The sequence below is a fragment of the Manis pentadactyla genome, chromosome 6 (genome assembly GCF_030020395.1).
Source record: "Manis pentadactyla isolate mManPen7 chromosome 6, mManPen7.hap1, whole genome shotgun sequence".
Lineage (NCBI taxonomy): Eukaryota > Metazoa > Chordata > Mammalia > Pholidota > Manidae > Manis > Manis pentadactyla.
In genome coordinates, this window is record NC_080024.1 from 71,621,764 (window position 1) to 71,689,689 (window position 67,926).

Here is a 67,926-nt window from a genome sequence, read left to right on the forward strand (position 1 = left end):
GGTGTGAGTGTGTTTCTTTGTGAAAGTTTAGTTGTGTGAGTGGGAGTGATTGTGGAAGTGTGTATATAAGTGTGCGATTGTGTGTGAGTGTGTGTGATTGTGTGTTAGTATGTGTGTGTCTATATGTGTGTGTGTCTATGTGTAGGTGCGTAATTGTGTGTGTGCAATTGTGTGTGAGAATGTGGTTGTTTCTGTGTGTAGGTGTGTGAATGTGTGAGTGTGTTTGAGAGAGTGTAGTTGTGTGAGGGTTTGTGTGTGTGTGAGTGAGTATACAGGTGTGTGATTGTGTCTGAGTTTTTGTGATTGTGTGTGAGAATGTGAGTGAATGTGTCTGTGTATGTGTGTGAGTGTGTGAAACAGTGTCTCATTCTTCGTGATTTTGTGTGGGTGTGTGAGAGTGTGTGTGAGCGTTTGAGTGTAGGTGTGTCTTTTTGAGTGCCTTTGTGGTTATTATATGTGTGTGTGTGAAAGTGTGTGTGTAAGTGTGAGTGGGAGTGAGAGTGGGACTGTGTACGAGTGTTTTATTGAGTGTGATTGTGTTTGTGGTTGAGTTTCTGAGCGTCTTTGTGTGCAGGTGTGTGTGTCTGACCGTTTTAGTGTGGGTGTGAGTGCATGTGACTCTGTGAGAGTGTGTGTGTGTAGTTGTGTGAGTGGGAGTGAGTGTGTGAATGTGTATACGATTGGGTGATTGTGTGTGTGTGATTGTGTGTGAGAATGTGTGTGAGTGAGTCTGTGTGTGTAGGTGCGTGATTGTGCAGAAATCTGTGTGATTGCGTGTGTTTGTGAGTGTGTGTGACAGTGTGTGTGAGTGTAGGAGTGTCTGAGTGGCTGTGTGATTTCTGTATGTGAGTGTGTGTTTGATGATGCGTTTGTTTTTGTGTGTGTAGGTGTGTTAGTGGGAGAGAGTGTGTATACGAGTGTGTGATTGTGTGTGAGTGTTTTTGTCTGTGAGTGGGTGTGAGTGTGTCTGTGTGTGCAGGTGAGAGTGTGTCACTATTTGTGAGTGTGTGTGTGATTGCATGTGAGCCTGTGTTTGTGTGTTGGTTTGTTTGTGTGTGTAGGTGTGCGAGTGTGTTTGACAGTGTTTCAGTGTTAGTGCGTGTGTGTCTGTAAGTGTTTGTGTGAGTAGGTGTGTGAGTGTGTGGGACCGGGTTATTGTGTGTTTGAATGCGTGTGAGTCTGTGTGTCTGTGTGTTTGTGGGTGTGTCTACATGTGTGTAGGTGTGTGACTGTTTATAGCACTGTGTCAATGTGCGTGAGTGCTCATGTGTCTGTGTGTGTGTGTGAGTTTGTGAGAGTGTAGGTGTGATTGGGAATGAGTGTGAGTGTGTATATGAGTGTGTCATTGTGTTTGTGTGTGTGTGTGAGTGTGTTTTTGTTTAGGTGTGTGTGTGACATTGTGTGAGTCTATGTGGGAGTGCATTTCTGTCTGAGTGTGTGTGTGTCTGTGTGTAAGTGTGAGAGTGTGTTAGGGTGTTTGTGAGAGTGCAGGGGTGTGAGTGGGAGTGAGTGAGTGAATGTGTATATGAGTGGGTGACTGTGTGTGTGTGCATGTTTGTGCCTGACAGTCTGAATATGTGGGTGTTTCTGTGTGTAGGTGTGTGAGTGTGCGTGTGACATTGTGTGAGTGTGTGTGTGACATTGTGTGAGTGTGTGTGTGAGTGCATGTGAATCTGTGTGTGTTGGTGTGTGAGTAGGTGTGTGAGAGCTTGTGGCAGTGTGTGAGTGTGTGTGTTTGTGACATTCTGGGAATGTGTGTTGGAGTCTCTGTGTGTGTAGATGTGTGAGTGCAGCAGTGTGTGAGTGTGTGAGTGCGAATGAGTCTGTGAGTGTGTGTGGGTGTGAGTGTGTTTCTTTGTGAAAGTTTAGTTGTGTGAGTGGGAGTGATTGTGTGAGTGTGTATATAAGTGTGCGATTGTGTGTGAGTGTGTGTGATTGTGTGTTAGTATGTGTGTGTCTATATGTGTGTGTGTCTGTGTAGGTGCGTAATTGTGTGTGTGCAATTGTGTGTGAGAATGTGGTTGTTTCTGTGTGTAGGTGTGTGAATGTGTGAGTGTGTTTGTGAGAGTGTAGTTGTGTGAGGGTTTGTGTGTGTGTGAGTGAGTATACGGGTGTGTGATTGTGTCTGAGTTTTTGTGATTGTGTGTGAGAATGTGAGTGAATGTGTCTGTGTGTATGTGTGTGAGTGTGTGAAACAGTGTCTCAGTCTTCGTGATTTTGTGTGGGTGTGTGAGAGTGTGTGTGAGCGTTTGAGTGTAGGTGTGTCTTTTTGAGTGACTTTTTGGTTATTATATTTGTGTGTGTGAAAGTGTGTGTGTAAGTGGGAGTGGGAGTGAGAGTGGGACTGTGTGTACGAGTGTGTTATTGTGTGTGATTGGGTTTGTGGGTGAGTGTCTGAGCGTCCTTGTGTGCAGGTGTGTGTGTGTGACGGTTTTAGTGTGGGTGTGAGTGCATGTGACTCTGTGAGAGTGTGTGTGTGTAGTTGTATGAGTGGGAGTGAGTGTGTGAATGTGTATACGATTGGGTGACTTGTGTGAGTGTGTGTGTTTGTGTGTGAGAATGTGTGTGAGTGAGTCTGTGTGTGTAGGTGTGTGATTGTGCCGAACCCTGTGTGATTGTGTGTGTTTGTGAGGGTGTGTGACAGTGTGTGTGAGTGTAGGAGTGTCTGAGTGCCTGTGTGATTTCTGTATGTGAGTGTGTGTGTGCTTGATGATGCGTTTGTTTGTGTTTGTGTAGGTGTGTTAGTGGGAGTGAGTGTGTATACGAGTGTGTGATTGTGTGTGAGTGTTTTTGTCTGTGAGTGGGTGTGAGTGTGTCTGTGTGTGCAGGTGAGAGTGTGTGACTATTTGTGTGTGTGTGTGTGATTGCATGTGAGCCTGTTTGTGTGTTGGTTTGTTTGTGTGTGTAGGTGTGCGTGTGTGTTTGACAGTGTTTGAGTGAGTGTTAGTGCGTGTGTGTCTGTAAGTGTTTGTGTGAGTAGGTGTGTGAGTGTGTGTGACCGGGTGATTGTGTGTGTGAATGCGTGTGAGTCTGTGTGTCTGTGTGTTTGTGGGTGTGTCTACATGTGTGTAGGTGTGTGACTGTTTATGGCACTGTGTCAATGTGCGTGAGTGCTCATGTGTCTGTGTGTGTGTGTGTTTGTGACAGTGTAGGTGTGATTGGGAATGAGTGTGTGAGTGTGTATATGAGAGTGTCATTGTGTTTGTGTGTGTGTGAGTGTGTTTTTGTTTAGGTGTGTGTGTGACATTGTGTGAGTCTATGTGGGAGTGTATTTCTGTCTGAGTGTGTGTGTGTCTGTGTGTAAGTGTGAGAGTGTGTTAGGGTGTTTGTGAGAGTGCAGCTGTGTGAGTGGGAGTGAGTGAGTGAATGTGTATATGAGTGGGTGACTGTGTGTGTGTGCATGTGTGTGCCTGACAGTCTGAATATGTGGGTGTTTCTGTGTGTAGGTGTGTGAGTGTGTGTGTGACATTGTGTGAGTGTGTGTGAGTGCATGTGAATCTGTGTGTTGGTGTGTGAGTAGGTGTGCGAGAGCTTGTGGCAGTGTGTGAGTGTGTGTGTTTGTGACATTCTGTGATTGTGTGTTGGTGTCTCTGTGTGTGTAGATGTGTGAGTGCAGCAGTGTGTGAGTGTGTGAGTGGGAATGTGTCTGTGAGTGTGTGTGGGTGTGAGTGTGTTTCTTTGTGAAATTCTAGTTGTGTGAGTGGGAGTGATTGTGTAAGTGTGTATATAAGTGTGCGATTGTTTGTGAGTGTGTGTGATTGTGTGTGAGTATGTGTGTGTGTCTATAGGTGTGTGTGTCTATGTGTAGGTGCGTAATTGTGTGTGTGCAAATGTGTGTGAGAATGTGGGTGCTTCTGTGTGTAGCTGTGTGAATGTGTGAGTGTGTTTGTGAGAGTGTAGTTGTGTGAGTGTTTGTGTGTGTGTGAGTGTGTATACGGGTGTGTGATTGTGTCAGAGTTTTGTGATTGTGTGTGAGAATGTGAGTGAATGTGTCTGTGTGTATGTGTGTGAGTGTGTGAAACAGTGTCTCAGTCTTCGTGATTTTGTGTCGGTGTGTGAGAGTGTGTGTGAGCGTTTGAGTGTAGGTGTTTCTTTTTGAGGGCCTTTGTGTTTAATATATGTGTGTGTGTGAGTGTGTGTGTGTGTAAGTGTGAGTGTGAGTGAGAGTGGGAGTGTGTGTACGTGTGTGTTATTGTGTGTGATTGTGTTTGTGGTTGAGTTTCTGAGCGTCTGTGTGCAGGTGTGAGTGTCTGAGAGTTTTAGTGTGGGTGTGAGTGCATGTGACTCTGTGAGAGTGTGTGTGTGTAGTTGTGTGAGTGGGAGTGAGTGTGTGAATGTGTATACGATTGGGTGATTGTGTGTGTGTGATTGTGTGTGAGAATGTGTGTGAGTGAGTCTGTGTGTGTAGGTGCGTGATTGTGCAGAAATCTGTGTGATTGCGTGTGTTTGTGAGTGTGTGTGACAGTGTGTGTGAGTGTAGGAGTGTCTGAGTGCCTGTGTGATTTCTGTATGTGAGTGTGTGTGTTTGATGATGCGTTTGTTTGTGTGTGTGTAGGTGTGTTAGTGGGAGAGAGTGTGTATACGAGTGTGTGATTGTGTGTGAGTGTTTTTGTCTGTGAGTGGGTGTGAGTGTGTCTGTGTGTGCAGGTGAGAGTGTGTCACTATTTGTGAGTGTGTGTGTGATTGCATGTGAGCCTGTGTTTGTGTGTTGGTTTGTTTGTGTGTGTAGGTGTGCGAGTGTGTTTGACAGTGTTTCAGTGTTAGTGCGTGTGTGTCTGTAAGTGTTTGTGTGAGTAGGTGTGTGAGTGTGTGGGACCGGGTGATTGTGTGTTTGAATGCGTGTGAGTCTGTGTGTCTGTGTGTTTGTGGGTGTGTCTACATGTGTGTAGGTGTGTGACTGTTTATAGCACTGTGTCAATGTGCGTGAGTGCTCATGTGTCTGTGTGTGTGTGTGAGTTTGTGAGAGTGTAGGTGTGATTGGGAATGAGTGTGAGTGTGTATATGAGTGTGTCATTGTGTTTGTGTGTGTGTGTGAGTGTGTTTTTGTTTAGGTGTGTGTGTGACATTGTGTGAGTCTATGTGGGAGTGCATTTCTGTCTGAGTGTGTGTGTGTCTGTGTGTAAGTGTGAGAGTGTGTTAGGGTGTTTGTGAGAGTGCAGGGGTGTGAGTGGGAGTGAGTGAGTGAATGTGTATATGAGTGGGTGACTGTGTGTGTGTGCATGTTTGTGCCTGACAGTCTGAATATGTGGGTGTTTCTATGTGTAGGTGTGTGAGTGTGCGTGTGACATTGTGTGAGTGTGTGTGTGACATTGTGTGAGTGTGTGTGTGAGTGCATGTGAATCTGTGTGTGTTGGTGTGTGAGTAGGTGTGTGAGAGCTTGTGGCAGTGTGTGAGTGTGTGTGTTTGTGACATTCTGGGAATGTGTGTTGGGGTCTCTGTGTGTGTAGATGTGTGAGTGCAGCAGTGTGTGAGTGTGTGAGTGCGAATGAGTCTGTGAGTGTGTGTGGGTGTGAGTGTGTTTCTTTGTGAAAGTTTAGTTGTGTGAGTGGGAGTGATTGTGTGAGTGTGTATATAAGTGTGCGATTGTGTGTGAGTGTGTGTGATTGTGTGTTAGTATGTGTGTGTCTATATGTGTGTGTGTCTGTGTAGGTGCGTAATTGTGTGTGTGCAATTGTGTGTGAGAATGTGGTTGTTTCTGTGTGTAGGTGTGTGAATGTGTGAGTGTGTTTGTGAGAGTGTAGTTGTGTGAGCGTTTGTGTGTGTGTGAGTGAGTATACGGGTGTGTGATTGTGTCTGAGTTTTTGTGATTGTGTGTGAGAATGTGAGTGAATGTGTCTGTGTGTACGTGTGTGAGTGTGTGAAACAGTGTCTCAGTCTTCGTGATTTTGTGTGGGTGTGTGAGAGTGTGTGTGAGCGTTTGAGTGTAGGTGTGTCTTTTTGAGTGACTTTTTGGTTATTATATTTGTGTGTGTGAAAGTGTGTGTGTAAGTGTGAGTGGGAGTGAGAGTGGGAGTGTGTGTACGAGTGTGTTATTGTGTGTGATTGGGTTTGTGGGTGAGTGTCTGAGCGTCCTTGTGTGCAGGTGTGTGTGTGTGACGGTTTTAGTGTGGGTGTGAGTGCATGTGACTCTGTGAGAGTGTGTGTGTAGTTGTGTGAGTGGGAGTGAGTGTGTGAATGTGTATACGATTGGGTGACTTGTGTGAGTGTGTGTGTTTGTGTGTGAGAATGTGTGTGAGTGAGTCTGTGTGTGTAGGTGTGTGATTGTGCCGAACTCTGTGTGATTGTGTGTGTTTGTGAGGGTGTGTGACAGTGTGTGTGAGTGTAGGAGTGTCTGAGTGCCTGTGTGATTTCTGTATGTGAGTGTGTGTGTGCTTGATGATGCGTTTGTTTGTGTTTGTGTAGGTGTGTTAGTGGGAGTGAGTGTGTATACGAGTGTGTGATTGTGTGTGAGTGTTTTTGTCTGTGAGTGGGTGTGAGTGTGTCTGTGTGTGCAGGTGAGAGTGTGTGACTATTTGTGTGTGTGTGTGATTGCATGTGAGCCTGTTTGTGTGTTGGTTTGTTTGTGTGTATAGGTGTGTGAGTGTGTTTGACAGTGTTTCAGTGTTAGTGCGTGTGTGTCTGTAAGTGTTTCTGTGAGTAGGTGTGTGAGTGTGTGTGACTGGGTGATTGTGTGTGTGAATGCGTGTGAGTCTGTGTGTCTGTGTGTTTGTGGGTGTGTCTACATGTGTGTAGGTGTGTGACTGTTTATAGCACTGTGTCAATGTGCGTGAGTGCTCATGTGTCTGTGTGTGTGTGTGAGTTTGTGAGTGTGTAGGTGTGACTGGAAATGAGTGTGTGAGTGTGTATATGAGTGTGTCATTGTGTTTGTGTGTGTGTGAGTGTGTTTTTGTTTAGGTGTGTGTGTGACATTGTGTGAGTCTATGTGGGAGTGTATTTCTGTCTGAGTGTGTGTGTGTCTGTGTGTAAGTGTGAGAGTGTGTTAGGGTGTTTGTGAGAGTGCAGCTGTGTGAGTGGGAGTGAGTGAGTGAATGTGTATATGAGTGGGTGACTGTGTGTGTGTGCATGTGTGTGCCTGACAGTCTGAATATGTGGGTGTTTCTGTGTGTAGGTGTGTGAGTGTGTGTGTGACATTGTGTGAGTGTGTGTGAGTGCATGTGAATCTGTGTGTTGGTGTGTGAGTAGGTGTGCGAGAGCTTGTGGCAGTGTGTGAGTGTGTGTGTTTGTGACATTCTGTGATTGTGTGTTGGTGTCTCTGTGTGTGTAGATGTGTGAGTGCAGCAGTGTGTGAGTGTGTGAGTGGGAATGTGTCTGTGAGTGTGTGTGGGTGTGAGTGTGTTTCTTTGTGAAATTCTAGTTGTGTGAGTGGGAGTGATTGTGTAAGTGTGTATATAAGTGTGCGATTGTTTGTGAGTGTGTGTGATTGTGTGTGAGTATGTGTGTGTGTCTATAGGTGTGTGTGTCTATGTGTAGGTGCGTAATTGTGTGTGTGCAAATGTGTGTGAGAATGTGGGTGCTTCTGTGTGTAGCTGTGTGAATGTGTGAGTGTGTTTGTGAGAGTGTAGTTGTGTGAGTGTTTGTGTGTGTGTGAGTGTGTATACGGGTGTGTGATTGTGTCAGAGTTTTGTGATTGTGTGTGAGAATGTGAGTGAATGTGTCTGTGTGTATGTGTGTGAGTGTGTGAAACAGTGTCTCAGTCTTCGTGATTTTGTGTCGGTGTGTGAGAGTGTGTGTGAGCGTTTGAGTGTAGGTGTTTCTTTTTGAGGGCCTTTGTGTTTAATATATGTGTGTGTGTGAGTGTGTGTGTGTGTAAGTGTGAGTGTGAGTGAGAGTGGGAGTGTGTGTACGTGTGTGTTATTGTGTGTGATTGTGTTTGTGGTTGAGTTTCTGAGCGTCTGTGTGCAGGTGTGAGTGTCTGAGAGTTTTAGTGTGGGTGTGAGTGCATGTGACTCTGTGAGAGTGTGTGTGTGTAGTTGTGTGAGTGGGAGTGAGTGTGTGAATGTGTATACGATTGGGTGATTGTGTGTGTGTGATTGTGTGTGAGAATGTGTGTGAGTGAGTCTGTGTGTGTAGGTGCGTGATTGTGCAGAAATCTGTGTGATTGCGTGTGTTTGTGAGTGTGTGTGACAGTGTGTGTGAGTGTAGGAGTGTCTGAGTGCCTGTGTGATTTCTGTATGTGAGTGTGTGTGTTTGATGATGCGTTTGTTTGTGTGTGTGTAGGTGTGTTAGTGGGAGAGAGTGTGTATACGAGTGTGTGATTGTGTGTGAGTGTTTTTGTCTGTGAGTGGGTGTGAGTGTGTCTGTGTGTGCAGGTGAGAGTGTGTCACTATTTGTGAGTGTGTGTGTGATTGCATGTGAGCCTGTGTTTGTGTGTTGGTTTGTTTGTGTGTGTAGGTGTGCGAGTGTGTTTGACAGTGTTTCAGTGTTAGTGCGTGTGTGTCTGTAAGTGTTTGTGTGAGTAGGTGTGTGAGTGTGTGGGACCGGGTGATTGTGTGTTTGAATGCGTGTGAGTCTGTGTGTCTGTGTGTTTGTGGGTGTGTCTACATGTGTGTAGGTGTGTGACTGTTTATAGCACTGTGTCAATGTGCGTGAGTGCTCATGTGTCTGTGTGTGTGTGTGAGTTTGTGAGAGTGTAGGTGTGATTGGGAATGAGTGTGAGTGTGTATATGAGTGTGTCATTGTGTTTGTGTGTGTGTGTGAGTGTGTTTTTGTTTAGGTGTGTGTGTGACATTGTGTGAGTCTATGTGGGAGTGCATTTCTGTCTGAGTGTGTGTGTGTCTGTGTGTAAGTGTGAGAGTGTGTTAGGGTGTTTGTGAGAGTGCAGGGGTGTGAGTGGGAGTGAGTGAGTGAATGTGTATATGAGTGGGTGAATGTGTGTGTGTGCATGTTTGTGCCTGACAGTCTGAATATGTGGGTGTTTCTATGTGTAGGTGTGTGAGTGTGCGTGTGACATTGTGTGAGTGTGTGTGTGACATTGTGTGAGTGTGTGTGTGAGTGCATGTGAATCTGTGTGTGTTGGTGTGTGAGTAGGTGTGTGAGAGCTTGTGGCAGTGTGTGAGTGTGTGTGTTTGTGACATTCTGGGAATGTGTGTTGGGGTCTCTGTGTGTGTAGATGTGTGAGTGCAGCAGTGTGTGAGTGTGTGAGTGCGAATGAGTCTGTGAGTGTGTGTGGGTGTGAGTGTGTTTCTTTGTGAAAGTTTAGTTGTGTGAGTGGGAGTGATTGTGTGAGTGTGTATATAAGTGTGCGATTGTGTGTGAGTGTGTGTGATTGTGTGTTAGTATGTGTGTGTCTATATGTGTGTGTGTCTGTGTAGGTGCGTAATTGTGTGTGTGCAATTGTGTGTGAGAATGTGGTTGTTTCTGTGTGTAGGTGTGTGAATGTGTGAGTGTGTTTGTGAGAGTGTAGTTGTGTGAGGGTTTGTGTGTGTGTGAGTGAGTATACGGGTGTGTGATTGTGTCTGAGTTTTTGTGATTGTGTGTGAGAATGTGAGTGAATGTGTCTGTGTGTACGTGTGTGAGTGTGTGAAACAGTGTCTCAGTCTTCGTGATTTTGTGTGGGTGTGTGAGAGTGTGTGTGAGCGTTTGAGTGTAGGTGTGTCTTTTTGAGTGACTTTTTGGTTATTATATTTGTGTGTGTGAAAGTGTGTGTGTAAGTGTGAGTGGGAGTGAGAGTGGGAGTGTGTGTACGAGTGTGTTATTGTGTGTGATTGGGTTTGTGGGTGAGTGTCTGAGCGTCCTTGTGTGCAGGTGTGTGTGTGTGACGGTTTTAGTGTGGGTGTGAGTGCATGTGACTCTGTGAGAGTGTGTGTGTGTAGTTGTATGAGTGGGAGTGAGTGTGTGAATGTGTATACGATTGGGTGACTTGTGTGAGTGTGTGTGTTTGTGTGTGAGAATGTGTGTGAGTGAGTCTGTGTGTGTAGGTGTGTGATTGTGCCGAACTCTGTGTGATTGTGTGTGTTTGTGAGGGTGTGTGACAGTGTGTGTGAGTGTAGGAGTGTCTGAGTGCCTGTGTGATTTCTGTATGTGAGTGTGTGTGTGTTTGATGATGCGTTTGTTTGTGTTTGTGTAGGTGTGTTAGTGGGAGTGAGTGTGTATACGAGTGTGTGATTGTGTGTGAGTGTTTTTGTCTGTGAGTGGGTGTGAGTGTGTCTGTGTGTGCAGGTGAGAGTGTGTGACTATTTGTGTGTGTGTGTGTGATTGCATGTGAGCCTGTTTGTGTGTTGGTTTGTTTGTGTGTATAGGTGTGTGAGTGTGTTTGACAGTGTTTCAGTGTTAGTGCGTGTGTGTCTGTAAGTGTTTCTGTGAGTAGGTGTGTGAGTGTGTGTGACTGGGTGATTGTGTGTGTGAATGCGTGTGAGTCTGTGTGTCTGTGTGTTTGTGGGTGTGTCTACATGTGTGTAGGTGTGTGACTGTTTATAGCACTGTGTCAATGTGCGTGAGTGCTCATGTGTCTGTGTGTGTGTGTGAGTTTGTGAGTGTGTAGGTGTGACTGGAAATGAGTGTGTGAGTGTGTATATGAGTGTGTCATTGTGTTTGTGTGTGTGTGAGTGTGTTTTTGTTTAGGTGTGTGTGTGACATTGTGTGAGTCTATGTGGGAGTGTATTTCTGTCTGAGTGTGTGTGTGTCTGTGTGTAAGTGTGAGAGTGTGTTAGGGTGTTTGTGAGAGTGCAGCTGTGTGAGTGGGAGTGAGTGAGTGAATGTGTATATGAGTGGGTGACTGTGTGTGTGTGCATGTGTGTGCCTGACAGTCTGAATATGTGGGTGTTTCTGTGTGTAGGTGTGTGAGTGTGTGTGTGACATTGTGTGAGTGTGTGTGAGTGCATGTGAATCTGTGTGTTGGTGTGTGAGTAGGTGTGCGAGAGCTTGTGGCAGTGTGTGAGTGTGTGTGTTTGTGACATTCTGTGATTGTGTGTTGGTGTCTCTGTGTGTGTAGATGTGTGAGTGCAGCAGTGTGTGAGTGTGTGAGTGGGAATGTGTCTGTGAGTGTGTGTGGGTGTGAGTGTGTTTCTTTGTGAAATTCTAGTTGTGTGAGTGGGAGTGATTGTGTAAGTGTGTATATAAGTGTGCGATTGTTTGTGAGTGTGTGTGATTGTGTGTGAGTATGTGTGTGTGTCTATAGGTGTGTGTGTCTATGTGTAGGTGCGTAATTGTGTGTGTGCAAATGTGTGTGAGAATGTGGGTGCTTCTGTGTGTAGCTGTGTGAATGTGTGAGTGTGTTTGTGAGAGTGTAGTTGTGTGAGTGTTTGTGTGTGTGTGAGTGTGTATACGGGTGTGTGATTGTGTCAGAGTTTTGTGATTGTGTGTGAGAATGTGAGTGAATGTGTCTGTGTGTATGTGTGTGAGTGTGTGAAACAGTGTCTCAGTCTTCGTGATTTTGTGTCGGTGTGTGAGAGTGTGTGTGAGCGTTTGAGTGTAGGTGTTTCTTTTTGAGGGCCTTTGTGTTTAATATATGTGTGTGTGTGAGTGTGTGTGTGTGTAAGTGTGAGTGTGAGTGAGAGTGGGAGTGTGTGTACGTGTGTGTTATTGTGTGTGATTGTGTTTGTGGTTGAGTTTCTGAGCGTCTGTGTGCAGGTGTGAGTGTCTGAGAGTTTTAGTGTGGGTGTGAGTGCATGTGACTCTGTGAGAGTGTGTGTGTGTAGTTGTGTGAGTGGGAGTGAGTGTGTGAATGTGTATACGATTGGGTGATTGTGTGTGTGTGATTGTGTGTGAGAATGTGTGTGAGTGAGTCTGTGTGTGTAGGTGCGTGATTGTGCAGAAATCTGTGTGATTGCGTGTGTTTGTGAGTGTGTGTGACAGTGTGTGTGAGTGTAGGAGTGTCTGAGTGCCTGTGTGATTTCTGTATGTGAGTGTGTGTGTTTGATGATGCGTTTGTTTGTGTGTGTGTAGGTGTGTTAGTGGGAGAGAGTGTGTATACGAGTGTGTGATTGTGTGTGAGTGTTTTTGTCTGTGAGTGGGTGTGAGTGTGTCTGTGTGTGCAGGTGAGAGTGTGTCACTATTTGTGAGTGTGTGTGTGATTGCATGTGAGCCTGTGTTTGTGTGTTGGTTTGTTTGTGTGTGTAGGTGTGCGAGTGTGTTTGACAGTGTTTCAGTGTTAGTGCGTGTGTGTCTGTAAGTGTTTGTGTGAGTAGGTGTGTGAGTGTGTGGGACCGGGTGATTGTGTGTTTGAATGCGTGTGAGTCTGTGTGTCTGTGTGTTTGTGGGTGTGTCTACATGTGTGTAGGTGTGTGACTGTTTATAGCACTGTGTCAATGTGCGTGAGTGCTCATGTGTCTGTGTGTGTGTGTGAGTTTGTGAGAGTGTAGGTGTGATTGGGAATGAGTGTGAGTGTGTATATGAGTGTGTCATTGTGTTTGTGTGTGTGTGTGAGTGTGTTTTTGTTTAGGTGTGTGTGTGACATTGTGTGAGTCTATGTGGGAGTGCATTTCTGTCTGAGTGTGTGTGTGTCTGTGTGTAAGTGTGAGAGTGTGTTAGGGTGTTTGTGAGAGTGCAGGGGTGTGAGTGGGAGTGAGTGAGTGAATGTGTATATGAGTGGGTGAATGTGTGTGTGTGCATGTTTGTGCCTGACAGTCTGAATATGTGGGTGTTTCTATGTGTAGGTGTGTGAGTGTGCGTGTGACATTGTGTGAGTGTGTGTGTGACATTGTGTGAGTGTGTGTGTGAGTGCATGTGAATCTGTGTGTGTTGGTGTGTGAGTAGGTGTGTGAGAGCTTGTGGCAGTGTGTGAGTGTGTGTGTTTGTGACATTCTGGGAATGTGTGTTGGGGTCTCTGTGTGTGTAGATGTGTGAGTGCAGCAGTGTGTGAGTGTGTGAGTGCGAATGAGTCTGTGAGTGTGTGTGGGTGTGAGTGTGTTTCTTTGTGAAAGTTTAGTTGTGTGAGTGGGAGTGATTGTGTGAGTGTGTATATAAGTGTGCGATTGTGTGTGAGTGTGTGTGATTGTGTGTTAGTATGTGTGTGTCTATATGTGTGTGTGTCTGTGTAGGTGCGTAATTGTGTGTGTGCAATTGTGTGTGAGAATGTGGTTGTTTCTGTGTGTAGGTGTGTGAATGTGTGAGTGTGTTTGTGAGAGTGTAGTTGTGTGAGGGTTTGTGTGTGTGTGAGTGAGTATACGGGTGTGTGATTGTGTCTGAGTTTTTGTGATTGTGTGTGAGAATGTGAGTGAATGTGTCTGTGTGTACGTGTGTGAGTGTGTGAAACAGTGTCTCAGTCTTCGTGATTTTGTGTGGGTGTGTGAGAGTGTGTGTGAGCGTTTGAGTGTAGGTGTGTCTTTTTGAGTGACTTTTTGGTTATTATATTTGTGTGTGTGAAAGTGTGTGTGTAAGTGTGAGTGGGAGTGAGAGTGGGAGTGTGTGTACGAGTGTGTTATTGTGTGTGATTGGGTTTGTGGGTGAGTGTCTGAGCGTCCTTGTGTGCAGGTGTGTGTGTGTGACGGTTTTAGTGTGGGTGTGAGTGCATGTGACTCTGTGAGAGTGTGTGTGTGTAGTTGTATGAGTGGGAGTGAGTGTGTGAATGTGTATACGATTGGGTGACTTGTGTGAGTGTGTGTGTTTGTGTGTGAGAATGTGTGTGAGTGAGTCTGTGTGTGTAGGTGTGTGATTGTGCCGAACTCTGTGTGATTGTGTGTGTTTGTGAGGGTGTGTGACAGTGTGTGTGAGTGTAGGAGTGTCTGAGTGCCTGTGTGATTTCTGTATGTGAGTGTGTGTGTGTTTGATGATGCGTTTGTTTGTGTTTGTGTAGGTGTGTTAGTGGGAGTGAGTGTGTATACGAGTGTGTGATTGTGTGTGAGTGTTTTTGTCTGTGAGTGGGTGTGAGTGTGTCTGTGTGTGCAGGTGAGAGTGTGTGACTATTTGTGTGTGTGTGTGTGATTGCATGTGAGCCTGTTTGTGTGTTGGTTTGTTTGTGTGTATAGGTGTGTGAGTGTGTTTGACAGTGTTTCAGTGTTAGTGCGTGTGTGTCTGTAAGTGTTTCTGTGAGTAGGTGTGTGAGTGTGTGTGACTGGGTGATTGTGTGTGTGAATGCGTGTGAGTCTGTGTGTCTGTGTGTTTGTGGGTGTGTCTACATGTGTGTAGGTGTGTGACTGTTTATAGCACTGTGTCAATGTGCGTGAGTGCTCATGTGTCTGTGTGTGTGTGTGAGTTTGTGAGTGTGTAGGTGTGACTGGAAATGAGTGTGTGAGTGTGTATATGAGTGTGTCATTGTGTTTGTGTGTGTGTGAGTGTGTTTTTGTTTAGGTGTGTGTGTGACATTGTGTGAGTCTATGTGGGAGTGTATTTCTGTCTGAGTGTGTGTGTGTCTGTGTGTAAGTGTGAGAGTGTGTTAGGGTGTTTGTGAGAGTGCAGCTGTGTGAGTGGGAGTGAGTGAGTGAATGTGTATATGAGTGGGTGACTGTGTGTGTGTGCATGTGTGTGCCTGACAGTCTGAATATGTGGGTGTTTCTGTGTGTAGGTGTGTGAGTGTGTGTGTGACATTGTGTGAGTGTGTGTGAGTGCATGTGAATCTGTGTGTTGGTGTGTGAGTAGGTGTGCGAGAGCTTGTGGCAGTGTGTGAGTGTGTGTGTTTGTGACATTCTGTGATTGTGTGTTGGTGTCTCTGTGTGTGTAGATGTGTGAGTGCAGCAGTGTGTGAGTGTGTGAGTGGGAATGTGTCTGTGAGTGTGTGTGGGTGTGAGTGTGTTTCTTTGTGAAATTCTAGTTGTGTGAGTGGGAGTGATTGTGTAAGTGTGTATATAAGTGTGCGATTGTTTGTGAGTGTGTGTGATTGTGTGTGAGTATGTGTGTGTGTCTATAGGTGTGTGTGTCTATGTGTAGGTGCGTAATTGTGTGTGTGCAAATGTGTGTGAGAATGTGGGTGCTTCTGTGTGTAGCTGTGTGAATGTGTGAGTGTGTTTGTGAGAGTGTAGTTGTGTGAGTGTTTGTGTGTGTGTGAGTGTGTATACGGGTGTGTGATTGTGTCAGAGTTTTGTGATTGTGTGTGAGAATGTGAGTGAATGTGTCTGTGTGTATGTGTGTGAGTGTGTGAAACAGTGTCTCAGTCTTCGTGATTTTGTGTCGGTGTGTGAGAGTGTGTGTGAGCGTTTGAGTGTAGGTGTTTCTTTTTGAGGGCCTTTGTGTTTAATATATGTGTGTGTGTGAGTGTGTGTGTGTGTAAGTGTGAGTGTGAGTGAGAGTGGGAGTGTGTGTACGTGTGTGTTATTGTGTGTGATTGTGTTTGTGGTTGAGTTTCTGAGCGTCTGTGTGCAGGTGTGAGTGTCTGAGAGTTTTAGTGTGGGTGTGAGTGCATGTGACTCTGTGAGAGTGTGTGTGTGTAGTTGTGTGAGTGGGAGTGAGTGTGTGAATGTGTATACGATTGGGTGATTGTGTGTGTGTGATTGTGTGTGAGAATGTGTGTGAGTGAGTCTGTGTGTGTAGGTGCGTGATTGTGCAGAAATCTGTGTGATTGCGTGTGTTTGTGAGTGTGTGTGACAGTGTGTGTGAGTGTAGGAGTGTCTGAGTGCCTGTGTGATTTCTGTATGTGAGTGTGTGTGTTTGATGATGCGTTTGTTTGTGTGTGTGTAGGTGTGTTAGTGGGAGAGAGTGTGTATACGAGTGTGTGATTGTGTGTGAGTGTTTTTGTCTGTGAGTGGGTGTGAGTGTGTCTGTGTGTGCAGGTGAGAGTGTGTCACTATTTGTGAGTGTGTGTGTGATTGCATGTGAGCCTGTGTTTGTGTGTTGGTTTGTTTGTGTGTGTAGGTGTGCGAGTGTGTTTGACAGTGTTTCAGTGTTAGTGCGTGTGTGTCTGTAAGTGTTTGTGTGAGTAGGTGTGTGAGTGTGTGGGACCGGGTGATTGTGTGTTTGAATGCGTGTGAGTCTGTGTGTCTGTGTGTTTGTGGGTGTGTCTACATGTGTGTAGGTGTGTGACTGTTTATAGCACTGTGTCAATGTGCGTGAGTGCTCATGTGTCTGTGTGTGTGTGTGAGTTTGTGAGAGTGTAGGTGTGATTGGGAATGAGTGTGAGTGTGTATATGAGTGTGTCATTGTGTTTGTGTGTGTGTGTGAGTGTGTTTTTGTTTAGGTGTGTGTGTGACATTGTGTGAGTCTATGTGGGAGTGCATTTCTGTCTGAGTGTGTGTGTGTCTGTGTGTAAGTGTGAGAGTGTGTTAGGGTGTTTGTGAGAGTGCAGGGGTGTGAGTGGGAGTGAGTGAGTGAATGTGTATATGAGTGGGTGAATGTGTGTGTGTGCATGTTTGTGCCTGACAGTCTGAATATGTGGGTGTTTCTATGTGTAGGTGTGTGAGTGTGCGTGTGACATTGTGTGAGTGTGTGTGTGACATTGTGTGAGTGTGTGTGTGAGTGCATGTGAATCTGTGTGTGTTGGTGTGTGAGTAGGTGTGTGAGAGCTTGTGGCAGTGTGTGAGTGTGTGTGTTTGTGACATTCTGGGAATGTGTGTTGGGGTCTCTGTGTGTGTAGATGTGTGAGTGCAGCAGTGTGTGAGTGTGTGAGTGCGAATGAGTCTGTGAGTGTGTGTGGGTGTGAGTGTGTTTCTTTGTGAAAGTTTAGTTGTGTGAGTGGGAGTGATTGTGTGAGTGTGTATATAAGTGTGCGATTGTGTGTGAGTGTGTGTGATTGTGTGTTAGTATGTGTGTGTCTATATGTGTGTGTGTCTGTGTAGGTGCGTAATTGTGTGTGTGCAATTGTGTGTGAGAATGTGGTTGTTTCTGTGTGTAGGTGTGTGAATGTGTGAGTGTGTTTGTGAGAGTGTAGTTGTGTGAGGGTTTGTGTGTGTGTGAGTGAGTATACGGGTGTGTGATTGTGTCTGAGTTTTTGTGATTGTGTGTGAGAATGTGAGTGAATGTGTCTGTGTGTACGTGTGTGAGTGTGTGAAACAGTGTCTCAGTCTTCGTGATTTTGTGTGGGTGTGTGAGAGTGTGTGTGAGCGTTTGAGTGTAGGTGTGTCTTTTTGAGTGACTTTTTGGTTATTATATTTGTGTGTGTGAAAGTGTGTGTGTAAGTGTGAGTGGGAGTGAGAGTGGGAGTGTGTGTACGAGTGTGTTATTGTGTGTGATTGGGTTTGTGGGTGAGTGTCTGAGCGTCCTTGTGTGCAGGTGTGTGTGTGTGACGGTTTTAGTGTGGGTGTGAGTGCATGTGACTCTGTGAGAGTGTGTGTGTGTAGTTGTATGAGTGGGAGTGAGTGTGTGAATGTGTATACGATTGGGTGACTTGTGTGAGTGTGTGTGTTTGTGTGTGAGAATGTGTGTGAGTGAGTCTGTGTGTGTAGGTGTGTGATTGTGCCGAACCCTGTGTGATTGTGTGTGTTTGTGAGGGTGTGTGACAGTGTGTGTGAGTGTAGGAGTGTCTGAGTGCCTGTGTGATTTCTGTATGTGAGTGTGTGTGTGCTTGATGATGCGTTTGTTTGTGTTTGTGTAGGTGTGTTAGTGGGAGTGAGTGTGTATACGAGTGTGTGATTGTGTGTGAGTGTTTTTGTCTGTGAGTGGGTGTGAGTGTGTCTGTGTGTGCAGGTGAGAGTGTGTGACTATTTGTGTGTGTGTGTGTGATTGCATGTGAGCCTGTTTGTGTGTTGGTTTGTTTGTGTGTGTAGGTGTGCGTGTGTGTTTGACAGTGTTTGAGTGAGTGTTAGTGCGTGTGTGTCTGTAAGTGTTTGTGTGAGTAGGTGTGTGAGTGTGTGTGACCGGGTGATTGTGTGTGTGAATGCGTGTGAGTCTGTGTGTCTGTGTGTTTGTGGGTGTGTCTACATGTGTGTAGGTGTGTGACTGTTTATGGCACTGTGTCAATGTGCGTGAGTGCTCATGTGTCTGTGTGTGTGTGTGTTTGTGACAGTGTAGGTGTGATTGGGAATGAGTGTGTGAGTGTGTATATGAGAGTGTCATTGTGTTTGTGTGTGTGTGAGTGTGTTTTTGTTTAGGTGTGTGTGTGACATTGTGTGAGTCTATGTGGGAGTGTATTTCTGTCTGAGTGTGTGTGTGTCTGTGTGTAAGTGTGAGAGTGTGTTAGGGTGTTTGTGAGAGTGCAGCTGTGTGAGTGGGAGTGAGTGAGTGAATGTGTATATGAGTGGGTGACTGTGTGTGTGTGCATGTGTGTGCCTGACAGTCTGAATATGTGGGTGTTTCTGTGTGTAGGTGTGTGAGTGTGTGTGTGACATTGTGTGAGTGTGTGTGAGTGCATGTGAATCTGTGTGTTGGTGTGTGAGTAGGTGTGCGAGAGCTTGTGGCAGTGTGTGAGTGTGTGTGTTTGTGACATTCTGTGATTGTGTGTTGGTGTCTCTGTGTGTGTAGATGTGTGAGTGCAGCAGTGTGTGAGTGTGTGAGTGGGAATGTGTCTGTGAGTGTGTGTGGGTGTGAGTGTGTTTCTTTGTGAAATTCTAGTTGTGTGAGTGGGAGTGATTGTGTAAGTGTGTATATAAGTGTGCGATTGTTTGTGAGTGTGTGTGATTGTGTGTGAGTATGTGTGTGTGTCTATAGGTGTGTGTGTCTATGTGTAGGTGCGTAATTGTGTGTGTGCAAATGTGTGTGAGAATGTGGGTGCTTCTGTGTGTAGCTGTGTGAATGTGTGAGTGTGTTTGTGAGAGTGTAGTTGTGTGAGTGTTTGTGTGTGTGTGAGTGTGTATACGGGTGTGTGATTGTGTCAGAGTTTTGTGATTGTGTGTGAGAATGTGAGTGAATGTGTCTGTGTGTATGTGTGTGAGTGTGTGAAACAGTGTCTCAGTCTTCGTGATTTTGTGTCGGTGTGTGAGAGTGTGTGTGAGCGTTTGAGTGTAGGTGTTTCTTTTTGAGGGCCTTTGTGTTTAATATATGTGTGTGTGTGAGTGTGTGTGTGTGTAAGTGTGAGTGTGAGTGAGAGTGGGAGTGTGTGTACGTGTGTGTTATTGTGTGTGATTGTGTTTGTGGTTGAGTTTCTGAGCGTCTGTGTGCAGGTGTGAGTGTCTGAGAGTTTTAGTGTGGGTGTGAGTGCATGTGACTCTGTGAGAGTGTGTGTGTGTAGTTGTGTGAGTGGGAGTGAGTGTGTGAATGTGTATACGATTGGGTGATTGTGTGTGTGTGATTGTGTGTGAGAATGTGTGTGAGTGAGTCTGTGTGTGTAGGTGCGTGATTGTGCAGAAATCTGTGTGATTGCGTGTGTTTGTGAGTGTGTGTGACAGTGTGTGTGAGTGTAGGAGTGTCTGAGTGCCTGTGTGATTTCTGTATGTGAGTGTGTGTGTTTGATGATGCGTTTGTTTGTGTGTGTGTAGGTGTGTTAGTGGGAGAGAGTGTGTATACGAGTGTGTGATTGTGTGTGAGTGTTTTTGTCTGTGAGTGGGTGTGAGTGTGTCTGTGTGTGCAGGTGAGAGTGTGTCACTATTTGTGAGTGTGTGTGTGATTGCATGTGAGCCTGTGTTTGTGTGTTGGTTTGTTTGTGTGTGTAGGTGTGCGAGTGTGTTTGACAGTGTTTCAGTGTTAGTGCGTGTGTGTCTGTAAGTGTTTGTGTGAGTAGGTGTGTGAGTGTGTGGGACCGGGTGATTGTGTGTTTGAATGCGTGTGAGTCTGTGTGTCTGTGTGTTTGTGGGTGTGTCTACATGTGTGTAGGTGTGTGACTGTTTATAGCACTGTGTCAATGTGCGTGAGTGCTCATGTGTCTGTGTGTGTGTGTGAGTTTGTGAGAGTGTAGGTGTGATTGGGAATGAGTGTGAGTGTGTATATGAGTGTGTCATTGTGTTTGTGTGTGTGTGTGAGTGTGTTTTTGTTTAGGTGTGTGTGTGACATTGTGTGAGTCTATGTGGGAGTGCATTTCTGTCTGAGTGTGTGTGTGTCTGTGTGTAAGTGTGAGAGTGTGTTAGGGTGTTTGTGAGAGTGCAGGGGTGTGAGTGGGAGTGAGTGAGTGAATGTGTATATGAGTGGGTGACTGTGTGTGTGTGCATGTTTGTGCCTGACAGTCTGAATATGTGGGTGTTTCTATGTGTAGGTGTGTGAGTGTGCGTGTGACATTGTGTGAGTGTGTGTGTGACATTGTGTGAGTGTGTGTGTGAGTGCATGTGAATCTGTGTGTGTTGGTGTGTGAGTAGGTGTGTGAGAGCTTGTGGCAGTGTGTGAGTGTGTGTGTTTGTGACATTCTGGGAATGTGTGTTGGGGTCTCTGTGTGTGTAGATGTGTGAGTGCAGCAGTGTGTGAGTGTGTGAGTGCGAATGAGTCTGTGAGTGTGTGTGGGTGTGAGTGTGTTTCTTTGTGAAAGTTTAGTTGTGTGAGTGGGAGTGATTGTGTGAGTGTGTATATAAGTGTGCGATTGTGTGTGAGTGTGTGTGATTGTGTGTTAGTATGTGTGTGTCTATATGTGTGTGTGTCTGTGTAGGTGCGTAATTGTGTGTGTGCAATTGTGTGTGAGAATGTGGTTGTTTCTGTGTGTAGGTGTGTGAATGTGTGAGTGTGTTTGTGAGAGTGTAGTTGTGTGAGCGTTTGTGTGTGTGTGAGTGAGTATACGGGTGTGTGATTGTGTCTGAGTTTTTGTGATTGTGTGTGAGAATGTGAGTGAATGTGTCTGTGTGTACGTGTGTGAGTGTGTGAAACAGTGTCTCAGTCTTCGTGATTTTGTGTGGGTGTGTGAGAGTGTGTGTGAGCGTTTGAGTGTAGGTGTGTCTTTTTGAGTGACTTTTTGGTTATTATATTTGTGTGTGTGAAAGTGTGTGTGTAAGTGTGAGTGGGAGTGAGAGTGGGAGTGTGTGTACGAGTGTGTTATTGTGTGTGATTGGGTTTGTGGGTGAGTGTCTGAGCGTCCTTGTGTGCAGGTGTGTGTGTGTGACGGTTTTAGTGTGGGTGTGAGTGCATGTGACTCTGTGAGAGTGTGTGTGTAGTTGTGTGAGTGGGAGTGAGTGTGTGAATGTGTATACGATTGGGTGACTTGTGTGAGTGTGTGTGTTTGTGTGTGAGAATGTGTGTGAGTGAGTCTGTGTGTGTAGGTGTGTGATTGTGCCGAACTCTGTGTGATTGTGTGTGTTTGTGAGGGTGTGTGACAGTGTGTGTGAGTGTAGGAGTGTCTGAGTGCCTGTGTGATTTCTGTATGTGAGTGTGTGTGTGCTTGATGATGCGTTTGTTTGTGTTTGTGTAGGTGTGTTAGTGGGAGTGAGTGTGTATACGAGTGTGTGATTGTGTGTGAGTGTTTTTGTCTGTGAGTGGGTGTGAGTGTGTCTGTGTGTGCAGGTGAGAGTGTGTGACTATTTGTGTGTGTGTGTGATTGCATGTGAGCCTGTTTGTGTGTTGGTTTGTTTGTGTGTATAGGTGTGTGAGTGTGTTTGACAGTGTTTCAGTGTTAGTGCGTGTGTGTCTGTAAGTGTTTCTGTGAGTAGGTGTGTGAGTGTGTGTGACTGGGTGATTGTGTGTGTGAATGCGTGTGAGTCTGTGTGTCTGTGTGTTTGTGGGTGTGTCTACATGTGTGTAGGTGTGTGACTGTTTATAGCACTGTGTCAATGTGCGTGAGTGCTCATGTGTCTGTGTGTGTGTGTGAGTTTGTGAGTGTGTAGGTGTGACTGGAAATGAGTGTGTGAGTGTGTATATGAGTGTGTCATTGTGTTTGTGTGTGTGTGAGTGTGTTTTTGTTTAGGTGTGTGTGTGACATTGTGTGAGTCTATGTGGGAGTGTATTTCTGTCTGAGTGTGTGTGTGTCTGTGTGTAAGTGTGAGAGTGTGTTAGGGTGTTTGTGAGAGTGCAGCTGTGTGAGTGGGAGTGAGTGAGTGAATGTGTATATGAGTGGGTGACTGTGTGTGTGTGCATGTGTGTGCCTGACAGTCTGAATATGTGGGTGTTTCTGTGTGTAGGTGTGTGAGTGTGTGTGTGACATTGTGTGAGTGTGTGTGAGTGCATGTGAATCTGTGTGTTGGTGTGTGAGTAGGTGTGCGAGAGCTTGTGGCAGTGTGTGAGTGTGTGTGTTTGTGACATTCTGTGATTGTGTGTTGGTGTCTCTGTGTGTGTAGATGTGTGAGTGCAGCAGTGTGTGAGTGTGTGAGTGGGAATGTGTCTGTGAGTGTGTGTGGGTGTGAGTGTGTTTCTTTGTGAAATTCTAGTTGTGTGAGTGGGAGTGATTGTGTAAGTGTGTATATAAGTGTGCGATTGTTTGTGAGTGTGTGTGATTGTGTGTGAGTATGTGTGTGTGTCTATAGGTGTGTGTGTCTATGTGTAGGTGCGTAATTGTGTGTGTGCAAATGTGTGTGAGAATGTGGGTGCTTCTGTGTGTAGCTGTGTGAATGTGTGAGTGTGTTTGTGAGAGTGTAGTTGTGTGAGTGTTTGTGTGTGTGTGAGTGTGTATACGGGTGTGTGATTGTGTCAGAGTTTTGTGATTGTGTGTGAGAATGTGAGTGAATGTGTCTGTGTGTATGTGTGTGAGTGTGTGAAACAGTGTCTCAGTCTTCGTGATTTTGTGTCGGTGTGTGAGAGTGTGTGTGAGCGTTTGAGTGTAGGTGTTTCTTTTTGAGGGCCTTTGTGTTTAATATATGTGTGTGTGTGAGTGTGTGTGTGTGTAAGTGTGAGTGTGAGTGAGAGTGGGAGTGTGTGTACGTGTGTGTTATTGTGTGTGATTGTGTTTGTGGTTGAGTTTCTGAGCGTCTGTGTGCAGGTGTGAGTGTCTGAGAGTTTTAGTGTGGGTGTGAGTGCATGTGACTCTGTGAGAGTGTGTGTGTGTAGTTGTGTGAGTGGGAGTGAGTGTGTGAATGTGTATACGATTGGGTGATTGTGTGTGTGTGATTGTGTGTGAGAATGTGTGTGAGTGAGTCTGTGTGTGTAGGTGCGTGATTGTGCAGAAATCTGTGTGATTGCGTGTGTTTGTGAGTGTGTGTGACAGTGTGTGTGAGTGTAGGAGTGTCTGAGTGCCTGTGTGATTTCTGTATGTGAGTGTGTGTGTTTGATGATGCGTTTGTTTGTGTGTGTGTAGGTGTGTTAGTGGGAGAGAGTGTGTATACGAGTGTGTGATTGTGTGTGAGTGTTTTTGTCTGTGAGTGGGTGTGAGTGTGTCTGTGTGTGCAGGTGAGAGTGTGTCACTATTTGTGAGTGTGTGTGTGATTGCATGTGAGCCTGTGTTTGTGTGTTGGTTTGTTTGTGTGTGTAGGTGTGCGAGTGTGTTTGACAGTGTTTCAGTGTTAGTGCGTGTGTGTCTGTAAGTGTTTGTGTGAGTAGGTGTGTGAGTGTGTGGGACCGGGTGATTGTGTGTTTGAATGCGTGTGAGTCTGTGTGTCTGTGTGTTTGTGGGTGTGTCTACATGTGTGTAGGTGTGTGACTGTTTATAGCACTGTGTCAATGTGCGTGAGTGCTCATGTGTCTGTGTGTGTGTGTGAGTTTGTGAGAGTGTAGGTGTGATTGGGAATGAGTGTGAGTGTGTATATGAGTGTGTCATTGTGTTTGTGTGTGTGTGTGAGTGTGTTTTTGTTTAGGTGTGTGTGTGACATTGTGTGAGTCTATGTGGGAGTGCATTTCTGTCTGAGTGTGTGTGTGTCTGTGTGTAAGTGTGAGAGTGTGTTAGGGTGTTTGTGAGAGTGCAGGGGTGTGAGTGGGAGTGAGTGAGTGAATGTGTATATGAGTGGGTGAATGTGTGTGTGTGCATGTTTGTGCCTGACAGTCTGAATATGTGGGTGTTTCTATGTGTAGGTGTGTGAGTGTGCGTGTGACATTGTGTGAGTGTGTGTGTGACATTGTGTGAGTGTGTGTGTGAGTGCATGTGAATCTGTGTGTGTTGGTGTGTGAGTAGGTGTGTGAGAGCTTGTGGCAGTGTGTGAGTGTGTGTGTTTGTGACATTCTGGGAATGTGTGTTGGGGTCTCTGTGTGTGTAGATGTGTGAGTGCAGCAGTGTGTGAGTGTGTGAGTGCGAATGAGTCTGTGAGTGTGTGTGGGTGTGAGTGTGTTTCTTTGTGAAAGTTTAGTTGTGTGAGTGGGAGTGATTGTGTGAGTGTGTATATAAGTGTGCGATTGTGTGTGAGTGTGTGTGATTGTGTGTTAGTATGTGTGTGTCTATATGTGTGTGTGTCTGTGTAGGTGCGTAATTGTGTGTGTGCAATTGTGTGTGAGAATGTGGTTGTTTCTGTGTGTAGGTGTGTGAATGTGTGAGTGTGTTTGTGAGAGTGTAGTTGTGTGAGGGTTTGTGTGTGTGTGAGTGAGTATACGGGTGTGTGATTGTGTCTGAGTTTTTGTGATTGTGTGTGAGAATGTGAGTGAATGTGTCTGTGTGTACGTGTGTGAGTGTGTGAAACAGTGTCTCAGTCTTCGTGATTTTGTGTGGGTGTGTGAGAGTGTGTGTGAGCGTTTGAGTGTAGGTGTGTCTTTTTGAGTGACTTTTTGGTTATTATATTTGTGTGTGTGAAAGTGTGTGTGTAAGTGTGAGTGGGAGTGAGAGTGGGAGTGTGTGTACGAGTGTGTTATTGTGTGTGATTGGGTTTGTGGGTGAGTGTCTGAGCGTCCTTGTGTGCAGGTGTGTGTGTGTGACGGTTTTAGTGTGGGTGTGAGTGCATGTGACTCTGTGAGAGTGTGTGTGTGTAGTTGTATGAGTGGGAGTGAGTGTGTGAATGTGTATACGATTGGGTGACTTGTGTGAGTGTGTGTGTTTGTGTGTGAGAATGTGTGTGAGTGAGTCTGTGTGTGTAGGTGTGTGATTGTGCCGAACTCTGTGTGATTGTGTGTGTTTGTGAGGGTGTGTGACAGTGTGTGTGAGTGTAGGAGTGTCTGAGTGCCTGTGTGATTTCTGTATGTGAGTGTGTGTGTGTTTGATGATGCGTTTGTTTGTGTTTGTGTAGGTGTGTTAGTGGGAGTGAGTGTGTATACGAGTGTGTGATTGTGTGTGAGTGTTTTTGTCTGTGAGTGGGTGTGAGTGTGTCTGTGTGTGCAGGTGAGAGTGTGTGACTATTTGTGTGTGTGTGTGTGATTGCATGTGAGCCTGTTTGTGTGTTGGTTTGTTTGTGTGTATAGGTGTGTGAGTGTGTTTGACAGTGTTTCAGTGTTAGTGCGTGTGTGTCTGTAAGTGTTTCTGTGAGTAGGTGTGTGAGTGTGTGTGACTGGGTGATTGTGTGTGTGAATGCGTGTGAGTCTGTGTGTCTGTGTGTTTGTGGGTGTGTCTACATGTGTGTAGGTGTGTGACTGTTTATAGCACTGTGTCAATGTGCGTGAGTGCTCATGTGTCTGTGTGTGTGTGTGAGTTTGTGAGTGTGTAGGTGTGACTGGAAATGAGTGTGTGAGTGTGTATATGAGTGTGTCATTGTGTTTGTGTGTGTGTGAGTGTGTTTTTGTTTAGGTGTGTGTGTGACATTGTGTGAGTCTATGTGGGAGTGTATTTCTGTCTGAGTGTGTGTGTGTCTGTGTGTAAGTGTGAGAGTGTGTTAGGGTGTTTGTGAGAGTGCAGCTGTGTGAGTGGGAGTGAGTGAGTGAATGTGTATATGAGTGGGTGACTGTGTGTGTGTGCATGTGTGTGCCTGACAGTCTGAATATGTGGGTGTTTCTGTGTGTAGGTGTGTGAGTGTGTGTGTGACATTGTGTGAGTGTGTGTGAGTGCATGTGAATCTGTGTGTTGGTGTGTGAGTAGGTGTGCGAGAGCTTGTGGCAGTGTGTGAGTGTGTGTGTTTGTGACATTCTGTGATTGTGTGTTGGTGTCTCTGTGTGTGTAGATGTGTGAGTGCAGCAGTGTGTGAGTGTGTGAGTGGGAATGTGTCTGTGAGTGTGTGTGGGTGTGAGTGTGTTTCTTTGTGAAATTCTAGTTGTGTGAGTGGGAGTGATTGTGTAAGTGTGTATATAAGTGTGCGATTGTTTGTGAGTGTGTGTGATTGTGTGTGAGTATGTGTGTGTGTCTATAGGTGTGTGTGTCTATGTGTAGGTGCGTAATTGTGTGTGTGCAAATGTGTGTGAGAATGTGGGTGCTTCTGTGTGTAGCTGTGTGAATGTGTGAGTGTGTTTGTGAGAGTGTAGTTGTGTGAGTGTTTGTGTGTGTGTGAGTGTGTATACGGGTGTGTGATTGTGTCAGAGTTTTGTGATTGTGTGTGAGAATGTGAGTGAATGTGTCTGTGTGTATGTGTGTGAGTGTGTGAAACAGTGTCTCAGTCTTCGTGATTTTGTGTCGGTGTGTGAGAGTGTGTGTGAGCGTTTGAGTGTAGGTGTTTCTTTTTGAGGGCCTTTGTGTTTAATATATGTGTGTGTGTGAGTGTGTGTGTGTGTAAGTGTGAGTGTGAGTGAGAGTGGGAGTGTGTGTACGTGTGTGTTATTGTGTGTGATTGTGTTTGTGGTTGAGTTTCTGAGCGTCTGTGTGCAGGTGTGAGTGTCTGAGAGTTTTAGTGTGGGTGTGAGTGCATGTGACTCTGTGAGAGTGTGTGTGTGTAGTTGTGTGAGTGGGAGTGAGTGTGTGAATGTGTATACGATTGGGTGATTGTGTGTGTGTGATTGTGTGTGAGAATGTGTGTGAGTGAGTCTGTGTGTGTAGGTGCGTGATTGTGCAGAAATCTGTGTGATTGCGTGTGTTTGTGAGTGTGTGTGACAGTGTGTGTGAGTGTAGGAGTGTCTGAGTGCCTGTGTGATTTCTGTATGTGAGTGTGTGTGTTTGATGATGCGTTTGTTTGTGTGTGTGTAGGTGTGTTAGTGGGAGAGAGTGTGTATACGAGTGTGTGATTGTGTGTGAGTGTTTTTGTCTGTGAGTGGGTGTGAGTGTGTCTGTGTGTGCAGGTGAGAGTGTGTCACTATTTGTGAGTGTGTGTGTGATTGCATGTGAGCCTGTGTTTGTGTGTTGGTTTGTTTGTGTGTGTAGGTGTGCGAGTGTGTTTGACAGTGTTTCAGTGTTAGTGCGTGTGTGTCTGTAAGTGTTTGTGTGAGTAGGTGTGTGAGTGTGTGGGACCGGGTGATTGTGTGTTTGAATGCGTGTGAGTCTGTGTGTCTGTGTGTTTGTGGGTGTGTCTACATGTGTGTAGGTGTGTGACTGTTTATAGCACTGTGTCAATGTGCGTGAGTGCTCATGTGTCTGTGTGTGTGTGTGAGTTTGTGAGAGTGTAGGTGTGATTGGGAATGAGTGTGAGTGTGTATATGAGTGTGTCATTGTGTTTGTGTGTGTGTGTGAGTGTGTTTTTGTTTAGGTGTGTGTGTGACATTGTGTGAGTCTATGTGGGAGTGCATTTCTGTCTGAGTGTGTGTGTGTCTGTGTGTAAGTGTGAGAGTGTGTTAGGGTGTTTGTGAGAGTGCAGGGGTGTGAGTGGGAGTGAGTGAGTGAATGTGTATATGAGTGGGTGAATGTGTGTGTGTGCATGTTTGTGCCTGACAGTCTGAATATGTGGGTGTTTCTATGTGTAGGTGTGTGAGTGTGCGTGTGACATTGTGTGAGTGTGTGTGTGACATTGTGTGAGTGTGTGTGTGAGTGCATGTGAATCTGTGTGTGTTGGTGTGTGAGTAGGTGTGTGAGAGCTTGTGGCAGTGTGTGAGTGTGTGTGTTTGTGACATTCTGGGAATGTGTGTTGGGGTCTCTGTGTGTGTAGATGTGTGAGTGCAGCAGTGTGTGAGTGTGTGAGTGCGAATGAGTCTGTGAGTGTGTGTGGGTGTGAGTGTGTTTCTTTGTGAAAGTTTAGTTGTGTGAGTGGGAGTGATTGTGTGAGTGTGTATATAAGTGTGCGATTGTGTGTGAGTGTGTGTGATTGTGTGTTAGTATGTGTGTGTCTATATGTGTGTGTGTCTGTGTAGGTGCGTAATTGTGTGTGTGCAATTGTGTGTGAGAATGTGGTTGTTTCTGTGTGTAGGTGTGTGAATGTGTGAGTGTGTTTGTGAGAGTGTAGTTGTGTGAGGGTTTGTGTGTGTGTGAGTGAGTATACGGGTGTGTGATTGTGTCTGAGTTTTTGTGATTGTGTGTGAGAATGTGAGTGAATGTGTCTGTGTGTACGTGTGTGAGTGTGTGAAACAGTGTCTCAGTCTTCGTGATTTTGTGTGGGTGTGTGAGAGTGTGTGTGAGCGTTTGAGTGTAGGTGTGTCTTTTTGAGTGACTTTTTGGTTATTATATTTGTGTGTGTGAAAGTGTGTGTGTAAGTGTGAGTGGGAGTGAGAGTGGGAGTGTGTGTACGAGTGTGTTATTGTGTGTGATTGGGTTTGTGGGTGAGTGTCTGAGCGTCCTTGTGTGCAGGTGTGTGTGTGTGACGGTTTTAGTGTGGGTGTGAGTGCATGTGACTCTGTGAGAGTGTGTGTGTGTAGTTGTATGAGTGGGAGTGAGTGTGTGAATGTGTATACGATTGGGTGACTTGTGTGAGTGTGTGTGTTTGTGTGTGAGAATGTGTGTGAGTGAGTCTGTGTGTGTAGGTGTGTGATTGTGCCGAACTCTGTGTGATTGTGTGTGTTTGTGAGGGTGTGTGACAGTGTGTGTGAGTGTAGGAGTGTCTGAGTGCCTGTGTGATTTCTGTATGTGAGTGTGTGTGTGTTTGATGATGCGTTTGTTTGTGTTTGTGTAGGTGTGTTAGTGGGAGTGAGTGTGTATACGAGTGTGTGATTGTGTGTGAGTGTTTTTGTCTGTGAGTGGGTGTGAGTGTGTCTGTGTGTGCAGGTGAGAGTGTGTGACTATTTGTGTGTGTGTGTGTGATTGCATGTGAGCCTGTTTGTGTGTTGGTTTGTTTGTGTGTATAGGTGTGTGAGTGTGTTTGACAGTGTTTCAGTGTTAGTGCGTGTGTGTCTGTAAGTGTTTCTGTGAGTAGGTGTGTGAGTGTGTGTGACTGGGTGATTGTGTGTGTGAATGCGTGTGAGTCTGTGTGTCTGTGTGTTTGTGGGTGTGTCTACATGTGTGTAGGTGTGTGACTGTTTATAGCACTGTGTCAATGTGCGTGAGTGCTCATGTGTCTGTGTGTGTGTGTGAGTTTGTGAGTGTGTAGGTGTGACTGGAAATGAGTGTGTGAGTGTGTATATGAGTGTGTCATTGTGTTTGTGTGTGTGTGAGTGTGTTTTTGTTTAGGTGTGTGTGTGACATTGTGTGAGTCTATGTGGGAGTGTATTTCTGTCTGAGTGTGTGTGTGTCTGTGTGTAAGTGTGAGAGTGTGTTAGGGTGTTTGTGAGAGTGCAGCTGTGTGAGTGGGAGTGAGTGAGTGAATGTGTATATGAGTGGGTGACTGTGTGTGTGTGCATGTGTGTGCCTGACAGTCTGAATATGTGGGTGTTTCTGTGTGTAGGTGTGTGAGTGTGTGTGTGACATTGTGTGAGTGTGTGTGAGTGCATGTGAATCTGTGTGTTGGTGTGTGAGTAGGTGTGCGAGAGCTTGTGGCAGTGTGTGAGTGTGTGTGTTTGTGACATTCTGTGATTGTGTGTTGGTGTCTCTGTGTGTGTAGATGTGTGAGTGCAGCAGTGTGTGAGTGTGTGAGTGGGAATGTGTCTGTGAGTGTGTGTGGGTGTGAGTGTGTTTCTTTGTGAAATTCTAGTTGTGTGAGTGGGAGTGATTGTGTAAGTGTGTATATAAGTGTGCGATTGTTTGTGAGTGTGTGTGATTGTGTGTGAGTATGTGTGTGTGTCTATAGGTGTGTGTGTCTATGTGTAGGTGCGTAATTGTGTGTGTGCAAATGTGTGTGAGAATGTGGGTGCTTCTGTGTGTAGCTGTGTGAATGTGTGAGTGTGTTTGTGAGAGTGTAGTTGTGTGAGTGTTTGTGTGTGTGTGAGTGTGTATACGGGTGTGTGATTGTGTCAGAGTTTTGTGATTGTGTGTGAGAATGTGAGTGAATGTGTCTGTGTGTATGTGTGTGAGTGTGTGAAACAGTGTCTCAGTCTTCGTGATTTTGTGTCGGTGTGTGAGAGTGTGTGTGAGCGTTTGAGTGTAGGTGTTTCTTTTTGAGGGCCTTTGTGTTTAATATATGTGTGTGTGTGAGTGTGTGTGTGTGTAAGTGTGAGTGTGAGTGAGAGTGGGAGTGTGTGTACGTGTGTGTTATTGTGTGTGATTGTGTTTGTGGTTGAGTTTCTGAGCGTCTGTGTGCAGGTGTGAGTGTCTGAGAGTTTTAGTGTGGGTGTGAGTGCATGTGACTCTGTGAGAGTGTGTGTGTGTAGTTGTGTGAGTGGGAGTGAGTGTGTGAATGTGTATACGATTGGGTGATTGTGTGTGTGTGATTGTGTGTGAGAATGTGTGTGAGTGAGTCTGTGTGTGTAGGTGCGTGATTGTGCAGAAATCTGTGTGATTGCGTGTGTTTGTGAGTGTGTGTGACAGTGTGTGTGAGTGTAGGAGTGTCTGAGTGCCTGTGTGATTTCTGTATGTGAGTGTGTGTGTTTGATGATGCGTTTGTTTGTGTGTGTGTAGGTGTGTTAGTGGGAGAGAGTGTGTATACGAGTGTGTGATTGTGTGTGAGTGTTTTTGTCTGTGAGTGGGTGTGAGTGTGTCTGTGTGTGCAGGTGAGAGTGTGTCACTATTTGTGAGTGTGTGTGTGATTGCATGTGAGCCTGTGTTTGTGTGTTGGTTTGTTTGTGTGTGTAGGTGTGCGAGTGTGTTTGACAGTGTTTCAGTGTTAGTGCGTGTGTGTCTGTAAGTGTTTGTGTGAGTAGGTGTGTGAGTGTGTGGGACCGGGTGATTGTGTGTTTGAATGCGTGTGAGTCTGTGTGTCTGTGTGTTTGTGGGTGTGTCTACATGTGTGTAGGTGTGTGACTGTTTATAGCACTGTGTCAATGTGCGTGAGTGCTCATGTGTCTGTGTGTGTGTGTGAGTTTGTGAGAGTGTAGGTGTGATTGGGAATGAGTGTGAGTGTGTATATGAGTGTGTCATTGTGTTTGTGTGTGTGTGTGAGTGTGTTTTTGTTTAGGTGTGTGTGTGACATTGTGTGAGTCTATGTGGGAGTGCATTTCTGTCTGAGTGTGTGTGTGTCTGTGTGTAAGTGTGAGAGTGTGTTAGGGTGTTTGTGAGAGTGCAGGGGTGTGAGTGGGAGTGAGTGAGTGAATGTGTATATGAGTGGGTGAATGTGTGTGTGTGCATGTTTGTGCCTGACAGTCTGAATATGTGGGTGTTTCTATGTGTAGGTGTGTGAGTGTGCGTGTGACATTGTGTGAGTGTGTGTGTGACATTGTGTGAGTGTGTGTGTGAGTGCATGTGAATCTGTGTGTGTTGGTGTGTGAGTAGGTGTGTGAGAGCTTGTGGCAGTGTGTGAGTGTGTGTGTTTGTGACATTCTGGGAATGTGTGTTGGGGTCTCTGTGTGTGTAGATGTGTGAGTGCAGCAGTGTGTGAGTGTGTGAGTGCGAATGAGTCTGTGAGTGTGTGTGGGTGTGAGTGTGTTTCTTTGTGAAAGTTTAGTTGTGTGAGTGGGAGTGATTGTGTGAGTGTGTATATAAGTGTGCGATTGTGTGTGAGTGTGTGTGATTGTGTGTTAGTATGTGTGTGTCTATATGTGTGTGTGTCTGTGTAGGTGCGTAATTGTGTGTGTGCAATTGTGTGTGAGAATGTGGTTGTTTCTGTGTGTAGGTGTGTGAATGTGTGAGTGTGTTTGTGAGAGTGTAGTTGTGTGAGGGTTTGTGTGTGTGTGAGTGAGTATACGGGTGTGTGATTGTGTCTGAGTTTTTGTGATTGTGTGTGAGAATGTGAGTGAATGTGTCTGTGTGTACGTGTGTGAGTGTGTGAAACAGTGTCTCAGTCTTCGTGATTTTGTGTGGGTGTGTGAGAGTGTGTGTGAGCGTTTGAGTGTAGGTGTGTCTTTTTGAGTGACTTTTTGGTTATTATATTTGTGTGTGTGAAAGTGTGTGTGTAAGTGTGAGTGGGAGTGAGAGTGGGAGTGTGTGTACGAGTGTGTTATTGTGTGTGATTGGGTTTGTGGGTGAGTGTCTGAGCGTCCTTGTGTGCAGGTGTGTGTGTGTGACGGTTTTAGTGTGGGTGTGAGTGCATGTGACTCTGTGAGAGTGTGTGTGTGTAGTTGTATGAGTGGGAGTGAGTGTGTGAATGTGTATACGATTGGGTGACTTGTGTGAGTGTGTGTGTTTGTGTGTGAGAATGTGTGTGAGTGAGTCTGTGTGTGTAGGTGTGTGATTGTGCCGAACTCTGTGTGATTGTGTGTGTTTGTGAGGGTGTGTGACAGTGTGTGTGAGTGTAGGAGTGTCTGAGTGCCTGTGTGATTTCTGTATGTGAGTGTGTGTGTGCTTGATGATGCGTTTGTTTGTGTTTGTGTAGGTGTGTTAGTGGGAGTGAGTGTGTATACGAGTGTGTGATTGTGTGTGAGTGTTTTTGTCTGTGAGTGGGTGTGAGTGTGTCTGTGTGTGCAGGTGAGAGTGTGTGACTATTTGTGTGTGTGTGTGTGATTGCATGTGAGCCTGTTTGTGTGTTGGTTTGTTTGTGTGTATAGGTGTGTGAGTGTGTTTGACAGTGTTTCAGTGTTAGTGCGTGTGTGTCTGTAAGTGTTTCTGTGAGTAGGTGTGTGAGTGTGTGTGACTGGGTGATTGTGTGTGTGAATGCGTGTGAGTCTGTGTGTCTGTGTGTTTGTGGGTGTGTCTACATGTGTGTAGGTGTGTGACTGTTTATAGCACTGTGTCAATGTGCGTGAGTGCTCATGTGTCTGTGTGTGTGTGTGAGTTTGTGAGTGTGTAGGTGTGACTGGAAATGAGTGTGTGAGTGTGTATATGAGTGTGTCATTGTGTTTGTGTGTGTGTGAGTGTGTTTTTGTTTAGGTGTGTGTGTGACATTGTGTGAGTCTATGTGGGAGTGTATTTCTGTCTGAGTGTGTGTGTGTCTGTGTGTAAGTGTGAGAGTGTGTTAGGGTGTTTGTGAGAGTGCAGCTGTGTGAGTGGGAGTGAGTGAGTGAATGTGTATATGAGTGGGTGACTGTGTGTGTGCATGTGTGTGCCTGACAGTCTGAATATGTGGGTGTTTCTGTGTGTAGGTGTGTGAGTGTGTGTGTGACATTGTGTGAGTGTGTGTGAGTGCATGTGAATCTGTGTGTTGGTGTGTGAGTAGGTGTGCGAGAGCTTGTGGCAGTGTGTGAGTGTGTGTGTTTGTGACATTCTGTGATTGTGTGTTGGTGTCTCTGTGTGTGTAGATGTGTGAGTGCAGCAGTGTGTGAGTGTGTGAGTGGGAATGTGTCTGTGAGTGTGTGTGGGTGTGAGTGTGTTTCTTTGTGAAATTCTAGTTGTGTGAGTGGGAGTGATTGTGTAAGTGTGTATATAAGTGTGCGATTGTTTGTGAGTGTGTGTGATTGTGTGTGAGTATGTGTGTGTGTCTATAGGTGTGTGTGTCTATGTGTAGGTGCGTAATTGTGTGTGTGCAAATGTGTGTGAGAATGTGGGTGCTTCTGTGTGTAGCTGTGTGAATGTGTGAGTGTGTTTGTGAGAGTGTAGTTGTGTGAGTGTTTGTGTGTGTGTGAGTGTGTATACGGGTGTGTGATTGTGTCAGAGTTTTGTGATTGTGTGTGAGAATGTGAGTGAATGTGTCTGTGTGTATGTGTGTGAGTGTGTGAAACAGTGTCTCAGTCTTCGTGATTTTGTGTCGGTGTGTGAGAGTGTGTGTGAGCGTTTGAGTGTAGGTGTTTCTTTTTGAGGGCCTTTGTGTTTAATATATGTGTGTGTGTGAGTGTGTGTGTGTGTAAGTGTGAGTGTGAGTGAGAGTGGGAGTGTGTGTACGTGTGTGTTATTGTGTGTGATTGTGTTTGTGGTTGAGTTTCTGAGCGTCTGTGTGCAGGTGTGAGTGTCTGAGAGTTTTAGTGTGGGTGTGAGTGCATGTGACTCTGTGAGAGTGTGTGTGTGTAGTTGTGTGAGTGGGAGTGAGTGTGTGAATGTGTATACGATTGGGTGATTGTGTGTGTGTGATTGTGTGTGAGAATGTGTGTGAGTGAGTCTGTGTGTGTAGGTGCGTGATTGTGCAGAAATCTGTGTGATTGCGTGTGTTTGTGAGTGTGTGTGACAGTGTGTGTGAGTGTAGGAGTGTCTGAGTGCCTGTGTGATTTCTGTATGTGAGTGTGTGTGTTTGATGATGCGTTTGTTTGTGTGTGTGTAGGTGTGTTAGTGGGAGAGAGTGTGTATACGAGTGTGTGATTGTGTGTGAGTGTTTTTGTCTGTGAGTGGGTGTGAGTGTGTCTGTGTGTGCAGGTGAGAGTGTGTCACTATTTGTGAGTGTGTGTGTGATTGCATGTGAGCCTGTGTTTGTGTGTTGGTTTGTTTGTGTGTGTAGGTGTGCGAGTGTGTTTGACAGTGTTTCAGTGTTAGTGCGTGTGTGTCTGTAAGTGTTTGTGTGAGTAGGTGTGTGAGTGTGTGGGACCGGGTGATTGTGTGTTTGAATGCGTGTGAGTCTGTGTGTCTGTGTGTTTGTGGGTGTGTCTACATGTGTGTAGGTGTGTGACTGTTTATAGCACTGTGTCAATGTGCGTGAGTGCTCATGTGTCTGTGTGTGTGTGAGTTTGTGAGAGTGTAGGTGTGATTGGGAATGAGTGTGAGTGTGTATATGAGTGTGTCATTGTGTTTGTGTGTGTGTGTGAGTGTGTTTTTGTTTAGGTGTGTGTGTGACATTGTGTGAGTCTATGTGGGAGTGCATTTCTGTCTGAGTGTGTGTGTGTCTGTGTGTAAGTGTGAGAGTGTGTTAGGGTGTTTGTGAGAGTGCAGGGGTGTGAGTGGGAGTGAGTGAGTGAATGTGTATATGAGTGGGTGACTGTGTGTGTGCATGTTTGTGCCTGACAGTCTGAATATGTGGGTGTTTCTGTGTGTAGGTGTGTGAGTGTGCGTGTGACATTGTGTGAGTGTGTGTGTGACATTGTGTGAGTGTGTGTGTGAGTGCATGTGAATCTGTGTGTGTTGGTGTGTGAGTAGGTGTGTGAGAGCTTGTGGCAGTGTGTGAGTGTGTGTGTTTGTGACATTCTGGGAATGTGTGTTGGGGTCTCTGTGTGTGTAGATGTGTGAGTGCAGCAGTGTGTGAGTGTGTGAGTGCGAATGAGTCTGTGAGTGTGTGTGGGTGTGAGTGTGTTTCTTTGTGAAAGTTTAGTTGTGTGAGTGGGAGTGATTGTGTGAGTGTGTATATAAGTGTGCGATTGTGTGTGAGTGTGTGTGATTGTGTGTTAGTATGTGTGTGTCTATATGTGTGTGTGTCTGTGTAGGTGCGTAATTGTGTGTGTGCAATTGTGTGTGAGAATGTGGTTGTTTCTGTGTGTAGGTGTGTGAATGTGTGAGTGTGTTTGTGAGAGTGTAGTTGTGTGAGGGTTTGTGTGTGTGTGAGTGAGTATACGGGTGTGTGATTGTGTCTGAGTTTTTGTGATTGTGTGTGAGAATGTGAGTGAATGTGTCTGTGTGTATGTGTGTGAGTGTGTGAAACAGTGTCTCAGTCTTCGTGATTTTGTGTGGGTGTGTGAGAGTGTGTGTGAGCGTTTGAGTGTAGGTGTGTCTTTTTGAGTGACTTTTTGGTTATTATATTTGTGTGTGTGAAAGTGTGTGTGTAAGTGTGAGTGGGAGTGAGAGTGGGAGTGTGTGTACGAGTGTGTTATTGTGTGTGATTGGGTTTGTGGGTGAGTGTCTGAGCGTCCTTGTGTGCAGGTGTGTGTGTGTGACGGTTTTAGTGTGGGTGTGAGTGCATGTGACTCTGTGAGAGTGTGTGTGTGTAGTTGTATGAGTGGGAGTGAGTGTGTGAATGTGTATACGATTGGGTGACTTGTGTGAGTGTGTGTGTTTGTGTGTGAGAATGTGTGTGAGTGAGTCTGTGTGTGTAGGTGTGTGATTGTGCCGAACTCTGTGTGATTGTGTGTGTTTGTGAGGGTGTGTGACAGTGTGTGTGAGTGTAGGAGTGTCTGAGTGCCTGTGTGATTTCTGTATGTGAGTGTGTGTGTGCTTGATGATGCGTTTGTTTGTGTTTGTGTAGGTGTGTTAGTGGGAGTGAGTGTGTATACGAGTGTGTGATTGTGTGTGAGTGTTTTTGTCTGTGAGTGGGTGTGAGTGTGTCTGTGTGTGCAGGTGAGAGTGTGTGACTATTTGTGTGTGTGTGTGTGATTGCATGTGAGCCTGTTTGTGTGTTGGTTTGTTTGTGTGTATAGGTGTGTGAGTGTGTTTGACAGTGTTTCAGTGTTAGTGCGTGTGTGTCTGTAAGTGTTTCTGTGAGTAGGTGTGTGAGTGTGTGTGACTGGGTGATTGTGTGTGTGAATGCGTGTGAGTCTGTGTGTCTGTGTGTTTGTGGGTGTGTCTACATGTGTGTAGGTGTGTGACTGTTTATAGCACTGTGTCAATGTGCGTGAGTGCTCATGTGTCTGTGTGTGTGTGTGAGTTTGTGAGTGTGTAGGTGTGACTGGAAATGAGTGTGTGAGTGTGTATATGAGTGTGTCATTGTGTTTGTGTGTGTGTGAGTGTGTTTTTGTTTAGGTGTGTGTGTGACATTGTGTGAGTCTATGTGGGAGTGTATTTCTGTCTGAGTGTGTGTGTGTCTGTGTGTAAGTGTGAGAGTGTGTTAGGGTGTTTGTGAGAGTGCAGCTGTGTGAGTGGGAGTGAGTGAGTGAATGTGTATATGAGTGGGTGACTGTGTGTGTGTGCATGTGTGTGCCTGACAGTCTGAATATGTGGGTGTTTCTGTGTGTAGGTGTGTGAGTGTGTGTGTGACATTGTGTGAGTGTGTGTGAGTGCATGTGAATCTGTGTGTTGGTGTGTGAGTAGGTGTGCGAGAGCTTGTGGCAGTGTGTGAGTGTGTGTGTTTGTGACATTCTGTGATTGTGTGTTGGTGTCTCTGTGTGTGTAGATGTGTGAGTGCAGCAGTGTGTGAGTGTGTGAGTGGGAATGTGTCTGTGAGTGTGTGTGGGTGTGAGTGTGTTTCTTTGTGAAATTCTAGTTGTGTGAGTGGGAGTGATTGTGTAAGTGTGTATATAAGTGTGCGATTGTTTGTGAGTGTGTGTGAATGTGTGTGAGTATGTGTGTGTGTCTATAGGTGTGTGTGTCTATGTGTAGGTGCGTAATTGTGTGTGTGCAAATGTGTGTGAGAATGTGGGTGCTTCTGTGTGTAGCTGTGTGAATGTGTGAGTGTGTTTGTGAGAGTGTAGTTGTGTGAGTGTTTGTGTGTGTGTGAGTGTGTATACGGGTGTGTGATTGTGTCAGAGTTTTGTGATTGTGTGTGAGAATGTGAGTGAATGTGTCTGTGTGTATGTGTGTGAGTGTGTGAAACAGTGTCTCAGTCTTCGTGATTTTGTGTCGGTGTGTGAGAGTGTGTGTGAGCGTTTGAGTGTAGGTGTTTCTTTTTGAGGGCCTTTGTGTTTAATATATGTGTGTGTGTGAGTGTGTGTGTGTGTAAGTGTGAGTGTGAGTGAGAGTGGGAGTGTGTGTACGTGTGTGTTATTGTGTGTGATTGTGTTTGTGGTTGAGTTTCTGAGCGTCTGTGTGCAGGTGTGAGTGTCTGAGAGTTTTAGTGTGGGTGTGAGTGCATGTGACTCTGTGAGAGTGTGTGTGTGTAGTTGTGTGAGTGGGAGTGAGTGTGTGAATGTGTATACGATTGGGTGATTGTGTGTGTGTGATTGTGTGTGAGAATGTGTGTGAGTGAGTCTGTGTGTGTAGGTGCGTGATTGTGCAGAAATCTGTGTGATTGCGTGTGTTTGTGAGTGTGTGTGACAGTGTGTGTGAGTGTAGGAGTGTCTGAGTGCCTGTGTGATTTCTGTATGTGAGTGTGTGTGTGTTTGATGATGCGTTTGTTTGTGTGTGTGTAGGTGTGTTAGTGGGAGAGAGTGTGTATACGAGTGTGTGATTGTGTGTGAGTGTTTTTGTCTGTGAGTGGGTGTGAGTGTGTCTGTGTGTGCAGGTGAGAGTGTGTCACTATTTGTGAGTGTGTGTGTGATTGCATGTGAGCCTGTGTTTGTGTGTTGGTTTGTTTGTGTGTGTAGGTGTGCGAGTGTGTTTGACAGTGTTTCAGTGTTAGTGCGTGTGTGTCTGTAAGTGTTTGTGTGAGTAGGTGTGTGAGTGTGTGGGACCGGGTTATTGTGTGTTTGAATGCGTGTGAGTCTGTGTGTCTGTGTGTTTGTGGGTGTGTCTACATGTGTGTAGGTGTGTGACTGTTTATAGCACTGTGTCAATGTGCGTGAGTGCTCATGTGTCTGTGTGTGTGTGAGTTTGTGAGAGTGTAGGTGTGATTGGGAATGAGTGTGAGTGTGTATATGAGTGTGTCATTGTGTTTGTGTGTGTGGGTGAGTGTGTTTTTGTTTAGGTGTGTGTGTGACATTGTGTGAGTCTATGTGGGAGTGCATTTCTGTCTGAGTGTGTGTGTGTCTGTGAGTAACGGTGAGAGTGTGATAGGGTGTATGTGAGCGTGCAGGTGTGTGAGTGGGAGTGAGTGAGTGAATGTGTATATGAATGGGTGACTGTGTGTGTGTGCATGTTTGTGCCTGACAGTCTGAATATGTGGGTGTTTCTGTGTGTAGGTGTGTGAGTGTGTGTGTGACATTGTGTGAGTGTGTGTGTGAGTGCATGTGAATCTGTGTGTGTTGGTGTGTGAGTAGGTGTGCGAGAGCTTGTGGCAGTGTGTGAGTGTGTGTATTTGTGACATTCTGTGAATGTGTGTTGGTGTCTCTGTGTGTGTAGATGAGTGAGTGCAGCAGTGTGTGAGTGCGAATGTGTCTGTGAGTGTGGTGGGTGTGAGTGTGTTTCTTTGTGAAATTCTAGTTGTGTGAGTGGGAGTGATTGTGTGAGTGTGTATATAAGTGTGCGATTGTGTGTGAGTGTGTGTGATTGTGTGTGAGTATGTGTGTGTGCCTATATGTGTGTGTGAATATGTGTAGGTGCGTAATTGTGTGTGTGCATTTGTGTGTGAAAATGTGGGTGTTTCTGTGTGTAGGTGTGTGAATGTGTGTGTTTGTGAGACTGTAGTTGTGTGAGTGTTTGTGTGTGTGTGAGTGTGTATACGGGTGTGTGATTGTGTCTGAGTTTTTGTGATTGTGTGTGAGAATGTGAGTGAATGTGTCTGTGTGTATGTGTGTGAGTGTGTGAAACAGTGTCTCAGTCTTCGTGATTTTGTGTGGGTGTGTGAGAGTGTGTGTGAGCGTTTGAGTGTAGGTGTTTCTGTTTGAGGGCCTTTGTGGTTATTATATGTGTGTGTGTGAGTGTGTGTGTGTAAGTGTGAGTGGGAGTGAGAGTGGGAGTGTGTGTACGTGTGTGTTATTGTGTGTGATTGTGTTTGTGGTGAGTTTCTGAGCGTCTTTGTGTACAGGTGTGTGTGTCTGACCGTTTTAGTGTGGGTGTGAGTGCATGTGACTCTGAGAGTGAGTGTGTGTAGTTGTGTGAGTGGGAGTGAGTGTGTGAATGTGTATACGATTGGGTGATTGTGTATGTGTGTGTGATTGTGTGTGAGAATGTGTGTGAATGAGTCTGTGTGTGTAGGCGTGCTGAAATCTGCGTGATTGTGTGTGTTTATGAGTGTGTGTGACAGTGTGTGTGAGTGTAGGAGTGTCTGAGTGCCTGTGTGATTTCTGTATGTGAGTGTGTGTGTGTTTGATGATGCGTTTGTTTGTGTGTGTGTAGGTGTGTTAGTGGGAGAGAGTGTGTATACGAGTGTGTGATTGTGTGTGAGTGTTTTTGTCTGTGAGTGGGTGTGAGTGTGTCTGTGTGTGCAGGTGAGAGTGGGTGACTATTTGTGAGTGTGTTTGTGTTTGCATGTGAGCCTGTGTTTGTGTGTTGGTTTGTGTGAGTAGGTGTGTGAGTGTGTGTGACCGGGTGATTGTGTGTTAATGCTTGTGAGTCTGTGTGTCTGTGTGTTTGTGGGTGTGTCTACATGTGTGTAGGTGTGTGACTGTTTATGGCACTGTGTCAATGTGCGTGAGTGCTCATGTGTCTGTGTGTGTGTGAGTTTGTGAGAGTGTAGGTGTGATTGGGAATGAGTGTGTGAGTGTGTATATGAGTGTGTCATTGTGTTTGTGTGTGTGTGAGTGTGTTTTTGTTTAGGTGTGTGTGTGACATTGTGTGAGTCTATGTGTGAGTGCATTTCTGTCTGAGTGTGTGTGTGTCTGTGAGTATGGGTGAGAGTGTGTTAGGGTGTTTGTGAGAGTGCAGGTGTGTGAGTGGGAGTGAGTGAGTGAATGTGTATATGAGTGGGTGACTGTGTGTGTGTGCATGTTTGTGCCTGACAGTCTGAATATGTGGGTGATTCTGTGTGTAGGTGTGTGAGTGTGTGTGTGACATTGTGTGAGTGTGTGTGTGACATTGTGTGAGTGTGTGTGAGTGCATGAGAATCTGTGTGTGTTGGTGTGTGAGTAGGTGTGCGAGAGCTTGTGGCAGTGTGTGAGTGTGTGTGTTTGTGACATTCTGTGAATGTGTGTTGGTGTCTCTGTGTGTGTAGATGTGTGAGTGCAGCAGTGTGTGAGTGTGTGAGTGCGAATGAGTCTGTGAGTGTGTGTGGGTGTGAGTGTGTTTATTTGTGAAATTTTAGTTGTGTGAGTGGGAGTGATTGTGTGAGTGTGTATATAAGTGTGCGATTGTGTGTGAGTGTGTGTGATTGTGTGTGAGTATGTGTGTGTGTCTATATGTGTGTGTGTCTATGTGTAGGTGCGTAATTGTGTGTGTGCAATTGTGTGTGAGAATGTGGTTGTTTCTGTGTGTAGGTGTGTGAATGTGTGAGTGTGTTTGTGAGAGTGTAGTTGTGTGAGTGTTTGTGTGTGTGAGTGAGTATACGGGTGTGTGATTGTGTCTCAGTTTTTGTGATTGTGTGTGAGAATGTGAGTGAATGTGTCTGTGTGTATGTGTGTGAGTGTGTGAAACAGTGTCTCAGTCTTTGTGATTTTGTGTGGGTGTGTGAGAGTGTGTGTGAGCGTTTGAGTGTATGTGTGTCTTTTTGAGTGCCTTTGTGGTTATTATATGTGTGTGTGTGTGAAAGTGTGTGTGTAAGTGTGAGTGGGAGTGAGAGTGGGACTGTGCGTACGAGTGTGTTATTGAGTGTGATTGTTTTTGTGGTTGAGTGTCTGAGCGTCTTTGTGTGCAGGTGTGTGTGTCTGACCGTTTTAGAGTGGGTGTGAGTGCATGTGACTCTGTGAGAGTGTGTGTGTGTAGTTGTGTGAGTGGGAGTGAGTGTGTGAATGTGTATACGATTGGGTGACTGTGTGTGAGTGTGTGTGATTGTGTTTGAGAATGTGTGTGAGTGAGTCTGTGTGTGTAGGTGTGTGATTGTGCCGAACCCTGTGTGATTGTGTGTGTTTGTGAGTGTGTGTGACTGTGTGTGTGTGTAGGAGTGTCTGAGTGCCTGTGTCATTTCTGTATGTGAGTGTGTGTGTTTGATGATGCGTTTGTTTGTGTGAGTGTAGGTGTGTTAGTGGGAGAGAGTGTGTATAAGAGTGTGTGATTGTGTGTGATGGTTTTTTTCTGTGAGTGGGTGTGAGTGTGTCTGTGTGAGCAGGTGAGAGTGTGTGACTATTTGTGAGTGTGTTTGTGTTTGCATGTGAGCCTGTGTTTGTGTGTTGGTTTGTGTGAGTAGGTGTGTGAGTGTGTGTGACCGGTTGATTGTGTGTGTGAAAGCTTGTGAGTCTGTGTGTCTGTGTGTTTGTGGGTGTGTCTACATGTGTGTAGGTGTGTGACTGTTTATGGCACTGTGTCAATGTGCGTGAGTGCTCATGTGTCTGTGTGTGTGTGTGTGAGTTTGTGAGAGTGTAGGTGTGATTGGGAATGAGTGTGAGTGTGTATATGAGTGTGTCATTGTGTTTGTGTGTGTGTGTGAGTGTGTTTTTGTTTAGGTGTGTGTGTGACATTGTGTGAGTCTATGTGTGAGTGCATTTCTGTCTGAGTGTGTGTGTGTCTGTGAGTAACGGTGAGAGTGTGATAGGGTGTATGTGAGCGTGCAGGTGTGTGAGTGGGAGTGAGTGAGTGAATGTGTATATGAGTGGGTGACTGTGTGTGTGTGCATGTGTGTGCCTGACAGTCTGAATATGTGGGTGTTTCTGTGTGTAGGTGTGTGAGTGTGTGTGTGACATTGTGTGAGTGTGTGTGTGAGTGCATGTGAATCTGTGTGTGTTGGTGTGTGAGTAGGTGTGCGAGAGCTTGTGGCAGTGTGTGAGTGTGTGTATTTGTGACATTCTGTGAATGTGTGTTGGTGTCTCTGTGTGTGTAGATGAGTGAGTGCAGCAGTGTGTGATTGCGAATGTGTCTGTGAGTGTGGTGGGTGTGAGTGTGTTTCTTTGTGAAATTCTAGTTGTGTGAGTGGGAGTGATTGTGTGAGTGTGTATATAAGTGTGCGATTGTGTGTGAGTGTGTGTGATTGTGTGTGAGTATGTGTGTGTGCCTATATGTGTGTGTGAATATGTGTAGGTGCGTAATTGTGTGTGTGCATTTGTGTGTGAAAATGTGGGTGTTTCTGTGTGTAGGTGTGTGAATGTGTGTGTTTGTGAGACTGTAGTTGTGTGAGTGTTTGTGTGTGTGTGAGTGTGTATACGGGTGTGTGATTGTGTCTGAGTTTTTGTGATTGTGTGTGAGAATGTGAGTGAATGTGTCTGTGTGTATGTGTGTGAGTGTGTGAAACAGTGTCTCAGTCTTCGTGATTTTGTGTGGGTGTGTGAGAGTGTGTGTGAGCGTTTGAGTGTAGGTGTTTCTGTTTGAGGGCCTTTGTGGTTATTATATGTGTGTGTGTGAGTGTGTGTGTGTAAGTGTGAGTGGGAGTGAGAGTGGGAGTGTGTGTACGTGTGTGTTATTGTGTGTGATTGTGTTTGTGGGTGAGTTTCTGAGCGTCTTTGTGTACAGGTGTGTGTGTCTGACCGTTTTAGTGTGGGTGTGAGTGCATGTGACTCTGAGAGTGAGTGTGTGTAGTTGTGTGAGTGGGAGTGAGTGTGTGAATGTGTATACGATTGGGTGATTGTGTATGTGTGTGTGATTGTGTGTGAGAATGTGTGTGAATGAGTCTGTGTGTGTAGGCGTGCTGAAATCTGCGTGATTGTGTGTGTTTATGAGTGTGTGTGACAGTGTGTGTGAGTGTAGGAGTGTCTGAGTGCCTGTGTGATTTCTGTATGTGAGTGTGTGTGTGTTTGATGATGCGTTTGTTTGTGTGTGTAGGTGTGTTATTGGGAGAGAGTGTGTATACGAGTGTGTGATTGTGTGTGAGTGTTTTTGTCTGTGAGTGGGTGTGAGTGTGTCTGTGTGTGCAGGTGAGAGTGGGTGACTATTTGTGAGTGTGTTTGTGTTTGCATGTGAGCCTGTGTTTGTGTGTTGGTTTGTGTGAGTAGGTGTGTGAGTGTGTGTGACCGGGTGATTGTGTGTTAATGCTTGTGAGTCTGTGTGTCTGTGTGTTTGTGGGTGTGTCTACATGTGTGTAGGTGTGTGACTGTTTATGGCACTGTGTCAATGTGCGTGAGTGCTCATGTGTCTGTGTGTGTGTGTGAGTTTGTGAGAGTGTAGGTGTGATTGGGAATGAGTGTGTGAGTGTGTATATGAGTGTGTCATTGTGTTTGTGTGTGTGTGAGTGTGTTTTTGTTTAGGTGTGTGTGTGACATTGTGTGAGTCTATGTGTGAGTGCATTTCTGTCTGAGTGTGTGTGTGTCTGTGAGTATGGGTGAGAGTGTGTTAGGGTGTTTGTGAGAGTGCAGGTGTGTGAGTGGGAGTGAGTGAGTGAATGTGTATATGAGTGGGTGACTGTGTGTGTGTGCATGTTTGTGCCTGACAGTCTGAATATGTGGGTGATTCTGTGTGTAGGTGTGTGAGTGTGTGTGTGACATTGTGTGAGTGTGTGTGTGACATTGTGTGAGTGTGTGTGAGTGCATGAGAATCTGTGTGTGTTGGTGTGTGAGTAGGTGTGCGAGAGCTTGTGGCAGTGTGTGAGTGTGTGTGTTTGTGACATTCTGTGAATGTGTGTTGGTGTCTCTGTGTGTGTAGATGTGTGAGTGCAGCAGTGTGTGAGTGTGTGAGTGCGAATGAGTCTGTGAGTGTGTGTGGGTGTGAGTGTGTTTATTTGTGAAATTTTAGTTGTGTGAGTGGGAGTGATTGTGTGAGTGTGTATATAAGTGTGCGATTGTGTGTGAGTGTGTGTGATTGTGTGTGAGTATGTGTGTGTGTCTATATGTGTGTGTGTCTATGTGTAGGTGCGTAATTGTGTGTGTGCAATTGTGTGTGAGAATGTGGTTGTTTCTGTGTGTAGGTGTGTGAATGTGTGAGTGTGTTTGTGAGAGTGTAGTTGTGTGAGTGTTTGTGTGTGTGAGTGAGTATACGGGTGTGTGATTGTGTCTCAGTTTTTGTGATTGTGTGTGAGAATGTGAGTGAATGTGTCTGTGTGTATGTGTGTGAGTGTGTGAAACAGTGTCTCAGTCTTTGTGATTTTGTGTGGGTGTGTGAGAGTGTGTGTGAGCGTTTGAGTGTATGTGTGTCTTTTTGAGTGCCTTTGTGGTTATTATATGTGTGTGTGTGTGAAAGTGTGTGTGTAAGTGTGAGTGGGAGTGAGAGTGGGACTGTGCGTACGAGTGTGTTATTGAGTGTGATTGTTTTTGTGGTTGAGTGTCTGAGCGTCTTTGTGTGCAGGTGTGTGTGTCTGACCGTTTTAGAGTGGGTGTGAGTGCATGTGACTCTGTGAGAGTGTGTGTGTGTAGTTGTGTGAGTGGGAGTGAGTGTGTGAATGTGTATACGATTGGGTGACTGTGTGTGAGTGTGTGTGATTGTGTTTGAGAATGTGTGTGAGTGAGTCTGTGTGTGTAGGTGTGTGATTGTGCCGAACCCTGTGTGATTGTGTGTGTTTGTGAGTGTGTGTGACTGTGTGTGTGTGTAGGAGTGTCTGAGTGCCTGTGTGATTTCTGTATGTGAGTGTGTGTGTTTGATGATGCGTTTGTTTGTGTGTGTGTAGGTGTGTTAGTGGGAGAGAGTGTGTATAAGAGTGTGTGATTGTGTGTGATGGTTTTTTTCTGTGAGTGGGTGTGAGTGTGTCTGTGTGAGCAGGTGAGAGTGTGTGACTATTTGTGAGTGTGTTTGTGTTTGCATGTGAGCCTGTGTTTGTGTGTTGGTTTGTGTGAGTAGGTGTGTGAGTGTGTGTGACCGGTTGATTGTGTGTGTGAATGCTTGTGAGTCTGTGTGTCTGTGTGTTTGTGGGTGTGTCTACATGTGTGTAGGTGTGTGACTGTTTATGGCACTGTGTCAATGTGCGTGAGTGCTCATGTGTTTGTGTGTGTGTGTGAGTTTGTGAGAGTGTAGGTGTGATTGGGAATGAGTGTGAGTGTGTATATGAGTGTGTCATTGTGTTTGTGTGTGTGTGTGAGTGTGTTTTTGTTTAGGTGTGTGTGTGACATTGTGTGAGTCTATGTGGGAGTGCATTTCTGTCTGAGTGTGTGTGTGTCTGTGAGTAACGGTGAGAGTGTGATAGGGTGTATGTGAGCGTGCAGGTGTGTGAGTGGGAGTGAGTGAGTGAATGTGTATATGAATGGGTGACTGTGTGTGTGTGCATGTTTGTGCCTGACAGTCTGAATATGTGGGTGTTTCTGTGTGTAGGTGTGTGAGTGTGTGTGTGACATTGTGTGAGTGTGTGTGTGAGTGCATGTGAATCTGTGTGTGTTGGTGTGTGAGTAGGTGTGCGAGAGCTTGTGGCAGTGTGTGAGTGTGTGTATTTGTGACATTCTGTGAATGTGTGTTGGTGTCTCTGTGTGTGTAGATGAGTGAGTGCAGCAGTGTGTGAGTGCGAATGTGTCTGTGAGTGTGGTGGGTGTCAGTGTGTTTCTTTGTGAAATTCTAGTTGTGTGAGTGGGAGTGATTGTGTGAGTGTGTATATAAGTGTGCGATTGTGTGTGAGTGTGTGTGATTGTGTGTGAGTATGTGTGTGTGCCTATATGTGTGTGTGAATATGTGTAGGTGCGTAATTGTGTGTGTGCATTTGTGTGTGAAAATGTGGGTGTTTCTGTGTGTAGGTGTGTGAATGTGTGTGTTTGTGAGACTGTAGTTGTGTGAGTGTTTGTGTGTGTGTGAGTGTGTATACGGGTGTGTGATTGTGTCTGAGTTTTTGTGATTGTGTGTGAGAATGTGAGTGAATGTGTCTGTGTGTATGTGTGTGAGTGTGTGAAACAGTGTCTCAGTCTTCGTGATTTTGTGTGGGTGTGTGAGAGTGTGTGTGAGCGTTTGAGTGTAGGTGTTTCTGTTTGAGGGCCTTTGTGGTTATTATATGTGTGTGTGTGAGTGTGTGTGTGTAAGTGTGAGTGGGAGTGAGAGTGGGAGTGTGTGTACGTGTGTGTTATTGTGTGTGATTGTGTTTGTGGGTGAGTTTCTGAGCGTCTTTGTGTACAGGTGTGTGTGTCTGACCGTTTTAGTGTGGGTGTGAGTGCATGTGACTCTGAGAGTGAGTGTGTGTAGTTGTGTGAGTGGGAGTGAGTGTGTGAATGTGTATACGATTGGGTGATTGTGTATGTGTGTGTGATTGTGTGTGAGAATGTGTGTGAATGAGTCTGTGTGTGTAGGCGTGCTGAAATCTGCGTGATTGTGTGTGTTTATGAGTGTGTGTGACAGTGTGTGTGAGTGTAGGAGTGTCTGAGTGCCTGTGTGATTTCTGTATGTGAGTGTGTGTGTGTTTGATGATGCGTTTGTTTGTGTGTGTAGGTGTGTTATTGGGAGAGAGTGTGTATACGAGTGTGTGATTGTGTGTGAGTGTTTTTGTCTGTGAGTGGGTGTGAGTGTGTCTGTGTGTGCAGGTGAGAGTGTGTGACTATTTGTGAGTGTGTTTGTGTTTGCATGTGAGCCTGTGTTTGTGTGTTGGTTTGTGTGAGTAGGTGTGTGAGTGTGTGTGACCGGGTGATTGTGTGTTAATGCTTGTGAGTCTGTGTGTCTGTGTGTTTGTGGGTGTGTCTACATGTGTGTAGGTGTGTGACTGTTTATGGCACTGTGTCAATGTGCGTGAGTGCTCATGTGTCTGTGTGTGTGTGTGAGTTTGTGAGAGTGTAGGTGTGATTGGGAATGAGTGTGTGAGTGTGTATATGAGTGTGTCATTGTGTTTGTGTGTGTGTGAGTGTGTTTTTGTTTAGGTGTGTGTGTGACATTGTGTGAGTCTATGTGTGAGTGCATTTCTGTCTGAGTGTGTGTGTGTCTGTGAGTATGGGTGAGAGTGTGTTAGGGTGTTTGTGAGAGTGCAGGTGTGTGAGTGGGAGTGAGTGAGTGAATGTGTATATGAGTGGGTGACTGTGTGTGTGTGCATGTTTGTGCCTGACAGTCTGAATATGTGGGTGATTCTGTGTGTAGGTGTGTGAGTGTGTGTGTGACATTGTGTGAGTGTGTGTGTGACATTGTGTGAGTGTGTGTGAGTGCATGAGAATCTGTGTGTGTTGGTGTGTGAGTAGGTGTGCGAGAGCTTGTGGCAGTGTGTGAGTGTGTGTGTTTGTGACATTCTGTGAATGTGTGTTGGTGTCTCTGTGTGTGTAGATGTGTGAGTGCAGCAGTGTGTGAGTGTGTGAGTGCGAATGAGTCTGTGAGTGTGTGTGGGTGTGAGTGTGTTTATTTGTGAAATTTTAGTTGTGTGAGTGGGAGTGATTGTGTGAGTGTGTATATAAGTGTGCGATTGTGTGTGAGTGTGTGTGATTGTGTGTGAGTATGTGTGTGTGTCTATATGTGTGTGTGTCTATGTGTAGGTGCGTAATTGTGTGTGTGCAATTGTGTGTGAGAATGTGGTTGTTTCTGTGTGTAGGTGTGTGAATGTGTGAGTGTGTTTGTGAGAGTGTAGTTGTGTGAGTGTTTGTGTGTGTGAGTGAGTATACGGGTGTGTGATTGTGTCTCAGTTTTTGTGATTGTGTGTGAGAATGTGAGTGAATGTGTCTGTGTGTATGTGTGTGAGTGTGTGAAACAGTGTCTCAGTCTTTGTGATTTTGTGTGGGTGTGTGAGAGTGTGTGTGAGCGTTTGAGTGTATGTGTGTCTTTTTGAGTGCCTTTGTGGTTATTATATGTGTGTGTGTGTGAAAGTGTGTGTGTAAGTGTGAGTGGGAGTGAGAGTGGGACTGTGCGTACGAGTGTGTTATTGAGTGTGATTGTTTTTGTGGTTGAGTGTCTGAGCGTCTTTGTGTGCAGGTGTGTGTGTCTGACCGTTTTAGAGTGGGTGTGAGTGCATGTGACTCTGTGAGAGTGTGTGTGTGTAGTTGTGTGAGTGGGAGTGAGTGTGTGAATGTGTATACGATTGGGTGACTGTGTGTGAGTGTGTGTGATTGTGTTTGAGAATGTGTGTGAGTGAGTCTGTGTGTGTAGGTGTGTGATTGTGCCGAACCCTGTGTGATTGTGTGTGTTTGTGAGTGTGTGTGACTGTGTGTGTGTGTAGGAGTGTCTGAGTGCCTGTGTGATTTCTGTATGTGAGTGTGTGTGTTTGATGATGCGTTTGTTTGTGTGTGTGTAGGTGTGTTAGTGGGAGAGAGTGTGTATAAGAGTGTGTGATTGTGTGTGATGGTTTTTTTCTGTGAGTGGGTGTGAGTGTGTCTGTGTGAGCAGGTGAGAGTGTGTGACTATTTGTGAGTGTGTTTGTGTTTGCATGTGAGCCTGTGTTTGTGTGTTGGTTTGTGTGAGTAGGTGTGTGAGTGTGTGTGACCGGTTGATTGTGTGTGTGAATGCTTGTGAGTCTGTGTGTCTGTGTGTTTGTGGGTGTGTCTACATGTGTGTAGGTGTGTGACTGTTTATGGCACTGTGTCAATGTGCGTGAGTGCTCATGTGTTTGTGTGTGTGTGTGAGTTTGTGAGAGTGTAGGTGTGATTGGGAATGAGTGTGAGTGTGTATATGAGTGTGTCATTGTGTTTGTGTGTGTGTGTGAGTGTGTTTTTGTTTAGGTGTGTGTGTGACATTGTGTGAGTCTATGTGGGAGTGCATTTCTGTCTGAGTGTGTGTGTGTCTGTGAGTAACGGTGAGAGTGTGATAGGGTGTATGTGAGCGTGCAGGTGTGTGAGTGGGAGTGAGTGAGTGAATGTGTATATGAATGGGTGACTGTGTGTGTGTGCATGTTTGTGCCTGACAGTCTGAATATGTGGGTGTTTCTGTGTGTAGGTGTGTGAGTGTGTGTGTGACATTGTGTGAGTGTGTGTGTGAGTGCATGTGAATCTGTGTGTGTTGGTGTGTGAGTAGGTGTGCGAGAGCTTGTGGCAGTGTGTGAGTGTGTGTATTTGTGACATTCTGTGAATGTGTGTTGGTGTCTCTGTGTGTGTAGATGAGTGAGTGCAGCAGTGTGTGAGTGCGAATGTGTCTGTGAGTGTGGTGGGTGTGAGTGTGTTTCTTTGTGAAATTCTAGTTGTGTGAGTGGGAGTGATTGTGTGAGTGTGTATATAAGTGTGCGATTGTGTGTGAGTGTGTGTGATTGTGTGTGAGTATGTGTGTGTGCCTATATGTGTGTGTGAATATGTGTAGGTGCGTAATTGTGTGTGTGCATTTGTGTGTGAAAATGTGGGTGTTTCTGTGTGTAGGTGTGTGAATGTGTGTGTTTGTGAGACTGTAGTTGTGTGAGTGTTTGTGTGTGTGTGAGTGTGTATACGGGTGTGTGATTGTGTCTGAGTTTTTGTGATTGTGTGTGAGAATGTGAGTGAATGTGTCTGTGTGTATGTGTGTGAGTGTGTGAAACAGTGTCTCAGTCTTCGTGATTTTGTGTGGGTGTGTGAGAGTGTGTGTGAGCGTTTGAGTGTAGGTGTTTCTGTTTGAGGGCCTTTGTGGTTATTATATGTGTGTGTGTGAGTGTGTGTGTGTAAGTGTGAGTGGGAGTGAGAGTGGGAGTGTGTGTACGTGTGTGTTATTGTGTGTGATTGTGTTTGTGGGTGAGTTACTGAGCGTCTTTGTGTACAGGTGTGTGTGTCTGACCGTTTTAGTGTGGGTGTGAGTGCATGTGACTCTGAGAGTGAGTGTGTGTAGTTGTGTGAGTGGGAGTGAGTGTGTGAATGTGTATACGATTGGGTGATTGTGTATGTGTGTGTGATTGTGTGTGAGAATGTGTGTGAATGAGTCTGTGTGTGTAGGCGTGCTGAAATCTGCGTGATTGTGTGTGTTTATGAGTGTGTGTGACAGTGTGTGTGAGTGTAGGAGTGTCTGAGTGCCTGTGTGATTTCTGTATGTGAGTGTGTGTGTGTTTGATGATGCGTTTGTTTGTGTGTGTAGGTGTGTTATTGGGAGAGAGTGTGTATACGAGTGTGTGATTGTGTGTGAGTGTTTTTGTCTGTGAGTGGGTGTGAGTGTGTCTGTGTGTGCAGGTGAGAGTGTGTGACTATTTGTGAGTGTGTTTGTGTTTGCATGTGAGCCTGTGTTTGTGTGTTGGTTTGTGTGAGTAGGTGTGTGAGTGTGTGTGACCGGGTGATTGTGTGTTAATGCTTGTGAGTCTGTGTGTCTGTGTGTTTGTGGGTGTGTCTACATGTGTGTAGGTGTGTGACTGTTTATGGCACTGTGTCAATGTGCGTGAGTGCTCATGTGTCTGTGTGTGTGTGTGAGTTTGTGAGAGTGTAGGTGTGATTGGGAATGAGTGTGTGAGTGTGTATATGAGTGTGTCATTGTGTTTGTGTGTGTGTGAGTGTGTTTTTGTTTAGGTGTGTGTGTGACATTGTGTGAGTCTATGTGTGAGTGCATTTCTGTCTGAGTGTGTGTGTGTCTGTGAGTATGGGTGAGAGTGTGTTAGGGTGTTTGTGAGAGTGCAGGTGTGTGAGTGGGAGTGAGTGAGTGAATGTGTATATGAGTGGGTGACTGTGTGTGTGTGCATGTTTGTGCCTGACAGTCTGAATATGTGGGTGATTCTGTGTGTAGGTGTGTGAGTGTGTGTGTGACATTGTGTGAGTGTGTGTGTGACATTGTGTGAGTGTGTGTGAGTGCATGAGAATCTGTGTGTGTTGGTGTGTGAGTAGGTGTGCGAGAGCTTGTGGCAGTGTGTGAGTGTGTGTGTTTGTGACATTCTGTGAATGTGTGTTGGTGTCTCTGTGTGTGTAGATGTGTGAGTGCAGCAGTGTGTGAGTGTGTGAGTGCGAATGAGTCTGTGAGTGTGTGTGGGTGTGAGTGTGTTTATTTGTGAAATTTTAGTTGTGTGAGTGGGAGTGATTGTGTGAGTGTGTATATAAGTGTGCGATTGTGTGTGAGTGTGTGTGATTGTGTGTGAGTATGTGTGTGTGTCTATATGTGTGTGTGTCTATGTGTAGGTGCGTAATTGTGTGTGTGCAATTGTGTGTGAGAATGTGGTTGTTTCTGTGTGTAGGTGTGTGAATGTGTGAGTGTGTTTGTGAGAGTGTAGTTGTGTGAGTGTTTGTGTGTGTGAGTGAGTATACGGGTGTGTGATTGTGTCTCAGTTTTTGTGATTGTGTGTGAGAATGTGAGTGAATGTGTCTGTGTGTATGTGTGTGAGTGTGTGAAACAGTGTCTCAGTCTTTGTGATTTTGTGTGGGTGTGTGAGAGTGTGTGTGAGCGTTTGAGTGTATGTGTGTCTTTATGAGTGCCTTTGTGGTTATTATATGTGTGTGTGTGTGAAAGTGTGTGTGTAAGTGTGAGTGGGAGTGAGAGTGGGACTGTGCGTACGAGTGTGTTATTGAGTGTGATTGTTTTTGTGGTTGAGTGTCTGAGCGTCTTTGTGTGCAGGTGTGTGTGTCTGACCGTTTTAGAGTGGGTGTGAGTGCATGTGACTCTGTGAGAGTGTGTGTGTGTAGTTGTGTGAGTGGGAGTGAGTGTGTGAATGTGTATACGATTGGGTGACTGTGTGTGAGTGTGTGTGAGTGTGTTTGAGAATGTGTGTGAGTGAGTCTGTGTGTGTAGGTGTGTGATTGTGCCGAACCCTGTGTGATTGTGTGTGTTTGTGAGTGTGTGTGACTGTGTGTGTGTGTAGGAGTGTCTGAGTGCCTGTGTCATTTCTGTATGTGAGTGTGTGTGTTTGATGATGCGTTTGTTTGTGTGAGTGTAGGTGTGTTAGTGGGAGAGAGTGTGTATAAGAGTGTGTGATTGTGTGTGATGGTTTTTTTCTGTGAGTGGGTGTGAGTGTGTCTGTGTGAGCAGGTGAGAGTGTGTGACTATTTGTGAGTGTGTTTGTGTTTGCATGTGAGCCTGTGTTTGTGTGTTGGTTTGTGTGAGTAGGTGTGTGAGTGTGTGTGACCGGTTGATTGTGTGTGTGAAAGCTTGTGAGTCTGTGTGTCTGTGTGTTTGTGGGTGTGTCTACATGTGTGTAGGTGTGTGACTGTTTATGGCACTGTGTCAATGTGCGTGAGTGCTCATGTGTCTGTGTGTGTGTGTGAGTTTGTGAGAGTGTAGGTGTGATTGGGAATGAGTGTGAGTGTGTATATGAGTGTGTCATTGTGTTTGTATGTGTGTGTGAGTGTGTTTTTGTTTAGGTGTGTGTGTGACATTGTGTGAGTCTATGTGGGAGTGCATTTCTGTCTGAGTGTGTGTGTGTCTGTGAGTAACGGTGAGAGTGTGATAGGGTGTATGTGAGCGTGCAGGTGTGTGAGTGGGAGTGAGTGAGTGAATGTGTATATGAATGGGTGACTGTGTGTGTGTGCATGTTTGTGCCTGACAGTCTGAATATGTGGGTGTTTCTGTGTGTAGGTGTGTGAGTGTGTGTGTGACATTGTGTGAGTGTGTGTGTGAGTGCATGTGAATCTGTGTGTGTTGGTGTGTGAGTAGGTGTGCGAGAGCTTGTGGCAGTGTGTGAGTGTGTGTATTTGTGACATTCTGTGAATGTGTGTTGGTGTCTCTGTGTGTGTAGATGAGTGAGTGCAGCAGTGTGTGAGTGCGAATGTGTCTGTGAGTGTGGTGGGTGTGAGTGTGTTTCTTTGTGAAATTCTAGTTGTGTGAGTGGGAGTGATTGTGTGAGTGTGTATATAAGTGTGCGATTGTGTGTGAGTGTGTGTGATTGTGTGTGAGTATGTGTGTGTGCCTATATGTGTGTGTGAATATGTGTAGGTGCGTAATTGTGTGTGTGCATTTGTGTGTGAAAATGTGGGTGTTTCTGTGTGTAGGTGTGTGAATGTGTGTGTTTGTGAGACTGTAGTTGTGTGAGTGTTTGTGTGTGTGTGAGTGTGTATACGGGTGTGTGATTGTGTCTGAGTTTTTGTGATTGTGTGTGAGAATGTGAGTGAATGTGTCTGTGTGTATGTGTGTGAGTGTGTGAAACAGTGTCTCAGTCTTCGTGATTTTGTGTGGGTGTGTGAGAGTGTGTGTGAGCGTTTGAGTGTAGGTGTTTCTGTTTGAGGGCCTTTGTGGTTATTATATGTGTGTGTGTGAGTGTGTGTGTGTAAGTGTGAGTGGGAGTGAGAGTGGGAGTGTGTGTACGTGTGTGTTATTGTGTGTGATTGTGTTTGTGGGTGAGTTTCTGAGCGTCTTTGTGTACAGGTGTGTGTGTCTGACCGTTTTAGTGTGGGTGTGAGTGCATGTGACTCTGAGAGTGAGTGTGTGTAGTTGTGTGAGTGGGAGTGAGTGTGTGAATGTGTATACGATTGGGTGATTGTGTATGTGTGTGTGATTGTGTGTGAGAATGTGTGTGAATGAGTCTGTGTGTGTAGGCGTGCTGAAATCTGCGTGATTGTGTGTGTTTATGAGTGTGTGTGACAGTGTGTGTGAGTGTAGGAGTGTCTGAGTGCCTGTGTGATTTCTGTATGTGAGTGTGTGTGTGTTTGATGATGCGTTTGTTTGTGTGTGTAGGTGTGTTATTGGGAGAGAGTGTGTATACGAGTGTGTGATTGTGTGTGAGTGTTTTTGTCTGTGAGTGGGTGTGAGTGTGTCTGTGTGTGCAGGTGAGAGTGGGTGACTATTTGTGAGTGTGTTTGTGTTTGCATGTGAGCCTGTGTTTGTGTGTTGGTTTGTGTGAGTAGGTGTGTGAGTGTGTGTGACCGGGTGATTGTGTGTTAATGCTTGTGAGTCTGTGTGTCTGTGTGTTTGTGGGTGTGTCTACATGTGTGTAGGTGTGTGACTGTTTATGGCACTGTGTCAATGTGCGTGAGTGCTCATGTGTCTGTGTGTGTGTGTGAGTTTGTGAGAGTGTAGGTGTGATTGGGAATGAGTGTGTGAGTGTGTATATGAGTGTGTCATTGTGTTTGTGTGTGTGTGAGTGTGTTTTTGTTTAGGTGTGTGTGTGACATTGTGTGAGTCTATGTGTGAGTGCATTTCTGTCTGAGTGTGTGTGTGTCTGTGAGTATGGGTGAGAGTGTGTTAGGGTGTTTGTGAGAGTGCAGGTGTGTGAGTGGGAGTGAGTGAGTGAATGTGTATATGAGTGGGTGACTGTGTGTGTGTGCATGTTTGTGCCTGACAGTCTGAATATGTGGGTGATTCTGTGTGTAGGTGTGTGAGTGTGTGTGTGACATTGTGTGAGTGTGTGTGTGACATTGTGTGAGTGTGTGTGAGTGCATGAGAATCTGTGTGTGTTGGTGTGTGAGTAGGTGTGCGAGAGCTTGTGGCAGTGTGTGAGTGTGTGTGTTTGTGACATTCTGTGAATGTGTGTTGGTGTCTCTGTGTGTGTAGATGTGTGAGTGCAGCAGTGTGTGAGTGTGTGAGTGCGAATGAGTCTGTGAGTGTGTGTGGGTGTGAGTGTGTTTATTTGTGAAATTTTAGTTGTGTGAGTGGGAGTGATTGTGTGAGTGTGTATATAAGTGTGCGATTGTGTGTGAGTGTGTGTGATTGTGTGTGAGTATGTGTGTGTGTCTATATGTGTGTGTGTCTATGTGTAGGTGCGTAATTGTGTGTGTGCAATTGTGTGTGAGAATGTGGTTGTTTCTGTGTGTAGGTGTGTGAATGTGTGAGTGTGTTTGTGAGAGTGTAGTTGTGTGAGTGTTTGTGTGTGTGAGTGAGTATACGGGTGTGTGATTGTGTCTCAGTTTTTGTGATTGTGTGTGAGAATGTGAGTGAATGTGTCTGTGTGTATGTGTGTGAGTGTGTGAAACAGTGTCTCAGTCTTTGTGATTTTGTGTGGGTGTGTGAGAGTGTGTGTGAGCGTTTGAGTGTATGTGTGTCTTTTTGAGTGCCTTTGTGGTTATTATATGTGTGTGTGTGTGAAAGTGTGTGTGTAAGTGTGAGTGGGAGTGAGAGTGGGACTGTGCGTACGAGTGTGTTATTGAGTGTGATTGTTTTTGTGGTTGAGTGTCTGAGCGTCTTTGTGTGCAGGTGTGTGTGTCTGACCGTTTTAGAGTGGGTGTGAGTGCATGTGACTCTGTGAGAGTGTGTGTGTGTAGTTGTGTGAGTGGGAGTGAGTGTGTGAATGTGTATACGATTGGGTGACTGTGTGTGAGTGTGTGTGATTGTGTTTGAGAATGTGTGTGAGTGAGTCTGTGTGTGTAGGTGTGTGATTGTGCCGAACCCTGTGTGATTGTGTGTGTTTGTGAGTGTGTGTGACTGTGTGTGTGTGTAGGAGTGTCTGAGTGCCTGTGTGATTTCTGTATGTGAGTGTGTGTGTTTGATGATGCGTTTGTTTGTGTGTGTGTAGGTGTGTTAGTGGGAGAGAGTGTGTATAAGAGTGTGTGATTGTGTGTGATGGTTTTTTTCTGTGAGTGGGTGTGAGTGTGTCTGTGTGAGCAGGTGAGAGTGTGTGACTATTTGTGAGTGTGTTTGTGTTTGCATGTGAGCCTGTGTTTGTGTGTTGGTTTGTGTGAGTAGGTGTGTGAGTGTGTGTGACCGGTTGATTGTGTGTGTGAATGCTTGTGAGTCTGTGTGTCTGTGTGTTTGTGGGTGTGTCTACATGTGTGTAGGTGTGTGACTGTTTATGGCACTGTGTCAATGTGCGTGAGTGCTCATGTGTCTGTGTGTGTGTGTGAGTTTGTGAGAGTGTAGGTGTGATTGGGAATGAGTGTGAGTGTGTATATGAGTGTGTCATTGTGTTTGTGTGTGTGTGTGAGTGTGTTTTTGTTTAGGTGTGTGTGTGACATTGTGTGAGTCTATGTGGGAGTGCATTTCTGTCTGAGTGTGTGTGTGTCTGTGAGTAACGGTGAGAGTGTGATAGGGTGTATGTGAGCGTGCAGGTGTGTGAGTGGGAGTGAGTGAGTGAATGTGTATATGAATGGGTGACTGTGTGTGTGTGCATGTTTGTGCCTGACAGTCTGAATATGTGGGTGTTTCTGTGTGTAGGTGTGTGAGTGTGTGTGTGACATTGTGTGAGTGTGTGTGTGAGTGCATGTGAATCTGTGTGTGTTGGTGTGTGAGTAGGTGTGCGAGAGCTTGTGGCAGTGTGTGAGTGTGTGTATTTGTGACATTCTGTGAATGTGTGTTGGTGTCTCTGTGTGTGTAGATGAGTGAGTGCAGCAGTGTGTGAGTGCGAATGTGTCTGTGAGTGTGGTGGGTGTGAGTGTGTTTCTTTGTGAAATTCTAGTTGTGTGAGTGGGAGTGATTGTGTGAGTGTGTATATAAGTGTGCGATTGTGTGTGAGTGTGTGTGATTGTGTGTGAGTATGTGTGTGTGCCTATATGTGTGTGTGAATATGTGTAGGTGCGTAATTGTGTGTGTGCATTTGTGTGTGAAAATGTGGGTGTTTCTGTGTGTAGGTGTGTGAATGTGTGTGTTTGTGAGACTGTAGTTGTGTGAGTGTTTGTGTGTGTGTGAGTGTGTATACGGGTGTGTGATTGTGTCTGAGTTTTTGTGATTGTGTGTGAGAATGTGAGTGAATGTGTCTGTGTGTATGTGTGTGAGTGTGTGAAACAGTGTCTCAGTCTTCGTGATTTTGTGTGGGTGTGTGAGAGTGTGTGTGAGCGTTTGAGTGTAGGTGTTTCTGTTTGAGGGCCTTTGTGGTTATTATATGTGTGTGTGTGAGTGTGTGTGTGTAAGTGTGAGTGGGAGTGAGAGTGGGAGTGTGTGTACGTGTGTGTTATTGTGTGTGATTGTGTTTGTGGGTGAGTTTCTGAGCGTCTTTGTGTACAGGTGTGTGTGTCTGACCGTTTTAGTGTGGGTGTGAGTGCATGTGACTCTGAGAGTGAGTGTGTGTAGTTGTGTGAGTGGGAGTGAGTGTGTGAATGTGTATACGATTGGGTGATTGTGTATGTGTGTGTGATTGTGTGTGAGAATGTGTGTGAATGAGTCTGTGTGTGTAGGCGTGCTGAAATCTGCGTGATTGTGTGTGTTTATGAGTGTGTGTGACAGTGTGTGTGAGTGTAGGAGTGTCTGAGTGCCTGTGTGATTTCTGTATGTGAGTGTGTGTGTGTTTGATGATGCGTTTGTTTGTGTGTGTAGGTGTGTTATTGGGAGAGAGTGTGTATACGAGTGTGTGATTGTGTGTGAGTGTTTTTGTCTGTGAGTGGGTGTGAGTGTGTCTGTGTGTGCAGGTGAGAGTGTGTGACTATTTGTGAGTGTGTTTGTGTTTGCATGTGAGCCTGTGTTTGTGTGTTGGTTTGTGTGAGTAGGTGTGTGAGTGTGTGTGACCGGGTGATTGTGTGTTAATGCTTGTGAGTCTGTGTGTCTGTGTGTTTGTGGGTGTGTCTACATGTGTGTAGGTGTGTGACTGTTTATGGCACTGTGTCAATGTGCGTGAGTGCTCATGTGTCTGTGTGTGTGTGTGAGTTTGTGAGAGTGTAGGTGTGATTGGGAATGAGTGTGTGAGTGTGTATATGAGTGTGTCATTGTGTTTGTGTGTGTGTGAGTGTGTTTTTGTTTAGGTGTGTGTGTGACATTGTGTGAGTCTATGTGTGAGTGCATTTCTGTCTGAGTGTGTGTGTGTCTGTGAGTATGGGTGAGAGTGTGTTAGGGTGTTTGTGAGAGTGCAGGTGTGTGAGTGGGAGTGAGTGAGTGAATGTGTATATGAGTGGGTGACTGTGTGTGTGTGCATGTTTGTGCCTGACAGTCTGAATATGTGGGTGATTCTGTGTGTAGGTGTGTGAGTGTGTGTGTGACATTGTGTGAGTGTGTGTGTGACATTGTGTGAGTGTGTGTGAGTGCATGAGAATCTGTGTGTGTTGGTGTGTGAGTAGGTGTGCGAGAGCTTGTGGCAGTGTGTGAGTGTGTGTGTTTGTGACATTCTGTGAATGTGTGTTGGTGTCTCTGTGTGTGTAGATGTGTGAGTGCAGCAGTGTGTGAGTGTGTGAGTGCGAATGAGTCTGTGAGTGTGTGTGGGTGTGAGTGTGTTTATATGTGAAATTTTAGTTGTGTGAGTGGGAGTGATTGTGTGAGTGTGTATATAAGTGTGCGATTGTGTGTGAGTGTGTGTGATTGTGTGTGAGTATGTGTGTGTGTCTATATGTGTGTGTGTCTATGTGTAGGTGCGTAATTGTGTGTGTGCAATTGTGTGTGAGAATGTGGTTGTTTCTGTGTGTAGGTGTGTGAATGTGTGAGTGTGTTTGTGAGAGTGTAGTTGTGTGAGTGTTTGTGTGTGTGAGTGAGTATACGGGTGTGTGATTGTTTCTGAGTTTTTGTGATTGTGTGTGAGAATGTGAGTGAATGTGTCTGTGTGTATGTGTGTGAGTGTGTGAAACAGTGTCTCAGTCTTCGTGATTTTGTGTGGGTGTGTGAGAGTGTGTGTGAGCGTTTGAGTGTATGTGTGTCTTCTTGAGTGCCTTTGTGGTTATTATATGTGTGTGTGTGTGAAAGTGTGTGTGTAAGTGTGAGTGGGAGTGAGAGTGGGACTGTGCGTACGAGTGTGTTATTGAGTGTGATTGTTTTTGTGGTTGAGTGTCTGAGCGTCTTTGTGTGCAGGTGTGTGTGTCTGACAGTTTTAGAGTGGGTGTGAGTGCATGTGACTCTGTGAGAGTGTGTGTGTGTAGTTGTGTGAGTGGGAGTGAGTGTGTGAATGTGTATACGATTGGGTGACTGTGTGTGAGTGTGTGTGATTGTGTGTGAGTGAGTCTGTGTGTGTCGGTGTGTGATAGTGCCAAACCCTGTGTGATTGTGTGTGCTTGTGAGTGTGTGTGACAGTGTGTGTGAGTGTAGGAGTGTCTGAGTGCCTGTGTGATTTCTGTATGTGAGTGTGTGTGTTTGATGATGCGTTTGTTTGTGTGTGTAAGTGTGTTAGTGGGAGTGTGTGTGTATACGAGTGTGTGATTGCGTGTGAGTGTTTTTGTCTGTGAGTGGGTGTGAGTGTGTCTTTGTGTGCAGGTTAGTGTGTGTGACTATTTGTGAGTGTGTGTGTGATTGCATGTAAGCCTGTGTTTGTGTGTTGGTTTGTTTGTGTGTGTAGGTGTGCGAGTGTGTTTGACAGTGTTTCAGTGTTAGTGCGTGTGTGTCTGTAAGTGTTTGTGTGAGTAGGTGTGTGAGTGTGTGTGACCGGGTGATTGTGTGTGTGAATGCTTGTGAGTCTGTGTGTCTGTGTGTTTGTGGGTGTGTCTACATGTGTGTAGGTGTGTGACTGTTTATGGCACTGTGTCAATGTGCGTGAGTGCTCTTGTGTCTGTGTGTGTGTGTGAGTTTGTGAGAGTGTAGGTGTGATTGGAAATGAGTGTGTGAGTGTGTATATGAGTGTGTCATTGTGTTTGTGTGCGTGAGTGTGTTTTTGTTTAGTTGTGTGTGTGACATTGTGTTAGTCTATGTGGGATTGCATTTCTGTCTGAGTGTGTGTGTGTCAGTGTGTGAGTGTGAGAGTGTGTTACGGTGTTTGTGAGAGTGCAGGTGTGTGAGTGGGAGTGAGTGAGTGAATGTGTATATGAGTGGGTGACTGTGTGTGTGCGCATGTGTGTGCCTGACAGTCTGAATATGTGGGTGTTTCTGTGTGTAGGTGTGTGAGTGTGTGTGTGACATTGTGTGAGTGTGTGTGAGTGCATGTGAATCTGTGTGTGTTGGTGTGTGAGTAGGTGTGCGAGAGCTTGTGGCAGTGTGTGAGTGTGTGTGCTTGTGACATTCTGTGAATGTGTGTTGGTGTCTCTGTGTGTGTATGTGAGAGTGCAGCAGTGTGTGAGTGTGTGAGTGGAATGAGTCTGTGAGTGTGTGTGGGTGTGAGTGTGATTCTTTGTGAAATTTCAGTTGTGGGAGTGGGAGTGATTGTGTGAGTGTGTATATAAGTGTGCGATTGTGTGTGAGTGTGTGTGATTGTGTGTGCGTATGTTTGTGTGTCTATATGTGTGTGTGTCTATGTGTAGGTGCGTAATTGTGTGTGTGCAATTGTGTGTGAGAATGTGGTTGTTTCTGTGTGTAGGTGTGTGAATTTGTGAGTGTGTTTGTGAGAGTGTAGTTGTGTGAGTGTTTGTGTGTGTGAGTGAGTATACGGGTGTGTGATTGTGTCTGAGTTTTTGTGATTGTGTGTGAGAATGTGAGTGAATGTGTCTGTGTGTATGTGTGTGAGTGTGTGAAACAGTGTCTCAGTCTTTGTGATTTTGTGTGGGTGTGTGAGAGTGTGTGTGAGCGTTTGAGTGTATGTGTGTCTTTTTGAGTGCCTTTGTGGTTATTATATGTGTGTGTGTGAAAGTGTGTGTGTAAGTGTGAGTGGGAGAGAGATTGGGAGTGTGTGTACGTGTGTGTTATTGTGTGTGATTGTGTTTGTGGGTGAGTTTCTGAGCGTCTTTGTGTGCAGGTGTGTGTGTCTGACCGTTTTAGAGTGGGTGTGAGTGCATGTGACTCTGTGAGAGTGTGTGTGTGTAGTTGTGTGAGTGGGAGTGAGTGTGTGAATGGGTATACGATTGGGTGACTGTGTGTGAGTGTGTGTGATTGTGTTTGAGAATGTGTGTGAGTGAGTCCGTGTGTGTAGGTGTGTGATTGTGCCGAACCCTGTGTGATTGTGTGTGTTTGTGAGTGTGTGTGACTGTGTGTGTGTGTAGGAGTGTCTGAGTGCCTGTGTGATTTCTGTATGTGAGTGTGTGTGTTTGATGATGCGTTTGTTTGTGTGTGTGTAGGTGTGTTAGTGGGAGAGAGTGTGTATTAGAGTGTGTGATTGTGTGTGAGTGTTTTTGTCTGTGAGTGGGTGTGAGTGTGTCTGTGTGTGCAGGTGAGAGTGTGTGACTATTTGTGAGTGTGTTTGTGTTTGCATGTGAGCCTGTGTTTGTGTGTTGGTTTGTGTGAGTAGTTGTGTGAGTGTGTATGACCGGTTGATTGTGTGTGTGAATGCTTGTGAGTCTGTGTGTCTGTGTGTTTGTGGGTGTGTCTACATGTGTGTAGGTGTGTGACTGTTTATGGCACTGTGTCAATGTGCGTGAGTGCTCATGTGTCTGTGTGTGTGTGTGAGTTTGTGAGAGTGTAGGTGTGATTGGGAATGAGTGTGTGAGTTTGTATATGAGTGTGTCATTGTGTTTCTGTGTGTGTGAGTGTGTTTTTGTTTAGGTGTGTGTGTGACATTGTGTGAGTCTATGTGGGAGTGCATTTCTGTCTGAGTGTGTGTGTGTCTGTGTGTAAGTGTGAGAGTGTGTTAAGGTGTTTGTGAGAGTGCAGGGGTGTGAGTGGGAGTGAGTGAGTGAATGTGTATATGAGTGGGTGACTGTGTGTGTGTGCATGTGTGTGCCTGACAGTCTGAATATGTGGGTGTTTCTGTGTGTAGGTGTGTGAGTGTGTGTGTGACATTGTGTGAGTGTGTGTGTGACATTGTGTGAGTGTGTGTGAGTGCATGAGAATCTGTGTGTGTTGGTGTGTGAGTAGGTGTGCGAGAGCTTGTGGCAGTGTGTGAGTGTGTGTGTTTGTGACATTCTGTGAATGTGTGTTGGTGTCTCTGTGTGTGTAGATGTGTGAGTGCAGCAGTGTGTGAGTGTGTGAGTGCGAATGAGTCTGTGAGTGTGTGTGGGTGTGAGTGTGTTTCTTTGTGAAATTTTATTTGTGTGAGTGGGAGTGATTGTGTGAGTGTGTATATAAGTGTGCGATTGTGTGTGAGTGTGTGTGATTGTGTGTTAGTATGTGTGTGTGTCTATATGTGTGTGTGACTATGTGTAGGTGCGTAATTGTGTGTGTGCAATTGTGTGTGAGAATGTGGTTGTTTCTGTGTGTAGGTGTGTGAATGTGTGAGTGTGTTTGTGAGAGTGTAGTTGTGTGAGTGTTTGTGTGTGTGTGAGTGAGTATACGGGTGTGTGATTGTGTCTGAGTTTTTGTGATTGTGTGTGAGAATGTGAGTGAATGTGTCTGTGTGTATGTGTGTGAGTGTGTGAAACAATGTCTCAGTCTTCGTGATTTTGTGTGGGTGTGAGAGTGTGTGTGAGCGTTTGAGTGTATGTGTGTCTTTTTGAGTGCCTTTGTGGTTATTATATGTGTGTGTGTGTGAAAGTGTGTGTGTAAGTGTGAGTGGGAGTGAGAGTGGGACTGTGTGTACGAGTGTGTTATTGAGTGTGATTGTGTTTGTGGTTGAGTGTCTGAGCGTCTTTGTGTGCAGGTGTGTGTGTCTGACCGTTTTAGTGTGGGTGTGAGTGCATGTGACTCTGTGAGAGTGTGTGTGTGTAGTTGTGTGAGTGGGAGTGAGTGTGTGAATGTGTATACGATTAGGTGACTGTGTGTGAGTGTGTGTGATTGTGTGTGAGTGAGTCTGTGTGTGTCGGTGTGTGATAGTGCCAAACCCTGTGTAATTGTGTGTGTTTGTGAGTGTGTGTGACAGTGTGTGTGAGTGTAGGAGTGTCTGAGTGCCTGTGTGATTTCTGTATGTGAGTGTGTTTTTGATGATGCGTTTGTTTGTGTGTGTGTAAGTGTGTTAGTGGGAGTGAGTGTGTATACGAGTGTGTGATTGCGTGTGAGTGTTTTTGTCTGTGAGTGGGTGTGAGTGTGTCTTTGTGTGCAGGTTAGTGTGTGTGACTATTTGTGAGTGTGTGTGTGATTGCATGTAAGCCTGTGTTTGTGTGTTGGTTTGTTTGTGTGTGTAGGTGTGCGAGTGTGTTTGAAAGTGTTTCAGTGATAGTGCGTGTGTGTCTGTAAGTGTTTGTGTGAGTAGGTGTGTGAGTGTGTGTGACCGGGTGATTGTGTGTGTGAATGCTTGTGAGTCTGTGTGTCTGTGTTTTTGTGGGTGTGTCTACATGTGTGTAGGTGTGTGACTGTTTATGGCACTGTGTCAATGTGCGTGAGTGCTCATGTGTCTGTGTGTCTGTGTGAGTTTGTGAGAGTGTAGGTGTGATTGGGAATGAGAGTGTGAGTGTGTATATGAGTGTGTCATTGTGTTTGTGTGTGTGTGTGAGTGTGTTTTTGTTTAGGTCTGTGTGTGACATTGTGTGAGTCTATGTGGGAGTGCATTTCTGTCTGAGTGTGTGTGTCTGTGAGTAAGGGTGAGAGTGTGTTAGGGTGTTTGTGAGAGTGCAGGTGTGTGAGTGGGAGTGAGTGAGTGAATGTGTATATGAGTGGGTGACTGTGTGTGTGCGCATGTGTGTGCCTGGCAGTCTGAATATGTGGGTGTTACTGTGTGTAGGTGTGTGAGTGTGTGTGTGACATTGTGTGAGTGTGTGTGAGTGCATTTGAATCTGTGTGTGTTGGTGTGTGAGTAGGTGTGCGAGAGCTTGTGGCAGTGTGTGAGTGTGTGTGTTTGTGTCATTCTGTGAATGTGTGTTGGTGTCTCTGTGTGTGTATATGTGAGAGTGCAGCAGTATGTCAGTGTGTGAGTGCGAATGAGTCTGTGAGTGTGTGTGGGTGTGTGATTCTTTGTGAAATTTCAGTTGTGTGAGTGGGAGTGATTGTGTGAGTGTGTATATAAGTGTGCGATTGTGTGTGAGTGTGTGTGATTGTGTGTTAGTATGTGTGTGTGTCTATATGTGTGTGTGTCTATGTGTAGGTGCGTAATAGTGTGTGAGCAATTGAGTGTTAGTATGTGGGTGTTTCTGTGTGTAGGTGTGTGAATGTGTGAGTGTGTTTGTGAGAGTGTAGTTGTGTGAGTGTTTGTGTGTGTGTGAGTGAGTATTAGGGTGTGTGATTGTGTCTTAGTTTGTGTGATTGTGTGTGAGAATGTGAGTGAATGTGTCTGTGTGTATGTGTGCGAGTGTGTGAAACAGTGTCTCAGTCTTCGTGATTTTCTGTGGGTGTGTGAGTGTGTGTGTGAGCGTTTGAGTGTAGGTGTATCTTTTTGAGGGCCTTTGTGGTTATTATATGTGTGTGTGTGTGTGTGTGTGTAAGTGTGAGTGGGAGTGAGAGAGGGACTGTGTGTACGAGTGTGTTATTGAGTGTGATTGTGTTTGTGGGTGAGTGTCTGAGCGTCTTTGTGTGCAGGTGTGTGTGTCTGACCATTTTAGTGTGGGTGTGAGTGCATGTGACTCTGTGAGAGTGTGAGTGTGTAGTTGTGTGAGTGGGAGTGAGTGTGTGAATGTGTGTACGATTGGGTGACTGTGTGTGAGTGTGTGTGATTGTGTGTGAGAATGTGTGTGAGTGAGTCTGTGTGTGTTGGTGTGTGATTGTGCCGAACCCTGTGTGATTGTGCGTGTTTGTGAGCGTGTGTGACAGTGTGTGTGAGTGTAGGAGTGTCTGAGTGCCTGTGTGATTTCTGTATGTGAGTGTGTGTGTGATGATGCGTTTGTTAGTGTGTGTGTAGGTGTGTTAGTGGGAGTGAGTGTGAATACGAGTGTGTGATTGTGTGTGAGTGTTTTTGTATGTGAGTGGCTGTGAGTGTGTCTGTGAGTGCAGGTGAGAGTGCGTGACTATTTGTGAGTGTGTGTGTGATTGCATGTGAGCCTGTGTTTGTGTGTTGGTTTGTTTGTGTGTGTAGGTGTGCGTGTGTGTTTGACAGTGTTTGAGTGAGTGTTAGTGCGTGTGTGTCTGTAAGTGTTTGTGTGAGTAGGTGTGTGAGTGTGTGTGACCGGGTGATTGTGTGTGTGAATGCGTGTGAGTCTGTGTGTCTGTGTGTTTGTGGGTGTGTCTACATGTGTGTAGGTGTGTGACTGTTTATGGCACTGTGTCATTGTGCGTGAGTGCTCATGTGTCTGTGTGTGTGTGTGAGTTTGTGAGAGTGTAGGTGTGATTGGGAATGAGTGTGTGAGTGTGTATATGAGTGTGTCATTGTGTTTGTGTGTGTGTGTGAGTGTGTTTTGTTTAGGTGTGTGCGTGACATTTTGTGTGTCTATGTGTGAGTGTATTTTTGTCTGAGTGTGTGTGTCTGTGTGTAAGTGTGAGAGTGTGCTAGGGTGTTTGTGAGAGTGAAGGTGTGTGAGTGGGAGTGAGTGAGTGAATGTGTATATGAGTGGGTGACTGCGTGTGTGTGCATGTGTGTGCCTGACAGTCTGAATATGTGGGTGTTTCTGTGTGTAGGTGTGTGAGTGTGTGTGTGACATTGTGTGAGTGTGTGTGTGACATTGTGTGAGTGTGTGTGAGTGCATGTGAATCTGTGTGCGTTGGTGTGTGAGTAGGTGTGCGAGAGCTTGTGGCAGTGTGTGAGTGTGTGTGTTTGTGACATTCTGTGAATGTGTGTTGGTGTCTCTGTGTGTGTAGATGTGTGAGTGCAGCAGTGTGTGAGTGTGTGAGTGCGAATGAGTCTGTGAGTGTGTGCGGGTGTGAGTGTGTTTCTTTGTGAAATTTCAGTTGCGTGAGTTGGAGTGATTGTGTGAGTGTGTATATAAGTGTGCGATAGTGTGTGAGTGTGTGTGATTGTGTGTGAGTATGTGTGTGTGCCTATATGTGTTTGTGTCTATGTGTAGGTGCGTAATTGTGTGTGTGCGACTGTGTGTGAGAATGTGGGTGTTTCTGTGTGTAGGTGTGTGAATGTGTGAGTGTGTTTGTGAGAGTGTACTTGTGTGAGTGTTTGTGTGTGTGTGAGTGAGTATACGGGTGTGTGATTGTGTCTGAGTTTTTGTGATTGTGTGTGAGAATGTGAGTGAATGTGTCTGTGTGTATGTGTGTGAGTGTGTGAAACAGTGTCTCAGTCTTCGTGATTTTGTGTGGGTGTGTGAGAGTGTGTGTGAGCGTTTGAGTGTAGGTGTGTCTTTTTGAGTGCCTTTGTGGTTATTATATGTGTGTGTGTGTGAAAGTGTGTGTGTAAGTGTGAGTGGGAGTGAGAGTGGGACTGTGTGTACGAGTGTGTTATTGTGTGTGATTGTGTTTGTGGGTGAGTGTCTGAGCTTCTTTGTGTGCAGGTGTGTGTGTCTGACGGTTTTAGTGTGGGTGTGAGTGCATGTGACTCTGTGAGAGTGTGTGTGTAGTTGTGTGAGTGGGAGTGAGTGTGTGAATGTGTATACGATTGGGTGACTGTGTGTGAGTGTGTGTGATTGTGTGTGAGAATGTGTGTGAGTGAGTCTGTGTGTGTAGGTGTGTGATTGTGCCGAACCCTGTGTGATTGTGTGTGTTTGTGAGGGTGTGTGACAGTGTGTGTGAGTGTAGGAGTGTCTGAGTGCCTGTGTGATTTCTGTATGTGAGTGTGTGTGTGTTTGATGATGCGTTTGTTTGTGTGTGTGTAGGTGTGTTAGTGGGAGTGAGTGTGAATACGAGTGTGTGATTGTGTGTGAGTGTTTTTGTCTGTGAGTGGCTGTGAGTGTGTCTGTGAGTGCAGGTGAGAGTGCGTGACTATTTGTGAGTGTGTGTGTGATTGCATGTGAGCCTGTGTTTGTGTGTTGGTTTGTTTGTGTGTGTAGGTGTGCGTGTGTGTTTGACAGTGTTTGAGTGAGTGTTAGTGCGTGTGTGTCTGTAAGTGTTTGTGTGAGTAGGTGTGTGAGTGTGTGTGACCGGGTGATTGTGTGTGTGAATGCGTGTGAGTCTGTGTGTCTGTGTGTTTGTGGGTGTGTCTACATGTGTGCAGGTGTGTGACTGTTTATGGCAGTGTCATTGTGCGTGAGTGCTCATGTGTCTGTGTGTGTGTGTGAGTTTGTGAGAGTGTAGGTGTGATTGGGAATGAGTTTGTGAGTGTGTATATGAGTGTGTCATTGTGTTTGTTTGTGTGTGTGAGTGTGTTTTGTTTAGGTGTGTGCGTGACATTTTGTGTGTCTATGTGTGAGTGTATTTTTGTCTGAGTGTGTGTGTCTGTGTGTAAGTGTGAGAGTGTGCTAGGGTGTTTGTGAGAGTGAAGGTGTGTGAGTGGGAGTGAGTGAGTGAATGTGTATATGAGTGGGTGACTGCGTGTGTGTGCATGTGTGTGCCTGACAGTCTGAATATGTGGGTGTTTCTGTGTGTAGGTGTGTGAGTGTGTGTGTGACATTGTGTGAGTGTGTGTGTGACATTGTGTGAGTGTGTGTGAGTGCATGTGAATCTGTGTGTGTTGGTGTGTGAGTAGGTGTGCGAGAGCTTGTGGCAGTGTGTGAGTGTGTGTGTTTGTGACATTCTGTGAATGTGTGTTGGTGTCTCTGTGTGTGTAGATGTGTGAGTGCAGCAGTGTGTGAGTGTGTGAGTGCGAATGAGTCTGTGAGTGTGTGCGGGTGTGAGTGTGTTTCTTTGTGAAATTTCAGTTGCGTGAGTTGGAGTGATTGTGTGAGTGTGTATATAAGTGTGCGATAGTGTGTGAGTGTGTGTGATTGTGTGTGAGTATGTGTGTGTGCCTATATGTGTTTGTGTCTATGTGTAGGTGCGTAATTGTGTGTGTGCTACTGTGTGTGAGAATGTGGGTGTTTCTGTGTGTAGGTGTGTGAATGTGTGAGTGTGTTTGTGAGAGTGTACTTGTGTGAGTGTTTGTGTGTGTGTGAGTGTGTATACGGGTGTGTGATTGTGTCTGAGTTTTTGTGATTGTGTGTGAGAATGTGAGTGAATGTGTCTGTGTGTATGTGTGTGAGTGTGTGAAACAGTGTCTCAGTCTTCGTGATTTTGTGTGGGTGTGTGAGAGTGTGTGTGAGCGTTTGAGTGTAGGTGTGTCTTTTTGAGTGCCTTTGTGGTTATTATATGTGTGTGAGTGAAAGTGTGTGTGTAAGTGTGAGTGGGAGTGAGAGTGGGACTGTGTGTACGAGTGTGTTATTGTGTGTGATTGTGTTTGTGGGTGAGTGTCTGAGCGTCTTTGTGTGCAGGTGTGTGTGTCTGACGGTTTTAGTGTGGGTGTGAGTGCATGTGACTCTGTGAGAGTGTGTGTGTAGTTGTGTGAGTGGGAGTGAGTGTGTGAATGTGTATACGATTGGGTGACTGTGTGTGAGTGTGTGTGATTGTGTGTGAGAATGTGTGTGAGTGAGTCTGTGTGTGTAGGTGTGTGATTGTGCTGAAATTTGTGTGATTGCGTGTGTTTGTGAGTGTGTGTGACAGTGTGTGTGTGTGTAGGAGTGTCTGAGTGCCTGTGTGATTTCTGTATGTGAGTGTGTGTGTGTTTGATGATGCGTTTGTTTGTGTGTGTGTAGGTGTGTTAGTGGGAGTGAGTGTGAATACGAGTGTGTGATTGTGTGTGAGTGTTTTTGTCTGTGAGTGGCTGTGAGTGTGTCTGTGAGTGCAGGTGAGAGTGCGTGACTATTTGTGAGTGTGTGTGTGATTGCATGTGAGCCTGTGTTTGTGTGTTGGTTTGTTTGTGTGTGTAGGTG